The sequence below is a fragment of the Bufo bufo genome, chromosome 6 (genome assembly GCF_905171765.1).
Source record: "Bufo bufo chromosome 6, aBufBuf1.1, whole genome shotgun sequence".
Taxonomy (NCBI): domain Eukaryota; kingdom Metazoa; phylum Chordata; class Amphibia; order Anura; family Bufonidae; genus Bufo; species Bufo bufo.
The window spans coordinates 93480320-93552408 of record NC_053394.1 but is presented as its reverse complement, the minus strand read 5'-3'; the positions used below and the strand labels follow the sequence as shown (position 1 = coordinate 93552408).

Below are 72089 nucleotides of genomic sequence, written 5' to 3'. Positions count from 1 at the left end.
CCTTTCGGATTTCACTCATCATTTTTTACAGAATTTGATTTCTAACTCCTTACCACACATTTGGGCCCCTAGAATGCCAGGGCAGTATAACTACCCCACAAGTGACCCCATTTTGGAAAGAAGACACCCCAAGCTATTCCGTGAGGGGCATGGCGAGTTCCTAGAATTTTTTATTTTTTGTCACAAGTTAGTGGAAAATGATGATTTTTTTTTTTTTTTTTTTTTTCATACAAAGTCTCATATTCCACTAACTTGTGACAAAAAATAAAAACTTCCATGAACTCACTATGCCCATCAGCGAATACCTTGGGGTCTCTTCTTTCCAAAATGGGGTCACTTGTGGGGTAGTTATACTGCCCTGGCATTCTAGGGGCCCAAATGTGTGGTAAGGAGTTTGAAATCAAATTCTGTAAAAAATGACGAGTGAAATCCGAAAGGTGCTCTTTGGAATATGGGCCCCTTTGCCCACCTAGGCTGCAAAAAAGTGTCACACATGTGGTATTGCCGTACTCAGGAGAAGTTGAGGAATGTGTTTTGGGGTGTCTTTTTACATATACCCATGCTGGGTGAGATAAATATCTTGGTCAAATGACAACTTTGTATAAAAAAATGGGAAAAGTTGTCTTTTGCCAAGATATTTCTCTCACCCAGCATGGGTATATATAAAATGACACCCCAAAACACATTCCCCACCTTCTCCTGAGTACGGAGATACCAGATGTGTGACACTTTTTTGCAGCCTAGGTGGGCAAAGGGGCCCATATTCCAAAGAGCACCTTTTGGATTTCACAGGTCATTTTTTACTGAATTTGATTTCAAACTCCTTACCACACATTTGGGCCCCTAGAATGCCAGGGCAGTATAACTACCCCACAAGTGACCCCATTTTGGAAAGAAGAGACCCCAAGGTATTCGCTGATGGGCATAGTGAGTTCATGGAAATTTTTTTTTTTTGTCACAAGTTAGTGGAATAGGAGACTTTGTATGAAAAAAAAAAAAAAAAAAAAAATCATCATTTTCCACTAACTTGTGACAAAAAATAAAAAATTCTAGGAACTTGCCATGCCCCTCACGGAATACCTTGGGGTGTCTTCTTTCCAAAATGGGGTCACTTGTGGGGCAGTTATACTGCCCTGGCATTTTCCAGGGGCCCTAATGTCTGGTAAGTAGGTAAATGACCTGTGAAATCTGAAAGGTGCTCTTTGGAATGTGGGCCCCTTTGCCCAGCTAGGCTGCAAAAAAGTGTCACACATCTGGTATCTCCGTACTCAGAAGAAGGTAAGGAATGTGTTTTGGGGTGTCATTTTACATATACCCATGCTGGGTGAGAGAAATATCTTGGCAAAAGACAACTTTTCCCATTTTTTTTATACAAAGTTGGCATTTGACCAAGATATTTATCTCACCCAGCATGGGTATATGTAAAATGACACCCCAAAACATATTCCCCAACTTCTGCTGAATACGGAGATACCACATGTGTGACACTTTTTTGCAGCCTAGGTGGGCAAAGGGGCCCAAATTCCTTTTAGGAGGGCATTTTTAGACATTTGGATACCAGACTTCTTCTCACGCTTTGGGGCCCCTAAAATGCCAGGGCAGTATAAATACCCCACATGTGACCCCATTTTGGAAAGAAGACACCCCAAGGTATTCAATGAGGGGCATGGCGAGTTCATTGAAAAAAAAAAATTTTGGCACAAGTTAGCGGAAATTGATTTTTTGGATTTTGTTCTCACAAAGTCTCCCTTTCCGCTAACTTGGGACAAAAATTTCAATCTTTCATGGACTCAATATGCCCCTCAGCAAATACCTTGGGGTGTCTTCTTTCCAAAATGGTGTTATTTGTGGGGTGTTTGTACTGCCCTGGCATTTGAGGGTCTCCGCAATCATTACATGTATGCCCAGCATTAGGAGTTTCTGCTATTCTCCTTATATTGAGCATACGGGTAATGAGATTTTTTTTTTCCGTTCAGCCTCTGGGCTGAAAGAAAAAAATGAACGGCACAGATTTCTTCATTCGCATCGATCAATGTGGATGAAAAAATCTCTGCCAAAAAAAGAAAAAGGAGGGGAAAGGCGTCTGCCAGGACATAGGAGCTCCGCCCAACATCCATACCCACTTCAGCTCGTATGCCCTGGCAAACCAGATTTCTCCATTCACATCAATCGATGTGGATGAATAAATCATTGCCGGGATTTTTTTTTTTATATATACAAAGTGTTTGCCAAAGTATATGAACACCGCCACCTCCTCAGCTCATATGCCTCGGCAAACATATCTTTTACTGCAGAGGAGAAATCTCGTCTTGCAGCGCCGCATACACCGACTTGCGTGTAATCTGACAGCAGCACAATGCTTCTGTCCGAATGCACATCAGTGCTGCAGCTGGTCGATCGGTTGGTCCACCTGGAAGGTAAAAAAAACAAAACAAAAAAGAAAAAACCAGGCCGCAAAGCAATAACTTTATTAACTTTAGAACAGAACATATTAACTTTTTTAAACTTTTTTAACTTTTTTACTTACCGGTAATTTTTTTTTTGTTTAGTTTTTTTTACCTTTATAGAACAAACCTCTCCTTCCCCATGGGACAATGTGCAAAGCGCAAATCGCCCAAAGATGTGGCGAAGTACGTTATGCACTTTATCCCAGGTGAAAGGAGAGGTTTGCAGCAGCTGAGAGTAAAAGGGCCCTAATAGCCCTGTGTGCCTGTCCTGTGAGATGCAATCCCTATGCTAGGTGTACCTGTGTGTGGTACTTCCGGAAACACTCTCCATAGCATAGGGCAGGGTGGTCAGCACAGTCAGGACAGAAATAGCGGGTGTCACGCCTTATTCCACTCCTGCTACAGACACGACATCTTTTTCGGGGTGACGGTTGGGTTGAGGTACCAGGAACGACACTGGGGAAATGTCGCTCGTGTAGACGGCTAACTACACTGGGGGATGGGGCCACGGAACCTCCTGGGTAAAGGAGGTTCTCGATGATCTCTTCCTGGAATTTGAGGAAAGATCGTGTTCTCCCAGCCTTACTGTAGAGAACAAAACTATTGTACAGCGCCAATTGAATTAAATATACAGACACCTTCTTATACCAGCGTCTGGTTCTGCGGGAAACTAAATACGGAGACAACATCTGGTCATTGAAGTCCACCCCTCCCATGAGCGCATTATAGTCGTGGACACAGAGGGGCTTTTCAATGACACGGGTTGCTCGCTCAATTTGGATTGTCGTGTCTGCGTGAATGGAGGAGAGCATGTAAACGTCACGCTTGTCTCTCCATTTCACCGCGAGCAGTTCTTCGTTACACAAGGCAGCCCTCTGCCCCCTTGCAAGACGGGTGGTTACAAGCCGTTGGGGGAAGCCCACGCGACTAGTTCGCGCGGTGCCACAGGCGCAAATCCGTTCTAGAAACAAATGCCTAAAGAGGGCCACACTTGTGTAAAAATTGTCCACATAAAGATGGTACCCCTTGCCGAATAAGGGTGACACCAAGTCCCAGACTGTCTTCCCACTGCTCCCCAGGTAGTCAGGGCAACCGACCGGCTCCAGGGTCTGATCTTTTCCCTCATAGACACGAAATTTGTGGGTATAGCCTGTGGCCCTTTCACAGAGCTTATACAATTTGACCCCATACCGGGCACGCTTGCTTGGGATGTACTGTTTGAAGCCAAGGCGCCCGGTAAAATGTATTAGGGACTCGTCTACGCAGATGTTTTGCTCGGGGGTATACAAATCTGCAAATTTCTGGTTGAAATGGTCTATGAGGGGCCGAATTTTGTGGAGCCGGTCAAAAGCTGGGTGGCCTCTGGGACGGGAGGTGGTGTTGTCGCTAAAATGCAGGAAACGGAGGATGGCCTCAAATCGTGCCCTGGACATAGCAGCAGAGAACATGGGCATGTGATGAATCGGGTGCGTTGACCAATATGACCGCAATTCATGCTTTTTTGTCAGGCCCATGTTGAGGAGAAGGCCCAAAAAAATTTTAATTTCGGAAACTTGGACTGGTTTCCACCGGAAAGGCTGGGCATAAAAGCTTCCCGGGTTGGCGGATATAAATTGTGTGGCATACTGGTTGGTCTCTGCCACGACTAAGTCCAAGAGCTCCGCAGTCAAGAACAGCTCAAAAAATCCCAGGGCCGAACCGATTTGAGCCGTCTCAACCCGAACTCCAGACTGGGCGGTGAAAGGGGGAACTACAGGTGCGGCTGAAGTTGGTGACTGCCAATCAGGGTTTGCCAGCACCTCAGGGATTCTAGGGGCTCTACGGGCCTGTCTTTGCGGTGGCTGCGACGGGGTAACTAGTGCACGTGCCACCGTACCAGCTTCAACTGCCCTTCTGGTGCTCGCCACGTCACCATGTTGTACGGCAGTGCTGGTACTAGGTCCAGGGAGGGCTGCGCTGCTGGTGTATGCCTCACCACGTGATCCGGCAGCGACAGCCCCACTCTGCTGCTCTTGAAGCGGATCCTGCATAACCTGTGGTCTAGCGACATGGGGCCGGGTACGCCTGGTGCTGCCAGGGACCTCCACCTCCTCGTCCGAACTTTGGGTCAGAGAGCCACTGCTTTCCACAGGTTCATATTCTGACCCGCTAGATTCATCAGATGAGGGTTCCCACTCCTCATCCGACTGGGTCAGAATCCTGTAGGCCTCTTCAGAAGAATACCCCCTGTTTGACATTTTGGACTACTAAATTTAGGGGTATTCCCTGAGACTACCCAAGAAAAAAAGCAAACCTGTCTTACAAAGGGGAGGCTAGCGAAGTACCGGAGGCCGCTGCGGTTGATAAAAAATATCAAAACTGATTTTTTTATCGCCGCAGTGCGTGTAAAATGAATGTGCAGTGATCAAAAAATATATATTTTTTGTCACTGCGGTGGGGCGGGCGTGGGTGAACGCACGTGTGGGCGACCGATCAGGCCTGATCGGGCAAACACTGCGTTTTGGGTGGAGGGCGAACTAAAGTGACACTAATACTATTATAGATCTGACCGTGATCAGTTTTGATCACTTACAGATACTATAAAAGTACAAATGCTGATTAGCGATACGCTATTCAGCGAATAAAAGTGACTGCGGTGCGGTGGGGTGGGCGCTAACTGACGCTAACTACCTAACCAAGGGGCCTAAACTATCCCTAAAACCTAACAGCCAATACTAGTGAAAAAAAAAAAGTGACAGTTTACACTGATCACTTTTTTTCCTTTCACTGGTGATTGACAGGGGCGATCAAAGGGGTGATCAAAGGGTTAATTGGGGTGCAGGGGGGTGATCTGGGGCTAAGGTGTAGTGTTGGTGCTACTCACTGTGAAGTCTGCTCCTGTGCTGGATCCAACCGACGAAAAGGACCAGCACAGGAGCAGACAAGCCATATAACAGATCATATTTACTAATATGATCTGTTATATGGCTTGTGATTGGATTTTTTAAAAATCGCCAGCCTGCCAGCCAATGATCGTTGCTGGCAGGCTGGTGACTAACTTGTTCTTTAACTTTTGCCGGCCCGCGATGCTCATGCGCGGGCCGGCTTGGAGCGAAATCTCGCGTCTCGCGAGATGACGCGTATATGCGTGACTGTGCGCAGCGCTGCCACCTCCGGAACGCGAATCTGCGTTAGGCGGTCCGGAGGTGGTTAAGTGGCGACATTTCCTTCCATCTTGCCTCCTATTCACAATGAGTACTTTCCTTCACTGCAGAGGACGGTGCTCACTGGTTATTACCGCCTCGTTCCCCCTAGTCACAGGTTTTATCTGTGTGACCAGTGCCCTGCAATAACTAGTCCAAATGGTTTTAACTTTTTTAATTGTTGGACTACCAAAAAAAATTTTGCAACATTTTTTAACACAAAGGGCTTTTAAATAGATTTTCTATATATTTTCTCTTTTTTAGTTTTATTTGGGGGAAAGTGCAAAACATTTCTAAAAAGCCTAAAAAAAAACTATACCTCCTTATTCTTTAAATAAGCAAAATGGCACCAAAATAAATTTATAAAATTAGTTCCCCATTTCATGTCTGTCTTTTTGTTATATAAATTGTATAGTTTCATGTGAATGGGTGATAATGGCAATGGTTTTGGTTGATTTGGGCATGTTTGTTTATTTTTGTTTTTTTATACTTATTTTATAATTTTTTTACTTATTTTTTGACATATTTCTAGCACATAATATGTTCATAAAAAGACTTTTAGGAGAAAACTGACACTTTGTTTTATTTTGCACATTTTCCTTTTTTTCTTTGTATTTTATTATATTTTTTATTTTAGAATATTTTACATTTCTTTATAATTGTTTTACTTATTTTGTTTATATTTTGCCACATAATTTGTCCCCCAAGAGGTCACTGAAAGACCTTTGGAGAACAAATAGGCTTTTTTTAATTATTATTTTGCACTATTTTCACTGTTACTGGGGCATCCAAAGTTACAGGACAAACCAGCCTCCTGTGGGGGCATTGCACAAGGCAGAGCTGATCAGGGTCTACTAAGACTCTGCATCTCTTCTCTGCTCTGGCCCAGAGACTCCCTAACTCCATAGCTCTCATTGAGTGCTCTGCACCTATCTGAGGAGAAGGCAGAAGTGGTAATAAGCCGCTTCTCCTCAGGTCCTCCGCTGTCACTGACACCCGGGGACCCGACTTGCTCCTCTAGAGTGCAGAAACGATCAGCTGTGTTTCTGTCCAGCAGGACATGGGCTGCAAACCTTGGCTCTGGTAGGCCGCAGGTTATGCACCCCTGTTATAGACTATGCCAGCTTCACATGCCCCAGGATGGCTTATTCACACATAAGTAAATCATGGACGTGTGCCTTCTGTGTTCTCCATGCACAGCACAAATATCGATTGAATTTATTGGGTTATTTATTAAAACCGGCATTTCAGACGTCGGTCTTAATAACCCTGCGCTGGCGCTTGATGCGCCTAAGTTATGTAGAGGCAGCAGCCGGCGTACAATAGCCTTAAATCTATGCCAGCTCCCTTGCTGGTGTAGATTTAGATAATTTTCTATGCCAGAAACTGACATAGAAAATGATAAATTAGGCGAGCCGTCCCACCCTTATCCTCGCCCGCAGAACACCACTTTTATTTAAAACTGGCATACGTGGCATGGAAGGGGAAGAAGTCGCAGATTTTGCAACAAATCAGCTTTGCGACAAAATCTGCGCCAAGTATACGCCAAAACATGGCGTATATTTGGTCATAAATGACCCCTGTGGCGAAACCGACCTCGCCACTGGGTTTTGGAGAGGACTGGCTGCTGGCCTCTTGCCCCAGGATTATGGGCCATATACTAACTTTTAAACCCCTGAACCGATTCAAGTGAATTTTGGATAGGTTTGTCCCCACGTTATACTGTTTGAATTAATGTAAGTTATATGTATGGCCAATGTAAACTCACAAAGTTGTAACAATCTATAATAATTGTAACTTGTCAGCTTGGGAGGAAAATGCTGGGTGTGTTTCTATTGTGCCATTGTCCCATTGTGTGTTTAAATGGTGATGTCTGTCCTGTTGTATCTACATGTGTATTGGCGATCTCCCTTTGTTCTGAGAGATAATTGGATTGCTCCTCAGGTTGTCTCCAGACAGGGGGGAGGAGACCATGATGCATTGTGGGGATATGTTGTCCTATGTCACAGTCTTCATTCTGGTCCTCTGGGGGCGTGAACGATTGGTTGCTGTAGTTACATTGTATGTGTTGTTAATAACTGATTGGTTGTATTTCAAACCCCTGTGGGCAGTACTATGTTTGTGGGTTATGAATAAAAGAGGCTGTACGTGAAGTACAGTCAGACCACTGTTTGACCCTCAACACGGAGCCTTGTCTCGTTATTGGGGGGATTCACTGTATGCTGTTAGAGAACCGATTGCTAGGAGTGTAAGCTGATTCCTGTTCGTCTGCTAGCAGCTATTCGTGAGGTTCCAGTTTGGAGTGCTACTTTGTATCCAGTTCGGGACATTGGTGTTCTGCAGTAGCTGTGCCTGTCTCTCAGGAAAGGGGCTTATCGCCTAAACGGATTTTAACCCCTTGTCTGCGGAAACGGTCCGTTACATTGGTGGCAAGCAGCGGGATCGTTCCTACAGCCAGAAGGACAGCTACAGGAGACACCATTTCTGTGGATTCTACAATTTAAGGACAACGCATGTCCCAGTACAGCGACCCCAAAAGCACCAGGATGGAACCAGCAGTGTTATACGAGGAGGAGGACCTGGATGGCCAGGATGCATTAAGGAAAGGCATCTGGTACCAGGCCCTGGATAATCTACAATACCAGCGGGGTGAGAGTCTCCCCAGTGAAGAGCAGCGGTTGCAGAAGCAAGTGGCCCTGCGGATGCCCTTCCTGGGAGAGCAGCCCCTGGAGGAATGGGTGAAGGAACTAGAGCACTGGGTATGGCAGGAGCTATGGCTGGAGGATGCCTACCAGGCGCTTTGGTGGTATATGGCACAGTATATACCCTGGACAGCCGAACATGACAAGCCAGAGGGAGAGGAGTTTTATGGTCCTGGCTTGTTATGGGAGTCCTTTGCAGAGCCTGACTTCGGGAGCCCTGTACAGTCCAGACTTCAGGACATTTTCTATGAGAGGGAGGCTAGGCATGAGTGGGATGACCCCCATGAGGTAGAGCAAGACCTGGCTCACCTAGCAACCCTGGAGTGGGAACTGGAGCAGGACTACTGAGATCTCTTCCACTCCATTGAGAAGGCTCAGCAGGACGGTAAGGTGACAGACCCAGATCCAGACCCATTCAGCTGGGCAGATATTGTAGAGTGTTACTGGGAAGGACCCCAGGTGGCCGGTAGAGATGGGACCGAGGTCTCTCCACCGGTCCTGCAGGGAATTGGGAGCCCAGTCTCCATTCCCCAGCAGCAGTGTGAAGTACAGGGAGAGGAGAGCAGCGTCCTCCCTCCCCAGCGGCAGGCTGAGTTACACGGGGCAGAGGTAGTTGTTCCTGCCCCCCAGCAGCAGAGTGATATGCCGGGAAGGTAGTGTAAAATGCAGGGAGAGGAGAGCAGCGTCCTCCCTCCTCAGCGGCAGGCTGAGTTACAGGGGGCAGAGGTAGTTGTTCCTGCCCCCCAGCAGCAGCATGATTTTTTGGGAATTGGGAGCCCAGTCTCCATTCCCCAGCGGCAGGCGGAGTTACAGGGGGCAGAGACAGTCGGTCCTGTCCCCCAGCGGCAGAGTGTCCAGCAGGGAATAGAGAGCCCAGTCTCCTTTCCCCAGCAGCAGGACACTGTATTGAGAGCGGAGACGGTCGGTCGCCCTCCCCAGCGGCTGGAAGTATGTATGGTAGAGGAGCTCGTTACCCCCTCTCCCCAGCGGCAGCTTAATGCACCAGGGGGAGACAGTAAAACCCACAACCGTGCAGATGGGACCGTGGTCTCTGCACTTACAGCACAGGGGGTAGAGACAGTCGGTCTCACCCTCCAACAACCAGACTCTAAGCCAGGGAGCAACACAGAGACCGGGAGTACCAGCTTCCAGCATAACCTTGGTGGACTCACTGGACAGAGACAGGCTACCAAATGCAACAGGTCCAGTATTGGGTTGTGGGTGGGCTGCCAGACTAACGCAGGTACCGACCGGCGTGAGGTCAGGTATCTGGTTAGTCTTCCCTGGGGGGGGGGGAGATGTGTGGCGAAACCGACCTCGCCACTGGGTTTTGGAGAGGACTGGCTGCTGGCCTCTTGCCCCAGGATTATGGGCCATATACTAACTTTTAAACCCCTGAACCGATTCAAGTGAATTTTGGATAGGTTTGTCCCCACGTTATACTGTTTGAATTAATGTAAGTTATATGTATGGCCAATGTAAACTCACAAAGTTGTAACAATCTATAATAATTGTAACTTGTCAGCTTGGGAGGAAAATGCTGGGTGTGTTTCTATTGTGCCATTGTCCCATTGTGTGTTTAAATGGTGATGTCTGTCCTGTTGTATCTACATGTGTATTGGCGATCTCCCTTTGTTCTGAGAGATAATTGGATTGCTCCTCAGGTTGTCTCCAGACAGAGGGGAGGAGACCATGATGCATTGTGGGGATATGTTGTCCTATGTCACAGTCTTCATTCTGGTCCTCTGGGGGCGTGAACGATTGGTTGCTGTAGTTACATTGTATGTGTTGTTAATTACTGATTTGTTGTATTTCAAACCCCTGTGGGCAGTACTATGTTTGTGGGTTATGAATAAAAGAGGCTGTACGTGAAGTACAGTCAGACCACTGTTTGACCCTCAACACGGAGCCTTGTCTCGTTATTGGGGGGATTCACTGTATGCTGTTAGAGAACCGATTGCTAGGAGTGTAAGCTGATTCCTGTTCGTCTGCTAGCAGCTATTCGTGAGGTTCCAGTTTGGAGTGCTACTTTGTATCCAGTTCGGGACATTGGTGTTCTGCAGTAGCTGTGCCTGTCTCTCAGGAAAGGGGCTTATCGCCTAAACGGATTTTAACCCCTTGTCTGCGGAAACGGTCCGTTACAACCCCCTTAGTGTGTTTATTCACGAATCCTTCTTTTTCCACTGACAGTGGAAGAATTAATTATTTTGGTCCTTTTTGAAAAGCAAACGCCCATTGAAGTCTATGGGTTTATAAGAAGACTGAGACAGCATGGATGGCATCCATGGTCTCCACTGAACATTAGTAGGAGATGCTCAGCAAATCCCCTTTTCAGCCTTGCAGTGAACGTACAATGCGGATCTAACATGCTGGGCAGAAGATGGACATATGGACCAACAACGGATCCGTCACAGAAATCTTCATGGATAAAACACTGACTGTTTTTTCAATTACATCAAACGAACAGAGACGTGTGAGTAAGGGTATAGCCAAAGGACATCACTGGTCGCGCAACAGCTGTTGTGGCCAGGATTGAAGCAACACAGTGTAGCGGTGATCTCATAGAAGTGAGTGGGGGCACAGCGTGAATCATGTGCGCTACGACTGTGACCCCTGAATCACAAAAAATCCAACTAAACAGGGTTTGCAGTCACGGCACACATGCGTCTCACACTGCAACTCCATTCATTTCTATGGTATCACCACAAAACCAGGATGCCCCTGTGATGATCCTACCCGATACAGCTGTCGCACGACCAGTGTCTCCGTGTAGCTGTACCCTTAGGTCTTAATGGTGTCTTGAAATTAGAAAAAGATCTTACCAAAAAGATCTTACCAGAAAAATGGTATTGCAGCTAAGGCTACTTTCACAATAGCATTTTTGGGGGGATCCGTCATGGATCTGCAAAAACGCTTCCGTTGCAATAATACAACCGCATGCATCTGCCATGAACGGATACGTTTGTATTATCTGTAACATAGCCAAGTTGGATCTGTCATGATCTCCATTGAAAGTCAGTGGCGGACGGATCCGTTTTCTATTGTGCCAGATTGTGTCAGAGAAAACGGATCCGTCCCTATTGTGTGCCAGGACGAATCCGTTTGGATCAGTTTTGGACCGCTTGTGAAAGCCCATGACGGATCTCACAAACGGAAAGCCAAAACGCGAGTGTAAAAGTAGCCTACGCCTGATTTTAGTGAATGGTGCTAATACATTGGATAGAGCAGAAATATGCTGTTTCTAGGGTATAGCAAACTTTTTTTTTCTAATTTTCTGTGCTTTAGATGCCTTATGACAGCCTTCCTCACAAGACCTGGTCAAGCTTGGTTGTAAAAGAACCCAAAACTACTAGACGCACATCAAACACAGTGACATGTGAGTCCCCTTTTGGGCCCCTAAACCAGGAGTGGACCCACCGTTCTTCACAGTTCCCCCACGAACTGTACACAACACAATGGATTTTCTGCACTACATATCGATAGACAGCTTGTGGCCGCTCAGTCAGCCTGTGTGCCCATATAATAAGCTGAGCCTATAGAACACACTACCTGGTCTAGTATTACAGTATATAGATGAGGCTAGTTTCACACAGCCTACCGGATCTCTCTGCATTGCTAGAAGATACAGCTTTGCCATCCTGCCCCATTAACTATAATGGGGGCTGGTAGAGATCCAGCCGCAACACGGCAAATATGCTGAGAATTGACTGGGTGGAGCAGTTAATTGGTAGAGATAAGCAAATTCTTCAAAAATTCGATTCGGACACTTTGCAGAATCCCCCCCCCCCTTCCCCCCCCCCCGCTTCAAAAAAAATCGCTTTGTTCTGAATTAATTTTACACAAAGCGCGTTAAATCAGCTATATCCCGGCCTGCAGGGAGAGTGTATGTCGGATCACTGTGCATTGCAACAACATGCATAGCTAGATCTTTCTGGTAGTGAAACAGTTATGCCTCATTCACTCGTCAGTGTTCGGTCAGTGATTTCCTCCAGTGATTGTTAGCCAAAACCACGTGTGACTCTAAACACAGAACAGAAGCAGATCTTTCACTTATACCTTATGTCTGTGGAGGCTCAATCACTGATGGAAATCACTGACCAAAACAATGACGTGTGAATGAGGCTTTACTGTGCGTCAGTATGACAGGCAGGTCACATACAGTATATGGATGTTCACATTGGCTTGCGTCACTATTGGGCTCAGTTCACACTTCCCTTATATGGTCAGTTACTGGTCCAAAACACAGAACCGGTGCAGATCTTTTTATGATACCTTATCTGAGGGTAGGATTGGCTCCTGATTTTTAATCACCATACAGTAACTGCTGGAATTAACTGACCAAATAACTGGTGTGAACTTAGCCTTACAGGTCAATGTTTGCATCAGGTATAATGTACAGTACCTAACCATGCAGTGACCCAAGATTCTACTATAGAACGGTCTCTTTTTACATTGTCTCCTGTTTCCACATAGATTGCTAGAGAACCTGGTGTGTTACACAATGATTCTACCAAATTGTGAAAGACTGGTCTCATCTCACTGTTGTTGGGGTGTCCACATTGATAGAAAGGCTATTGTGTTACCCACTCAAACTCCACTGTAGAGTGAAAGAGCTGTCTCATTTAACACCGTCTTTTGTTTCCACATAGATTGCTTGAGAACCTGGTGTGTAACACACTGATACAAGTAGTGGCCCCATGACAAAGTGAAGAGGGTGTCAGCAGTAAGTTTGTGTTGACGTTTAGTTTTCCCTTCTTCTGATCCATCAGAAGAAAAACCCAACAAAAAACGGATCCTGTCTTTTGGGCATCCACCTTCACACGGTCAGTATTTAGCCAGTAACCCATCAGTATTGCTAAGGCCCCAAAAAATATGAGTGGATCCAAAACAGAGATGACACGTGAAGAAAGTATTTGCATGTCTTCTGTGTTTTGGATCCACTCCTGGTTTTGGCTTTCAAATCATGAGCAAATCCTGATGCAAAATACTGATGGAGGTCTCATGCTCAATTTTCATGCGTTTTGGCCATGTGTGTCTGACATTGGTTTTACTCAGATGATAAAGAACCCCTGCATGCAGGACATTAATGGCCTCTATCACAGAGTCAGTATTGTTAAGGCAAAAACAGTTGTGGGTCAAAAACAGAGATGACATGTGAAATAAATATTTGCATGTCTTCTGTGTTTTGAACCCACTCCTGCTTTTGGTTTCCAAATCATGAGCAAATCCTGGGGCAAAGCACTGACTATGGGGAAGAGGCCTCATAGATCATCCAAAGACAGGATCCATTGTGATTTTCATTTTTCAGTTCTTCTGACGGATCAGGAGAACGGCAAAATGAACTATGATGTCAACAAGGCCAAGCAGGGACACTAGTGTCCCCGGAACAGACTAGTGAGGGTGGCAATAGCGAGAGGATTCAACACTGTGGCCCAATCACAGAGTGTTGAGGGTGACAACAGAATGAGGAGTCATCATAGTGGCCAAGTCTCAGAGTGGTGAGAGTGGCAACAGCATGAGAATCTGCAAAAAAAGGGGGTTAGTCAGCACCTCCCAGTGTGCAGGTGCACGCTGCCATGGCAAAGACCTAGAAGAAAAAAAGACAATGTAGCAGCACCCTGCAAATCAGATAAAGTACAACAATGCCATAGTCACAAAAATAATGATTACAAAAATTATGGTGCTAATGCTATGCTTATTTATAAAGTGAGATGCTTGGCCAATGCATTTTGTACAAAACCATCTGAGCCCGTCTGCCGTACGTCAAGGCGATCTCTGTTAGACGGGTCCTAACACTAAATACTACCTGTTATGCGCCATAATGGCTGCCATAAAATTCAGGGAGTGTTTGATCCACATTCATGTTGGATCCACTCTGCCTTTTTCCATTTTTTGTGCCATAATGGCCCCCATTACAAGGGATGCAGGTACCAACATGCATGCCGAGCCCACTCTATACCTTTCCTGGTGCTAGACAGCTTCCAATGAATGTAGTGAGAGCAGGCTACAGCTTTATACTGAAAGTAATAAAAAAATCAGCCTATAGGGCATACAGGCCAATCAGGAGTGCAAGACTCGCTGGAGTGCCACATCTCCAGCATAGTAAATCTGCAAAAAAAGGGGGTTAGTCAGCACCTCCCAGTGCGCAGGTGCACGCTGCCATGGCAAAGACCTAGAAGAAAAAAAGACAATGCAGCAGCACCCTGCAAATCAGATAAAGTACAACAATACCATAGTCACAAAAATAATGATTACAAAAATTATGGTGCTAATGCTACACTTATTTATAAAGTGAGATGCTTGGCCAATGCATTTTGTACACAACCATCTGAGCCCGTCTGCCGTACGTCAAGGCGATCTCTGTTAGACGGGTCCTAACACTAAATACTACCTGTTATGCGCCATAATGGCCGCCATAAAATTCAGGGAGTGTTGGATCCACATGCATGTTGGATCCACTCTGCCTTTTCCATTTTTTGTGCCATAATGGCAGGGTGCTGCTGCATTGTCTTTTTTTCTTCAACAGCATGAGAAGTCATCATAGTTGCCCAGTCACAGAGTTGTGAGAATGGCAATAGCATGAGGAATCATCATAGTGGCCCAGTCACAGAGTGGTGAGGTGGGTGGCAAAAGCAGTGACAGTACCAGCACAAGATGGTGGCAGCAGGAGAAGGTGGCAGCAAGTGTGTGGCATCAGGAGGGGGGCAGCATCAAAATTGTGCCATACGTAGTCAGGAGTAATGGGCCATTTTTCACAATGCTTTGGTGTGGCAGCACACTGCAGTCCGAACATTACTGCCAGAGGGATCTACTGTGATGCATGAGGCACCAGCGTGTGGAAATCTGGCTAATCCATGCCTGATTTTTCTTTACAAAGGTTAGTCTCCCAACATTTTGTGCTGAAAGGCGAGTTCTCTTTGGAGTAACTATGCCCCCCTCCATACTAGACACCCGCTCTGATGCCACACTTTTGGCCGGGCAGGAAAACTTGTCCAGGGCAAACTCAGACAGTTGTGGCCACTATTCAAATTAGGCTGCCCAGTAGTCCAGGGGACCTTGGATCTGGGATGACAGGGTGCAGTGCAAGTATACCACCACCTACTGGTTCAGGTTCTGCTCCATTTCCTGCTGATGGCTGTTTTTTTCAGGGTACTTTCACACTTGCGGCAGGACGGATCCGACATGCTGTTCACCATGTCGGATCCGTCCTGCGGCTGTTTCGCCGTGCCCCCGGGCCGCCGCTCCGTCCCCATTGACTATAATGGGGACGGGGGCGGAGCTCCGGCGCAGCACGGCGGTGCACGGCTTAAGGCCGCCGGACTGAAATTACTGCATGTCAGGTTTTTTAGTCCGGCGGCTTTCTCCGTGCACCGCCGTGCTGCGCCGGAGCTCCGCCCCCGTCCCCATTATAGTCAATGGGGACGGAGCGGCGGCCCGGGGGCACGGCGAAACAGCCGCAGGACGGATCCGACATGGTGAACAGCATGTCGGATCCGTCCTGCCGCAAGTGTGAAAGTAGCCTCAGTAGGCGGGTGAATAAACGTGCTCATCAGAGACTGGAGACTCAAGTTACTGCTGACGGAGCTGGTGCTGCTCCAGCTCCACCTCCAGCAGTCATGGCAGTGGAGCATGAGCTGACTGCCTGCAGCTGTCTTTATGAACCCGTGCACCACTAGTTGGGCCCCAGGCACGTTTAGCTCCAGATCTCCCACTGCTTCCACTCTGCTGGCCCATCGGAACGCTGGCACCCTGCTGCTGTCTCATGGGCCTGCTTCCACCCTCACTCCCTGATGATGATGATGCCCCCTCTTCCCCCTAGTGTGATCAGCTACATCATCGTCCATTAATGTCTGTTCGTCACTTATGTCCCCCTCACCAGTCTCATGGCCACGTCCCATGCTCGCAACACATGCTCCGACCTGACTGTCATCATCACTAGTTGCACACCTAAAGGAGGATGCAGCAGACCTCTCGTCCAAGTCTGTTCTAGCCTGTAGCTGCTGACTGTCCTCATTAAGCATATCCTCACTGAAAAGCGGAGCAGAGCCAGCAGCATGCATAACTTCCCGTGCATAAGGAACAGCAAAAGAAAGAGGCAGTAGCAGGACAGGTGAGGGCACAGAGGTTGCTCCTGGGCCATGCCAACTACGTGTGGTGTCAGAGGAATCCACTTATTCCTGGCTGTGTGTATCTGTTGTCACCTGGATGATGTTGAAGAGCGAGTACAGCTGGAATGTTGGTCAAAACACGACCACTGGATGAGAGTGGAAGCTATGGTCTGTTGCTGCGGCTGCTACTACCACCACCCTTTCTTCTGCTGCTACTTGCGCCGGTTACAGTAACATTTTTGCCACTGTCCATTCCTTTTAAGGGCCCAGACAACTGTCTGTTGGCCATAGTGTACAGTAACTGAATCAGTAACGTAATAGAAGATGCATGAATGGTGCAACAGAGCAATAGTGATGTCGCGAACATTAAATTTTACGTTCACGAACGCCAAACGCGAATTTCTGCAAATGTTCGCGAACGGGCGAACCGGGCGAACCGCCATAGACTTCAATAGGCAGGCGAATTTTAAAACCCACAGGGACTCTTTCTAGCCACAGTAGTGATGGAAAGGTTGTTTCAAGGGGACTAACACCTGGACTGTGGCATGCCGGAGGGGGATCCATGGCAAAACTCCCATGGAAAATTATGTAGTTGACGCAGAGTTGGATTTTAATCCATAAAGGGCATAAATCACCTAACAATCCAATTTTTTTTTGAACAACGTGGTTTAAAACATCCAGTGTGTGTATACGATCAGGTATGATGTTGTACCGATCAGGTAGTGTAAGGGTTACGCCCGCTTCACAGACATTGACAGACCAAACTCCCCTTTTAATGCACCGCAAACAACCGCAAACAGTCCATTTGCCCAACCGCAAACTCCCCATTTGTTCAAGGTTGGATACCAAGCTAGCCATGTCCCGTTGATGTCATTGAAGGTTTCTTCCTCCACCCAGCCACGTACAACACCAAGGGTCCCCGAATGGTGAATTGAATAGATTTTTCGAACGGGAAGATGGTTAAAAAAACGCTGGCTCCCTCCCCTTTGTTTGAATCCACGGTCACTGCGTCTGTGCCGTGCAATTTACCGTCCCACCCGATATGAGTGGTATTTTCTGTAGTACTATTCTCATCAGTTTAATCCGTGTTACGTCCCCAATCTGGGGTCCATTTATTAAATTGATTTTTCGAATGGGGAGATGGTTAAATGATGGCTCCCCCCCCTTTGTTTAAATCCACGCCACGGTCACTGCGTCTGCGCCGTGCAATTTACTGCCCCACCCGATATGAGTGGTATTTTCTGTAGTTCTCTCTTCTCATCAGTTTAATCCCTGTTACGTCCCCAATCTGGGCTCAAATTATTAAATAGATTTTTCGAACGGGGAGATGGTTAAAAAAATGCTGGCTCCCTCCCCTTTGTTTGAATCCACGCCACGGTCACTGCGTTTGCACCGTGCAATTTACTGCCCCACCGGATATGAGTGGTATTTTCTGTAGTACTATTCTCATCAGTTTAATCCCTGTTACGTCCCCAATCTGGGGTCAAATTATTAAATAGATTTTTCGAACGGGGAGATGGTTAAAAAAATGCTGGCTCCCTCCTCTTTGTTTGAATCCACGCCAAGGTCACTGCGTCTGCGCCGTGCAATTTACTGCCCCACCCGATATGAGTGGTATTTTCTGTAGTACTATTCTCATCAGTTAATCCCTGTTACGTCCCCAATCTGCGGTCAAATTATTAAATAGATTTTTCGAACGGGGGGATGGTTAAAAAAATGCAATCTCCCTCCCCTTTGTTTGAATCCACGCCACGGTCACTGCGTCTGCGCCGTGCAATTTACTGCCCCACCCGATATGAGTGGTATTTTCTGTAGTACTATTCTCATCAGTTTAATCCCTGTTACGTCCCCAATCTGCGGTCAAATTATTAAATAGATTTTTCGAACGGGGGGATGGTTAAAAAAATGCAATCTCCCTCCCCTTAGTTTGAATCCACGCCACGGTCACTGCGTCTGCGCCGTGCAATTTACTGCCCCACCCGATATGAGTGGTATTTTCTGTAGTACTATTCTCATCAGTTTAATCCGTGTTACGTCCCCAATCTGGGGTCCATTTATTAAATTGATTTTTCGAATGGGGAGATGGTTAAAAAAATGATGGCTCCCCCCCCTTTGTTTAAATCCACGCCACGGTCACTGCGTCTGCGCCGTGCAATTTACTGCCCCACCCGATATGAGTGGTATTTTCTGTAGTTCTCTCTTCTCATCAGTTTAATCCCTGTTACGTCCCCAATCTGGGCTCAAATTATTAAATAGATTTTTCGAACGGGGAGATGGTTAAAAAAATGCTGGCTCCCTCCCCTTTGTTTGAATCCACGCCACGGTCACTGCGTTTGCACCGTGCAATTTACTGCCCCACCGGATATGAGTGGTATTTTCTGTAGTACTATTCTCATCAGTTTAATCCCTGTTACGTCCCCAATCTGGGGTCAAATTATTAAATAGATTTTTCGAACGGGGAGATGGTTAAAAAAATGCTGGCTCCCTCCTCTTTGTTTGAATCCACGCCAAGGTCACTGCGTCTGCGCCGTGCAATTTACTGCCCCACCCGATATGAGTGGTATTTTCTGTAGTACTATTCTCATCAGTTTAATCCCTGTTACGTCCCCAATCTGCGGTCAAATTATTAAATAGATTTTTCGAACGGGGGGATGGTTAAAAAAATGCAATCTCCCTCCCCTTTGTTTGAATCCACGCCACGGTCACTGCGTCTGCGCCGTGCAATTTACTGCCCCACCCGATATGAGTGGTATTTTCTGTAGTACTATTCTCATCAGTTTAATCCCTGTTACGTCCCATATCAGGGTGGGATTGCCTTCTGTGAAAAAAAATTTAGGCCGGGTACCTTCGACTGCCTTCACAGTGACAGACCAAACTCTGATACATCAAAATGAATTGATTTTAGGAACCGGGAGATGGAAAAAGCAGCTTGGTCGGTCCTCTTACTCCCAAGTTGGGGCACTGCGCGTGCACGGAGCAATGTGCTGTGACACCCTATATGAGTGGTGTCTTAACTAGTACTATTCCTATCAGTTTAATCCCTGTTACGTCCCCTATCCGGGGACGTGTGTCGAATTGATTACCATTGTCGAATTAACGAACCATTACGACATCCTGGAATAATTTAGTTCTGAGCTTTGTACTTGCTTTGTATTGGAATTGATGGGGATTTTTTAAATTGTCTGCATTATTTCTAATAAACTATTAAGAGACTTTATTATGATTTTTTTATTTTATGTATTAAAAACCCACCCATACAACTTAAAAAAAATATATAAAAAAATTTAAGGTTTTTCTATGAAAAATTATCCAGCCAATCGCTTTTGGTCTGATCATATTGAAGCAACGGCCTTATCATCTGGGTTGTGGCAACATTGCCAACACACTCATAGAGGTGATGATCGCTTCATTGTGATACGTAAGCCCCTTCACCACAACAAGGTAACGATCACGAAGGGAAATTGACACTTGTATGTGCCTTTTTTTTTTGTTTTGTTTTTGCAGCCACAGTGCAGCACCAGAGGCCAGAAAAATTAGGCATGTACACATGCCTGAAAAATAATGTTATTGTTGCAGCCGCTGTTGTAGCAGCGGCCGGAAAAATAGATGTTTTCAAGGCAGAAAGGTGACTAAAACATTGCGGCTTGAACCCTAGTTGGTGGCGGAGAATTTAGGAAAGTCATCCGGTATGCAGACATTAAATACAGCAGCGTGGGGACCATTTTGAGGCCAAGGCATGTCATCAGGCCCTTTGTTAGTCAAACGTATCCCCCACTGTCAGTCCCTTCGGGATCCATGCCTCATTCATCTTAATGAAGGTGAGGTATTCAACACTTTTTTGACCGAGGCGACTTCTTTTGTCAGTGACAATGCCTCCTGCTGCACTGAAGGTTCTTTCTGACAGGACACTTGAAGCGGGGCAGGCCAGAAGTTCTATCGCAAACTGGGATAGCTCAGGCCACAGGTCAAGCCTGCACACCCAGTAGTCAAGGGGTTCATCGCTCCTCAGAGTGTCGATATCTGCAGTTAAGGCGAGGTAGTCTGCTACCTGTCGGTCGAGTCGTTCTCTAAGGCTGGATCCCGAAGGGCTGTGGCGATGTGTAGGACTGAAAAATCTCTGCATGTCCTCCATCAACAACACATCTGTAAAGTGTCCTGTCCTTGCCGCCGTGGTCGTGGTAGGAGGAGGATTACTTTCACCTCTTCCCATGTTAGATTCCCGTTGTGCTGTGACATCCCCCTTATAAGCTGTGTAAAGTATATTTTTTAGTTTTGTATTGAACTGCTGCATCCTTTCTGACTTTCGGTAAGTTGGTAACATTTCCGCCAATTTCTGCTTATACCGGGGGTCTAGTAGCGTGGCCACCCAGTACAGGTCGTTCTCCTTCATCCTTTTTATACGAGGGTCCCTCAACAGACATGACAGCATGAAAGACCTCATTTGCACAAGGTTGGATGCCGAGCTACTCATTTCCCATTCCTCGTCCTCACTGATGTCATTGACGGTCTGTTCTTCACCCCAGCCACGTACAACACCACAGGTCCCAGATAGGTGACAACAACGAGCACCCTGGGATGCCTGCTGTGGTTGGTCTTCCTCCTCCTCAAAGCCACATTCCTCCTCTGACTCCTCTTCCTCACACTCCTCTTCCAGCGTTGCCGCCGGTCCAGCAAGCGATGATGACAAGGCTGTTTCTGGTGGTGATGGTGACCACAACTCTTCCTCTTCACGCTCATCTACAGCCTGATCCAGCACTCTTCGCCTGGCACGCTCCAGGAAGAAAACAAATGGGATGAGGTCGCTGATGGTGCCTTCGGTGCGACTGACTAGGTTTGTCACCTCCTCAAAAGGACGCATGAGCCTACCGGCATTGCGCATGAGCATCCAGTAACGTGGCAAAAAAATTCCCAGCTCCGCAGAGGCTGTCCTAGCACCCCGGTCATACAAATACTCGTTGACGGCTTTTTCTTGTTGGAACAGGCGGTCGAACATTAGGAGTGTTGAATTCCAACGTGTCGGGCTGTCGCAAATCAAGCGCCTCACTGGCATGTTGTTTCGGCGCTGAATGTCTGAAAAGTGCGCCATGGCTGTGTAGGAACGCCTGAAATGGCCACACACCTTCCTGGCCTGCTTGAGGACCTCCTGTAAGCCTGGGTACTTAGACACAAAGCGTTGTACGATGAGATTCAACACGTGTGCCATGCACGGCACATGTGACAACTTGCCCAAATTCAATGCCGCCAACAAATTGCTTCCATTGTCACACACCACTTTGCCGATCTCCAGTTGGTGCTGGGTCAGCCACTGATCAACCTGTACTTTCAGGGCGGACAGGAGTGCTGGTCCGGTGTGGCTATCTGCTTTCAGGCAAGTCAACCCCAAGACAGCGTGACACTCGTATCCGGGATGTGGAATAGCCCCTGGGGAGCTGGGGGGATTCAGTTGATGTGCAGCCAGACGCCGCAGCAGAAGAGGACTCAGCCGAGGAGGTTATGGAAGAGGATGGAGTAGGAGGAGTAGAGGAGGTGGCAGTAGGCCTGCCTGCAAGTCGTGGCGGTGTCACCAACTCCGCTGCAGAGACACGCATTCCATGCTTGTCAGCCGTCAGCAGGTTGACCCAATGCGCAGTGTAGGTGATATACCTGCCCTGACCGTGCTTTGAAGACCAGGTATCAGTGGTCAGATGGACCCTTGCCCCAACACTGTATGCCAGAGATGCCATGACTTCCTTTTCCACAATAGAGTACAGGTTGGGGATTGCCTTTTGTGAAAAGAAATTTCGGCCGGGTACCTTCCACTGCGGTGTCCCAAAAGCTATAAATTTTTTGAAGGCCTCAGACTCCACCAGCTTGTATGGTAAAAGCTGGCGGGCTAAGAGTTCCGACAAGCCAGCTGTCAGACGCCGGGCAAGGGGGTGACTCTGTGACATTGGCTTCTTACGCTCAAACATTTTCTTGACAGACGCCTGACTGTGGGCAGATGAGCAGGAACTGCTGAAGGTGAGAGGCGGAGTGGCGGATGGTTGAGAGGGGGCAAGGAGGACAGCAGTGGTTGACGTGGCTGAAGATGCTGGACCAGGAGGAGGATGGTGGCTATGAGCTTGTGTGCTGCTTCTACTCGTCATCATGTGTTGATCCCATAGACGTTTGTGATGTGCGATCATGTGCCTTCGCAAAGCAGTTGTACCTAGGTGGGTGTTGGATTTCCCACGACTCAGTTTCTTTTGGCACAGGTTTCAAATGGCATCGCTGTTGTCAGAGGCAGACACACAAAATAAATGCCACACTGCTGAGCTTTCTGGTGGTGGCAGCAGCATGTGTTGATTGGCGTGCTGTCTGGCTGACCCCGGGTGCCGATACATGCTGTCTGACTGTGCCACTAGCTCCTTGCGACGACCTCCCCCTGCTTCCAACTCGTCTCCTCCTTCTCTCTGTCTCCCCTTCTGAACTTTCCCCCTCTTCTTCTTCTCTTCAAGCAGGCACCCAAGTGGCATCCACGGACACATCGTCATCATCAACCGCTTCACTTGTATCTGACACCTCAGCAAAGGAAGCAGCAGTGGGTACAACATCATCATCATCATCATCACACTGTACGTCCATGTGTGTAATGCTGCCTGACTGAGACATATCCCTGTTATCTATATCCCCCGGCAATAATGGTTGCGCATCACTAATTTCATCCAACTGATGTGTAAATAACTCCTCTGAGGGATCAAGTGAAGCGGCTGTGGTGGCTGTGGTGGCAGTGCCATCTTAAGAGCATTATAGGCCCCCGGGCAATACAGTGCACTGGGGCCCTGTCTACACAATCACGCACTAGAATAAAAATGCAAATTATCAATAAGGCGATATTTATTGGGCATTTCCTCTTGTGGATTTTCCCCAGCAGTAGGATCAGGTAATGATACCATTGGTATTTCTGCTGGAATTGGAGTGCATGTAGATGTGGATGCTACATCTGGAGGAGCAGAACTACTGGCTGACGTTGCACCTGGATTGAGCCAAGATGTTAGTTTTGGAAGTTTGCACATTTTCTCTTTCTCCTCTGCAGCCTTTTTCCTCTTCTGTGCTCCACTCAAAACATTACGTTTCATTTCTGCACTAAAGGTTATTTTCACCAACACGTAATAAACTTTATTTTTCCTCACCTTTTTTACACTTCCTCGAACAAGTGGCAACTCTAAGATTGCTATATAAGGGGGACACATAAGATATTACAGTCAAAACTTGAGGGGCACTAATAACTTAAAGTGGATGTAAACCCAAACATTTTTTTTTTTTGTGATGTCACAATGTAGAGTACCCAGGCAGTACACACGCCACTCAACATTAATACCCACCAGCACCAGCAGTACCCACACCAGCATTACCCACCAGCACCAGAGTGTGTGTACATTTATATATATATCTATATTTATTTCGTTTTTTTAGTTGTATGATTAAAGTGGATGTAAACCCCCAAGTATGCAGTATAGCACCCTATAGTATACAGGCACCACACAGTATGCAGTATAGCACCCTATAGTATACAGCACCACACAGTATGCAGTATAGCACCCTATAGTATACAGCACCACACAGTATGCAGTATAGCACCCTATAGTATACAGCACCACACAGTATGCAGTATAGCACCCTATAGTATACAGCACCACACAGTATGCAGTATAGCACCCTATAGTATACAGCACCACACAGTATGCAGTATAGCACCCTATAGTATACAGCACCACACAGTATGCAGTTTAGCACCCCACACTATACAGTACCCCACAGTATATAGTAGAGCAGTATAGACCCCCACACTATACAGCACCTCACTGTATACAGCACCCCAAACTATACACGATACAGCCCCCCACACTATACAGTACAGCACTCTACACTATACCGCACCCACAGTATACAGCCCCCCACACTATACAGTACAGCAGTATAGCACTCCCCCACTATACAGCCCCCCCCCCACACTATACAGGCCCCCCACACTATACAGGCCCCCCACACTATACAGCCCACCACACAGTATACAGGCCACCCCCCCCCCCCCCCCCCACACAGTATACAGCCCACCACACAATATACAGCCCATTACACAATATATAGCCCACCACACAGTATACAGGCCCCCACACAGTATACAGCCCCCACACAGTACACAGCACCCCACTATACAGTAGTTTACAGTATATTAAAATAACAACCCCATGTCACCTTTTTCTGATGTAATCTTTACACAGAAAAGCTCCACAGTTAACTTCTGCAACACTCCTGATAGGACCTGTGATGACTTCATAGCCATGTGACCAGTAATTGCTAGGTTACTGGTCACATGGTAATGATGTCATTAAGGTCCTAGATCAAAACTCATTAAGGTCCTAGAATTAAGATCATTAACACAGTATGATCATGATGCCTGTGTAGCCGACAGCCTGACACCCGGGGCAGTAGCTAGCAGGGCTCAAGAGGCAGCTGCCTTGGGCCCCCCCAGGAGCAACTGGGCCCAGGGCAGCTGCCCCTTGGTAAAGACGGCCCTGGCGGCAACGCTGCTAAATGACGGTTGGGAAGTTGGCTGGTGGGTTCACTGGGCAGGCGGGCCCCCAGGCAAGTGGGGCCCCCGGGCAACTGCCCAGCGTGCCCATTCGAAAAGACGGCCCTGTGTGGTGGTAGTGGTGGTGGTGGCGGCGGGCGGGAGAGTGGTGACCAAAGCTGAGCTGGAGGAGGATGGTGCGTCAAGGTTCTTAGCGGAAGCTGTTGAAGATTGGGTGTCCTGTGTAAGCCAGTCAACTATTTTCTCAGAATTTTTTGGGTTCAGGGTACGTGGCCTCTGAACACTGGGCATTATTCCAGGGCCAGTGGAAATCACAGCACCACGAACACGACGGCCCCTGCGGTGTGGCCTGCCTCTGCCTGTCATTTTTTATTAGATAAGTGTTACTATGCGTGCAAGGTACTGTGCCACCCTATATAAGTGGTGGGCAGTGGGCACAGTACAGTCTGTGTAAGCCTGGCTGACACACACAGGCTTGCAAATGTGATTAGATCACAGTTAAATTTTAAATATAATTTTTTTTTCTGAAATGTATTTGGGCGAATGACACCCTGTAACGGTATGAGTGCAGGCAGAACCAGCCACTAGCCAGTGGACACAATACAGTCTGTGTGGGCCTGACACACACGGGCTTGCAAATGTGATTAGATCACAGAAAAATATTAAATAGAATTTTTTTTTATCTGCAATGGATTTTCTGTCACATCCTGTATGAATGGTGTGCACACAGTGCTGTCTATGACTGAGCCTGCAGCCTCTCACACACGGGCAGCCAGGCAACTGCAATATATATATATATATATATAAAAAAAAGAAAATAAAAAGCAGACTGATGTACCAGCCCTGAAAAGGGCTTTTTGGGATGCTGTCAGGACGCTGTCCTTACAGCAGATGAGTCTGTGGACACAGAACACTGCCCTAGCTAACGCTTTCCCTATTGAATCAGCAGCAGCAGCAGCACTGTCCCTCCTCTCTCTGTGAAAGCAGATTCCGAATGATGATGTATTGGCGGCGGACCGAACATCGCATATGTTCGCCCACACCGGCGAACGCGAACAAGCTATGTTCGCTGGGAACTATTCGCCGGCGAACTATTCGGGCCATCTCTACAGAGCAACTAGGTACATGTGCATATTTATTAGACTGTTGAGACTAATTCTGATGCACAGTCAGTCTATGTATAACAGAACAGATTAAGAATGAATGGCACAGCAGTGGAACAAGATGCACAGGGCAATTACACAGAGCCTGCACTGTCTCTGCAGTCTCTCTATGCTCTCCCTGCAGTGTCTGAAAACTCCCCCTATGATCTCCCTACACTGTCCCTATCCAAGATTCCACAGTTTAAGCTTTGTTGAAATCTGTCCCTAGCACTTAGCACATCTGTCCCTATACTCAATTCACTGTAAAAAGGCGGAGAGAGGGTGGGGTTAGTCTTTTAATAGGGTTGTGAAATCACAGGGGATGGATATCTGCTGATTGGCTGGCTGCATTATGCATTATGGGTCATATGCATATGCATTTTGGGTCATATCTCCTTCACAGGACTTACACTTTGTAACATGTGTAGCCGCCATTTTAGGAATAATTTGATTAGTTACAACGAAGTGAAAGGAAATTCAAATTCATTGCAAATTAAGGTTTTCCTGAAATTTGAATCAAATTCAGTTAGTTTCACTTTGATTATCTCAAAACTACTGAATGTGAGTAAACGTGGCAGACGCTCACACTACCTGTTCTGTCTTCATACACGTTCAAGCAGTGTGCAGTCTGACATTCAGCATAAACTATTGATGTCTGCCAAATATGAGGACTGTTCTTTGTAGTCTTACTTGTTTATTGGTCAACAGGTAATATACTCTGCGTGATGCGCGTAAGTGAGAGATTGTACAAGTGTGGTAAAACTACAAGAATACAAATAGCAAGTATAAGTATAAATAGCATGTACTATATCATTTTTATTAACACTGAAAGCAGATGGTAAAATGGCTTCTTATACATAGGATCACATGTCTGGCTAACAGTAGTAATAACTCCCTGAGTAACAATTTAAACTAGCTGAACAGCTCAGCATAACACAATGTCCCTGAAACAAAGGTAGATCTCTCACCAGATATGTTTATTCAAGGATGGTGGAGTTTAAGAATGAGATATGTAAAAGGACAGCTCTGCTGATGTGTCCTGGAGACTGGAGGCTTCTCTTTCCCAAGATGCTTTGCACTCCCACAATGCAGTGGTCTTTGTAACAGGAAAAACAAAGTGTAATACAACTTAACACCGCTAGATTGTGCTATAACCACAATAAACACTTGAGAAATACAAAGACTAAGGCAGACGTGATCTGTAATGATTCTCAAACATGCTGTGCAGAACACTACTGGCCACTACAGATGCCACTACTGGATCCTTCTCTCCTAGCAACCCATTTTGGTGAAATACGGGTTCAAGCTTCATCAAAGCGCTATTTTTGGAGACTGTTTGACCTTTGCTGAGGTAGTCTATTTCATTAGCATGACATTCACATTGTATTGTGCGAATTATTATGTTCTTGGACCTTTCCAAATAAGGAGCGGTAAAGGCGTGTTTGCAGTGATGCCAACCTTTGCAGGGCTTCTGGCTCACAGGTAATGTTGAGTTGTAAGACTGAGCTATATGAACTACACAGGCTATAGCACAAATGAGCAACATCCAGGTGGAGAACCTGTTGAAACAATGGGATTTGAGTTGGTGGTCCGAAGTCACTGTACGTAGAACAGATACTTCAGGTTGGATTTCTGCATCTGGGTCTAGCAATTCAAACGTGTCGGATCCGATGCTGCAAGATGTTGAACAGTATAGGAATGCAGGACCCGTAAACCATGTTGTGTTTTTAAGGTGGCTTGGTGCGACAGATCTAGTCGTGTGGTCCGCAGGATTATGCTGTGTAGGCATGTAGTGCCACTGTTTAGGACAAGTGGATCTCCTGATCCTTAGCACCCAATTGCAGACATAGACATAAAAGCGTCTGGTTTTGTTGCAAATATATCCTAGGACTACCTTGCTGTCCGTGTAAAACAACTTCCTTGATTTCCAGGTTCATTCCTGATTTTATAAGTTCAGCCAACTCCACTGCTAGCACAGCAGCACAAAGCTCCAGTCTGGGAATTGTGTGTTCACGGAGTGGCGCCAGTTTGGTCCGGCTCATGACAAATCCTATATGGCATCGTTCTTTGACATCTATGGTCTTTAGGTATGCTACGGCTGCAATTGCCTTGACTTAAGCATCGCAGAAGATATATAGTCTTTGCATCTTGACTTCAGGTTGATGGCACAGAAGCATACGGTCGTGTCACATGAAGGCTGGACAAAGCTTTGAAAGACTTCTTCCAACCTGTCCACAGGTCCTTTTTCTCCGCGGTAAGCGAGTGATCCCAATCAGACGTCTCTGTGGTGAAGTCTCTTAAAGGGGTTGTCCGAGTTATTTTTTTGTTCTTTCTATGTTCCTAACTAAGCAAATATAACAGCTTTCCAATTAACTCACTTTATCTCCAGTGGCTGGTTTCGCAGATTTGACTGAGGGTCACATGACCTGTGATGTCAGCTTCTCTCCCTGCTCTGATAAAGTTTGTTTACAAGCCTGTAGACGAGACGTCACTGTGCTGGCCACGCCCCCCTTCACTGCTGTCTGCTCTGTCCTAGGATTCTTAACCCCTTCAGCTGCACAGACTGGCTAGCTGCAGCAGTGACAATTCTGGGCACAGGAGCTGACAGACTAGAGAGAGCGTTGCACAAGTAGGTAGGGGGAAGATCCTGTGTGTATTAGCAGTGTCATTATACAGGTGGGACTTGTAGTTCTACACATACAACATGCTGCTGATTCTCCCAGCAGTCAGACATGTCACTCAGGGCAGCTCTTGTAGCCACTCCCTTAGCAGAGCAGGGGGGAGGGCAGAGATTGTTTTTATTGCATGTAAACAAAGGGCCAGAAAAGAACCAGGGAAATTAGGAAATATATTTATTTTTTTTGCATAAAACTTGCTTAGCTTAGTTATATATTGCTGCCCATCAGATTTTCAGTGCTATATTTTTTTTTTTTCATAACTCAGACAACCCCTTTAACATCATTTTGCCTTGGATAGTAACAGGCGCTACGAATCCCAGAGGATCATTAAAGCTGTTTATGGTGGACAGAACTCCTCTGCATGTGAAGGGCTTTTCTTCCTTGCTGATTTGGAATGTGAATGTGTATGCCTTTAAATCCCAGAGCAAACCGAGGCTCCGCTGCATGGGAAGGGAGTTGGTGCTAAGATCCATGTCTTTTAGATCACTTGACTGGCCTTGGGGTGAGAAGGCCTCCATTAACTCACGGCTGTTGGAGGCAATTTTATGCAACCTCAAATTAGATAAAGCCAGCATCTCTTGAGTCCTTTTTAGGAGATTGATTGCGGTCTCGTTCGTGGGTGTGGATTTCAAGCAGTCGTCCACGTAGAAATCTTTTTCTACAAAGGATCTGACATCTGACCCCCTACTTTGCTTCACCCTCTCGGGCTGAATATCTGAGACCGTAGATAGCGATTGCAGGGGAAGGACTGTTTCCGAAGATGTGCACTCTCATTCGGTACGCTTCAATGTCTTCATTGGGCTCGTTGTTGTGGTACCACAAGAACCTCAAGTAGTTTCTATGTTCTTCCTTGACGAGGAAGCAGTGGAACATCTGTTGTATGTCGGCCATCAATGCTATGGAATCTCTGCGGAAGCAGAGAAGTACCTCTAGAAGTCTGTTGTTGAGGTCTGGACCAGACAGTAAGACATAGTTTAGCAAGACGCCTTTGCACCTGGCGTTCGAGTCGAATACTACTCGTATCTGCCCTGTTTTTTTAGGATGATACACACCGAATATGGGTAAATACCAACAATCCTCAGACTCTTGGAGCACGGGTGCCATTTCTGCATGGTTGTTCTGGAATATTCTTTCCATGAAGGTAAAGAAATGTTCTTTCGTCTCTGGTGTCCTCTGAAGTTTGTGTATGAGGGAGATAAATCGGCTGTAGACAAGTTCTTTGTTGTTAGGTAAGGGCTGTCTCCGGGGATTAAACGATAAAGGTGCGACCCAGCTTTTTGACTTGTCTTTTACTATTCCTTGATCCATGAAATCCAAGAACAGCCTGTCTTCTATGGATATTGCGACCCTGTTGTCTTCTCTTGTCCTGTTGAAGACTGTGCACCCTAAGTGATCTTGCTCACCATCGCAGGCGTGGTGTTCACAGGAGGTATCTGCCAAAGGACAAGGCACAGGAGCACTGCGTGGCAGTTCTTTTTATCAGAAAACTACTGTGACATGGCTGGAATAAGGAAGGAAGTCCATTTTCAAGTGTGCTGGTGAGCATACTGTGGACTGAGATCAGCTTGTGTGCTCCTCTTAGACAGACGTCTCCTATGATGGCCCATCTTAGGTCAAGTCTCTGGGCGTATGGAGCATTTTGGGGACTGTTAAATCTGTCCTCTAGCCTTATGAACTCGTAGTATGTCTCTTCCAAGGACTGAGACTATCGGTCTTCTGGGTCCAGTTACTGTATCAGATGAGCTATACGCTTTAGGTGGGGCTGGTGTGCCGCTACCTCTGGTGTTGGTATCTCAGAATGGTTGTTATGAATGTTATTGCACTCCAGTATGGTTGGCAGGAACAAGCAGATCTGACCATCCATGGACTCTACCTTGTACTTAGTTGCTTTCCTCCCCGCTGTCTCAACGGTACCTGCACATGTCCTAAGGTGAAACGGGCCCTACCATGTTGAAGGTGTTAAAGGAGGTGGATTTAGCTAAAGACCTGTTGCTTTGATCATCTAAGACTGCATATACCTTGATCGCCTTATCTCGGTCACCGACTGGATAAACTCTGACAAGGCAGATTCTTATCTAGGACTTCCCTCCTGTGAGTCCTTTACAGATCTCTGTACTGTGAGAAGTGACTACTGGGGTGTCTATGTCAGTGACTATCTGCTTTCAGTCATGTTCCTCGGCTTGGGATGATACCTGAGAAGGTGGTCCAGGGTGTTAAGCCGTGTTGTGTTATGTGCTACTGCATTCTGTGCATGTCACACTGACCTTACAATACCTGGCGAAGTGCAATGTTGTAGCACAGCACCTGAAGCAGATGTTTTCTTTGAGTAATTCTTTGCGGTCCACTAAAGACTTCTCCCTAAAGGCTCTGAATTTTAGTAGAGCGTGTGGTTTCTTGTGCAGGGGGCATTCTTTGGTAAGATCTTTGTGTTTGTTCTCTTCTTGAGAAGACTTAAACGGCCTGTAAGGAGAACCTGTGAAGGCAACGTTAGTTTTGTGTACTGCCACTTGTTTGACACCAGGGGTAGTGAGACATGACAATATAAAGTCAAAACTGTGATCATTCCTAATCCTCGCCTGTTGAGTAACAAAGTCTACAAACACCACAAAGGGGAAAATGGTACATTGTAAACCTGTTTCTAACGGGAACCATGTGTGATCCACTTCTCTTGCAAATTATAAGGGAGTTTTTGGACAATCGGATTGACACCTCTGGCTGTGTCCAGGAATGCTAGCCCCAGCAGATCTCCTTCTGTCTGAGCAACCTGTACCTCTACCAACAAGTCACTGAGTTCTCTGGGCTTCTAGTAACCCCTACCTACTCTTTTGGGAAAATTTTCAATTCTCTTATATAAAGCATTCTCTATAGCTTCTATTGACCCATAACACTCATCAAGTCTTTCCCACACCATTTTTAGGCCTTTGCCAGATAGTTTATGTTAATGTCTCAGATTCTTTTGGAATGTTCAGCAGACTAATTTACAAACTACTTTACCAAGAGATCTACCTCCTCACTATAGGAAAGATCTAAGTCCCTTATGGCGTTCTGAAAGGAGGCTCGCCATGCCCTGTAGTTCCTGGGGCGATCAGTGAACTTTATAAGTCCTTTGGTAACCAGCTCCTGTTTAGCAAAGAACTTAGCAAAGTCCATGGCGGCCTGGTTAGCGCCAATACTACCTGGTGTGTTGTTGTTATGCTGCATATGTGGTGTATCACCATACCTTTTTGGGGCTTCGGTCTTAGGGAAGTCTGTATAATACCATTCGGACGCGAAGGTTGTCCCCCTAAGTCGAAGCAAAGGTTGTAGCTTCTGTACTGTAGGGCGGTAGTTGTGGTCAGCATCACTTTGTCGCATACCTTCCTGCTTATGATACTGTGGTTCAAGGTAGGATCTTTGGCACTCTGTATAAGCTGTCTGATATACTGGCTCATAGTTGTCATCTGTCTTGGGATGCTGATGGACATATTCTGATATGCGCTGTGCTGGATATTGTTGATCTAGATCTGGCCCAAGTACTTTGCTGTGTTTCGAAGATCCGGGGAACTCCATGGCTTCTAAGAACACTGCTTTGGCTAATGCGGCTGCCGCATCTTTCTATGCTGCAAGTTTTTCCAATGACGCTTGCAGTGACGCTTGAAGGCATGCTGTCTCTTTCTTTAGTTGTATCTCTTGTGCAGCAAAGGAAGACCTTACTTTTACAGCCTCAGCTTCTACATGGGTGAGAGCAGCGATTTCTTTTATTGAGGACTTGCTAGATTGCTCGTGACCTGGTCCTATATGATGATGCCTGGCTAGCGGACATTTTGTGTCTCTTGCTGGCTGCTTAATGTCTCTGCACAGACTCAGTCTAGGTAGGAACAGACTTCAGCATGTTCTGGATCGAGCTGCTCTTGGTGGGGGTTGCACTGTCACTTATTGTGACTGTATAGCAGCCGCTTCAATTTTGTACGCAGGACCGCGTGGCTGATGGCGGCTCCATATAGTCAGATCTACTATCGCTGGTGACTAGCATCTGTTTTACTGTTCTGACTTCATACACGTTCACACAGTAATGCAGTCTGACATTCAGCATAAACCATTCCTGTCTTCCAAATAAGAGGACTGTTCTTTGTAGTGTAACTTGTTTATTGGTCAACAGGTAGTACTCTCTGTGTGATGCGCGTAAGTGAGAGAATGTACAAGTGTGGTAAAACTACAAGAATACAAATAGCAAGTGTAAGTATAAGTACAACTTAACACCGCTAGATGGTGCTATAACCACATTAAACACTTGAGAAATACAAAAACGAAGGCAGACGTGATCTGTAATAATTCTCTAACACTGCTGGGCAGAACACTACACCTAGTTTCCGACTAGCCATTTGGCGATCTCAGACATTTTCCTTGAATTCACTCTAGCAATAAATAAGGGTTAAGAGTTAGGGGTCTCATCAGTTTGGTGAAGTTACTTACTAAATGGTTCTTACTAGATGAGCCAAATGGTTCTTATCTGCCGACACATTCTATGTTTCTATGTTTCTATGTTATAAGAAAATCCAAGTAAGCCTCATTTACAGGTTTGTGATGACATCCGTGAGAAGATGTTCAATGGTTCATCTGTGAAGGATCCGTGTTTATTTTGTGTATCCATTTTTTGCTCTCCTTGTGTTGTCCATATTATACGGACACTGCTCAGCTGAAAATTCATTTCCAGAGCAACGATTCGTAAAAACCATGGACCAAACATGGATGGCATTTGTTTTGTGTACATGGTTTTTAGGGACCCATAGACTATAATGTGTGTGAAGAATCCGTAATCAGAGACAAAAAGTAGGCATGCTTCTGTGTCGTCACCACAGACCCACGGTCCATGAAAAACCACTGATGTGTGAATGCACACATTAAAGCCAATTCATGCGCTTCTTATCTTGTTTGTGTGGTGCCAAATCAATTAGAAGTATTACTATGTGCGCGCCATACAGCTTTCATAATGAGACCAGACACACTAGGTGGTTTCATGAAAGCATCTTCTCATCTTCCCTGAGCCATGGTAGAAGAGACGCACTTTATTTACATTACATTGACTTAAATAGTAGATGTGACATCACAAAAGGGGTGTTCCTTAAGAAGAGACTAGTGGCTCCTTAACCTGATAGGAGTGGTTTCAGCAACTTCAACTCTGATTTCATAGGTAGATTTGAACACTGCAATGTAATCCTCATTTTCCCCCTCGCCTATTTATCTTAAACAAAAGAATGCACACATGGCTCAAACATCTGGTTTGCGGCCCTCTTGTGGACAAAAATGTGTACTACACAAAAATGTGTACTACAGAATGTTCACACAACATACACATAGAGAAACAAAATCCATCTCTCACAGTACCTGTGCTGTCCGTGATGACCACAAAAAGCATGATTCACTGACGTGTGAAAGCAACCTAATGAAGGTCATAGGATGTTCCATACAGCTTCCTTACCATGAAAATATTATGGGAGAGATTAATCAAAACTGGTGTAAGGAAAACTGGCTTAGTTGCCCATAGCAACCAATGAGATTTTACATTTTATTTTCCAAAGGAGCTCTGAAAAATGAAAGGTAGAATTTGATTGGTTGCTATAAGCAACTAAGTCAGTTTTCCTTTATACCAGTTTTGATAAATCTCCCTCATATGTGTTCATTTCCACATAGAACTGATGTAAGTTTGGGGTGATTTATTTTGCTATATTATAGGTATTACCAACCATTTCAGTTCCTTGGATCCATACATGTTATTTCTATATTTATTTGCCACAGCTACATTAACTTGATAAAACAGACTTTTCCATAAATCAGAAAAAAAAGAATCCCAAAAAAAAAATATCAGAAAAAATAATGCAATTTTCTAATTGCTTCTGGTGTCATGTCACAATCTCTGACAAGGAGACAATGATGTTACATTATTTATTAATTACATACACCATTGAAGTTAATGGGGAAATAGAAAATGAAGGCATCCATTATCATCCATTGTCCATATGCTTTTAAAAAAAACTCTTGATATGTTATAGACAAATATCAAGGGTTTTGGTCTGTGGGGTCCTGAGTGCTGAGACCCCCACCAATTGTTAGGAGAAAAAGGCACTCACATAAATCATTTGCAGTACCCCAGAATAGTGTCACTGTAAAAGGTTAATTGTTGTAACATTAAATTAAGTTAAATATTCTGATCTGTTGAATTTATATACCCAGCAGCATTGTATGGATAAGTTAGGGTTAACACCTTGACTCAACCCTTTTAGGTTGCAGTAGATGGACCTGGGTCTGCCTCCTGGTTAGTCATCAGCCAAGTGTCTGTGCTTAGTTCAGGAAGAGAGAGGACTGTGTTGTATTAAGTAATCAGAGCTAGGCCCGAGTTTTAAAGAACCATCATCTCTGAGACTACAGCTTCCCAAGCAAGCTACACTATTACAAAAGCAGTCCAGAGAGAGAAAGGAAACTAGATGGTCCTGAGTCTACAAGACAATGGCAGAAAGAGACTTTGCTGCTATAAGAGGGAACATTACTAACACGCTCTTACACACTCTTAGATTGTTTGGCCAAACTCATCCTAAATCTGTACCCCTCAGCCCAGGAATCACAGAAAATACACCCAACCTTAACTGCATACCTAAGATTCTGCAGGGAGACTTTAAAAAGATAGAGAGAAGGACTACCTCAACCATTGCTGCTGGGTTGGAACTGCACTGGGATTTTCTTGGAACTGTGCCTTGATACTGTTGGATGTACAACTATTGTACTACAATACCTATGTTGCACTTTAGTAAAGGGAGACCTATGTATTTGCACCTACTGGCCCGGTCACTGACTCCATCACCATTCACTGGCCATTGCACCTCCTTCCATACTCGTGCCTTGCACCCTGCCAAAAACACTTAACACCAAGGGCACCCCAACTAGCAATAGGCAGGAGCTCCAACACCAGGGTATGCCTGAGGGAAGAAGGGATGTGCCCTCCTGTCACTGCACAGCCCTAGTGGGTATAGGTGTAAGGATTGCCGCTGTGATCTGTGTTCAGTTATCAACACCAGATCTTCTACTACTCCCATGCTTCACTAGCTTCTCCTGGTCCTGCTGCACATTTTCTCTCCTCACTGCTGAAGAAGGACTCAATAGAAAGTCTATGAGCCTGTCTCAAGTCCATCTCCAGCAGCATTCTAGGTCAGCACACAGACCTCCACCGATCAAAACCTTTGATAGTCCATTATGACACAACAAAAGTTTTCTTAAGGGAACACTTTGAATGATATATATTATCTGGAGCTTATTTTAGTGGCACAGACACAACTATTATTGTGGATGATCACTGATTTTAATAATGGCATATTTGGCAGGGGATTGATCATGGCAGTCTGAGAATTGTCAGCTGTGTCCCCTGCCCTGCAAATGAGCATAGAAAAAACAAAAAAAACACACAAATGGAGCGCAGATTTTGTCTGACCTAATATTGTCCCTAGGGAACAACATGTTTTACTCACTTATATGAGGAGAGTTCCTTAACAAACTCTTCTCATTATCTAGGATTACCAAACACAAATTTCCAGATGACAGGTAAGCTCCAGCGCCAATAGTAATAAAGAAAAGTCGACTTTATTCCAAGCACATGCACGGTACCACAGCAACGCGTTTTGGGGTATCCACCATCAGGTATACAAACAGCATAAACATAACATTTCACTTGCTCGTTTTCCCTGTTTCACCAGTAGTGATTTATCGGATCTGTCTATAGAATATAAATAAAGGGGTTTTACAATATTTTTAACTGATGACCTGTCCGCTGGATAGCATCATCAGGTTCAAGCCTGAGCCATTTTAAAAATACAAGTTTAAAAATGGCTCTCGGCTGAGCCGGAACTAATAGTCACAGTGTACTGTGAATAAAAGTTTCTTGATATCAGGAAAGTGAGTGCTGGTCCTTCTTCTCTATATACTAGTGGGTCGCATTTTCTGGACACAGGCACCATGTGCAAATTGCAGAGCCTACCCATCTTCTCCGATACCTATCATCAGTATATGATCGGTGGAGGTCTGACACCCTGGACCCCCCCCCCCCCCTGATCAGCTGTTTGAGAAGGCACTGACACTCACAGTAGCGCTACGGTCTTCTCTCAGCTAACCAAGCACAGTTCCGTACATTGTATGTGCTTGGTATTATAGCTCATCCCTATTCTCTTCAATAAACTTGAGCTACACCTAGGCCATGTCATGAATGAACGTGACGTCACATGGCCTAGGCCAGGGGTCTGCAACCTTTAAGACATAAAGAGCCACTTGGACCCGTTTCCGAAGGAAAAAAAAAACTGGGAGCCGCAAAACCATTGCGACATTTAAAACAAATATAACACTGCATTTATTGTTTCTTACCTTAATGCTATATACAGGATCGTGCAGTCAGCTGTCAATCTGAAGAAAAAAAGGACTTTTTCACTTAACAATGTAAAATATATTTTTGCAAATTAATAGCTAATTAAAATATTTAATTTACCTTTACCAGACCACCCCCAATCATGTGCCAGTAATACCAGACCCCCCCCAATCATGTGCCAGTAATACCAGACCCCCCTCCAATCATGTGCCAGTAATACCAGACCCCCCAATCATGTGCCAGTAATACCAGACCCCCCCTCCAATCATGTGCCAGTAATACCAGACCCCCCTCCAATCATGTGGCAGTAATACCAGACCCCCCTCCAATCATGTGCCAGTAATACCAGACCCCCCCAATCATGTGCCAGTAATACAAGACCCCCCAATCATGTGCCAGTAATACCAGACCCCCCCCCCAATCATGTGCCAGTAATACCAGACCCCCCTCCAATTATGTGCCAGTAATACCAGACCCCCCTCCAATCATGTGCCAGTAATACCAGACCCCCCTCCAATCATGTGCCAGTAATACCAGACCCCCCCAATCATGTGCCAGTAATACCAGACCCCCCTCCAATCATGTGCCAGTAATACCAGACCCCCTCCAATCATGTGCCAGTAATACCAGATCCCCCTCCAATCATGTGCCAGTAATACCAAACCCCCCTCCAATCATGTGCCAGTAATACCAAACCCCCCTCCAATCATGTGCCAGTAATACCAGACCCCCCTCCAATCATGTGCCAGTAATACCAGACCCCCCTCCAATCATGTGCCAGTAATACCAGACCCCCCTCCAATCATGTGCCAGTAATACCAGACCCCCCTCCAATCATGTGCCAGTAATACCAGACCTCCCCAATCATGTGCCAGTAGTAATACCAGACCCCCCCAATCATGTGCCAGTAGTAATACCAGACCCCCCCAATCATGTGCCAGTAGTAATACCAGACCCCCCCAATCATGTGCCAGTAGTAATACCAGACCCCCCCAATCATGTGCCAGTAGTAATACCAGACCCCCCCCCCCCCCAATCATGTGCCAGTAATTCCAGGGGCCCCCCCAAATTCCCCAACCATGTGCCAGTATAATACCATTATGTGCCAGACTGCCAGTTAAAAAAAAAAAAAAATTAACACTTATACTTACTTCTTTGGAGCGATGCGATGCAGGCCTCTTCCGGCCTGTGTCCCGACTCCAGCGCTGTACGGCTCAGGTGGCGCGATGAAGTCATCGCGCCGCCTACGCCGGCCTCTGATAGGCTGCCGCCCTAGTAGTGCCAGCAGCCTATCAGAGGAACAGGAAAGGGACACACCTCCCTGCCCTGCTCATCCGCACAGCCTTCTGTTTGTATCGCTGTCCTGAGGACGGCGATGCAAACAGATCACTATGGAGATGAGCGCTTCGCTTCCACAATAGAAGCGCTCATCTCAGTGCCTGCCCAGCCGCCGCCGCACAGTGCCTGCCCCGCCGCCGCACACACACTGCTCATGCCGCACACACACTGCTCATGCCCATGCCGGAGCCGCGGCAAAGGTTCAAAAGAGCCGCATGCGGCTCCAGAGCCGCGGGTTGCTGACCACTGGCCTAGGCAAAGCTAGAGAAGGCTAGCGATCGCCAGTGACTTCTCAACTAGTCCTGGGTGTCAGACCCCCAATGTTTAGTTAAAAAATCTCAGAAAACTCCAGAAGAAATCTTAACCGCGCTTGAGCTGATGGCATTCACGTCTTCCAGGTGCAGAACCACTGACTGGGGACCAAAGAGAAGAGAGCTCGATGCTGGAACTGGAGCACTGGTGACAGATGTGTCTTTATTTTTCAATCCCTGCACCTTGTCTGACAACGCTAAATGGGGTTCCCCTTGTCATAAAAAAAAAAACGTTAAGCCTACTAGTGCCTATATCAAACTCACATGACTGCATTGTTCTTGGATCATTGGATCTAGAAATTAATATTTTTGGAAGCACATTTAATACACAGTGGTATAAAAATTTATGGTACACGTATATAGAAAACATGTTGTCACATAGCTAATATTCTAATAATGTATTACCCATTTAAAGAGGACCTGTCTCCTCTCCTGACATGTCTGTTTTAGTAACTACTTGCATTCCCCATGTTATTACTATACTGGAGCATTTTTTCTTATACAGTTGAAACCAGAAGTTTACATACACTATATAAAAAGACACATATGCATGATTTTCTCAATATCTGACATGAAATCATAATAAACCTTTCCTGTTTTTGGTCAATTAGGATTACAATAATTATTATTTGCCAAATATAAAACTATATACTGGGCACTCACACTAGACGTGGAAACATACTACAATATAATAATTTAAACAGTTTATTAATAACGCTTGATGTGAATAATAAAATACAATACAATATGCTGGGTTATTTAAAAGTCAAAAATGGAATACATTAGTATAAAAACCGTGAGATAACGATAGACTAAAATTGATACAATAAGTAAACGATTGGCAAGGAATTAATAATGCAGTTGAAATGTAAAATAGCAGAGATGATATTTCATAAATAATATCTCATTCCAATTGGGGATAGATAATAGGTTGGAAAAAGTCTCAGATTGTTTCAAAGGACAAAAAGCAGTGCTCTGTTGTAGTGAGTGTTTGGTTGCGGCGTCCCGCTTTTACTCACTGTTCAGTAGTTACTGTTGTTAATTTCACTGTTGTGATTCCGGTTCTCTGTGTTTCCGACTGCTCGCCTTCTAGTTATCTCCGCCTCCGGTCTATGTGGCTCTGGGCACCGCTCCGTGTGATTTCAAGAGCCGATGTCCTCCAAGCCTCTATTTGCCTGCTTCCACACTGGTATGACTCTGCCGAAAAAGAGCTTGTTCTCTGGATATGAGAAGCTCCTCGTGAGTCAGCGTGCCAGGTCCTCTTTGCTTAAGAAGCGTTCCGGATTTATAGCGCCAACCTAGAATGACTGCGGCAATGGGTACAACAGGAGTTCGTGTGTAGGCAAGCTGGGGGTCTTGGATCAAACGCGTTTCGGGGCTTCACGTTGCCCCTTCCTCAGTGAGTCATCACTGAGCAAGGGGCAACGTGAAGCCCCGAAACGCGTTTGATCCAAGACCCCCAGCTTACCTACACACGAACTCCTGTTGTACCCATTGCCGCAGTCATTCTAGGTTGGCGCTATAAATCCGGAACGCTTCTTAAGCAAAGAGGACCTGGCACGCTGACTCACGAGGAGCTTCTCATATCCAGAGAACAAGCTCTTTTTCGGCAGAGTCATACCAGTGTGGAAGCAGGCAAATAGAGGCTTGGAGGACATCGGCTCTTGAAATCACACGGAGCGGTGCCCAGAGCCACATAGACCGGAGGCGGAGATAACCAGAAGGCGAGCAGTCGGAAACACAGAGAACCGGAATCACAACAGTGAAATTAACAACAGTAACTACTGAACAGTGAGTAAAAGCGGGACGCCGCAACCAAACACTCACTACAACAGAGCACTGCTTTTTGTCCTTTGAAACAATCTGAGACTTTTTCCAACCTATTATGTATTCCCAATTGGAATGAGATATTATTTATGAAATATCATCTCTGCTATTTTACATTTCAACTGCATTATTAATTCCTTGCCAATCGTTTACTTATTGTATCAATTTTAGTCTATCGTTATCTCACGGTTTTCATACTAATGTATTCCATTTTTGACTTTTAAATAACCCAGCATATTGTATTGTATTTTATTATTCACATCAAGCGTTATTAATAAACTGTTTAAATTATTATATTGTAGTATGTTTCCACGTCTAGTGTGAGTGCCCAGTATATAGTTTTATATTGTTCATTTGTTAAAGGAAGGGCGAATCCTTTATTACTGAGAGCACCTCCCTCTGTGGTTTCACTCACTCCTGTGCGTCTCATACCAGCTACTCAATTATTTGCCAAATGCCTGAATAACGAGAGAGAGAATGTTTTAGGGCATTTTTTTTATTACTTTCTGTAATGTCAAAAGTTTACATACACTAAGATTACTATGCCTTTAAACAAGGAGACGGGTTCTGTGTTCCAGAGATAAACGTGCTTTGGTCCGACATGTGCATATCAACCCAAGAACAAAAGCAAAAGACCTTGTGAAGATGATGGCGGAAGCTGGTAGGATTGTGTCAATTAGTGATGGCCTTGCGGTTCGCTCGGTGCTCAGTTCGCGGCAAACGTTGCGCATTCACGATCCATCGAACATGCGAACATATGGCGATGTTCACACGCGCCATATTCTTTTGTATTGCACCGAACTTTGACCCATGACACATCCTTCAGGTGGGACAGGACAGCCAATTGAGATGTTTCAGCACATGGACACCCCCCTACCCTATAACAGAACCCGATCTGGCAGCCATTTAACATTCTCTATTTTGTCAGTGTAGGGAGAGGTTGCTTTGTGGAGCAGGGACAGGCTGTTAGGGACACCAACAGCTAATAGGGCCACAAAAGTCATTTTATAGGTGTACTATCGATAGGTGTGATATACAGAGGGGTGCGATATACTTATAATATACTTTTAAACATAGAAAGTATATTATAGTGTATTTGTAATGTGCAGCAGTTGTGTGCGGTTCTGCTGCGATAACGCAGCTATATAGAGGGACAAACGCTATTGGAACCACTAATTGCAACGAGTGTGATATTCCAGTTGCCCCCCAAAAAAACTGATAGAGGCAGGGATACGATATACCTATAATATACTTTCTATATAGTGCATTTGAACTGTTCAGCAGTTGTGTACGGTTCTGCTGCGATACCGCAGCTATATAGAGGGACAAACGCTATTGGAACAACTAGGGGTCGGGCAGGTGCAGCAGGCCGTAGCCTAAGTGGAAAGTTGAAGAAGGCGCATGCGATTACTTCAAAGGACGCACCAGAGTTGGTTGAGTGGCTCACTCACCCTTTTGCTTTTGCTCCCTCCTCATCCTCTGCATATGCACCCTCCTCACTCTTAGCTGTGTGCACCCCCAAATCCACCGCCACAACCACCAGCACCACCATAGCCCCTCCACACGATTATTTTCCCATCCATTCCCAGACCTTTCCGATGCGCAGCCATTCTTGACATCGAAAGAGGAAGAGGGGGTAGCAACAGCCGCCACCCAGCAGTCTGACGACAGTACCCAGATCATCCCAAGGAGGGAGGTCCCCACTGTTGCTGCCTACTCCGAGATCTCAAATATCAGTGGTAGTAAAGATGACGATGATGACGTGTCGGTGGATGTCACGTGGGTTCCCACAAGAGAGGAAGAGGAGGGGAGTTCAAAGGGAGAGATGGAGCAGCAGAGAGGGAGGAGAAGGAGGAGGAGCAGGCACAGCTCGCAGGGCACAGGAGGCAAAAAGCAGACTGCAAATGTATCTAGGGCTAGCCATCCACCATGCACGGATACTTCTGACGCTCCCAGGACACTTGCACATGGCTCTGCAGTGTGGGCTTTTTTCAACGTGTCAGTAAAGATGTCGCAAACATAAAATTTTCCGTTGGCGAACGCGAATTACTGCAAATGTTCGCAAACGGGCGAACCGGGCGAACCGCCATAGACTTCAATAGGCAGGTGAATTTTAAAACCCACAGGGACTCTTTCTGGCCACAATAGTGATGGAAAAGTTGTTTCAAGGGGACTAACACCTGGACTGTGGCATGCCGGAGAGGGATCCATGGCAAAACTCCCATGGAGAATTACGTAGTTGACGCAGAGTCGGGTTTTAATCCATAAAGGGCATAAATCACCTAACATTCCTAAATTGTTTGAAATAACGTGCTTTAAAACATCAGGTATGATGTTGTATCGATCAGGTAGTGTAAGGGTTACGCCCGCTTCACAGTGACAGACCAAACTATGACAGACCAAACTCCCCGTTTAACGCACCGCAAACAACCGCAAACAGTCCATTTGCAAAACGGCAAACTCCCCGTTTGCACAAGGTTGGATACCAAGCTAGCAATGTCCCGTTCCTTGTCCTCACTGACGTCATTGAAGGTCTCTTCCTCCACCCAGCCACGTACAACACTAAGGGTCCCCGAAAGGTTGCAACAAGCCCCCTGGGACGCCTGCTGTGGTTGGTCTTCCACCTCCTCAAAGCCACCTTCCTCCTCTGACTCCTCTTCTTCAGACTCCTCTCTCTTCGTTGCCGCAGGTCCAGCAATCGACGACGACAAGGCTGCTTCTGGTGGTGATGGTGATCACAACTCTTCCTCTTCATGCTCATCTACGGACTGATCCAGCACTCTTCGCAGGGCACGCTCCAGAAAAAATGCATATGGGATGAGGTCGATGATGTTGCCTTGGGTTTGACTGACCAGGTTTGTCACCTCCGCAAAAGGACGCATGAGCCTACAGCCATTGTGCATGAGCGCTCAGTAACGCGGCCAAAAAATACCCAGCACCGCAGAGGCTGTCCTCTTTTTTTTTTATTAAAAAAATCTGTTCTTACAAGTTTAATCTCTGTTTTGTCCCCTATCAGGGGCCGGTGTGGTGTATGGAATAGATTTTAGGAACCGGGAGATGGAAAAAGATGCTTGGTCGGTCCTCTTACTTCCAATTTGGGGCACTGCGCGTGCGCCGTGCAATGTACTGTGCTACCCGATATGAGTGGTATGTTAAGTAGTACTATTCCTATCAGTTTAATACCTGTTACATCCCCTATCAGGGGACGTGTATGGAATAGATTTTAGGAACCGGGAGATGGAAAAAGATGCTTGGTTGGTCCTCTTACTTCCAAATTGGGGCACTGCGCTACCAGATATGAATGGTATGTTAAGTAGTACTATTCCTATCAGTTTAATCCCCGTTACGTCCCCTATCAGGGGCCGGTGTATGGAATAGATTTTAGGAACCGGGAGATGAAAAAAGATGCTTGGTTGGTCCTCTTACTTCCAATTTGGGGCACTGATTTTCCAAATCCCACTTTTTATGGACCAGTTCAGGTCTGAAGTCACTTTGTGAGGCTTACGTAATAGAAACCACCCAAAAATGACCCCATTTTAGAAACTACACCCCTCAAGGTATTCAAAACTGATTTTAAAAACTTTGTTAACCCTTTAGGTCTTCCACAAGACTTCATGGCAAATGGACATAAAGTTTAGATTAAGAATTTCGATTTTTTGGAAAATTTTCCAATATAATCAATTTTTTCCAGGAACAAAGTAAGGGTTAACTGCCAAACAAAACTCAATATGGGTTGCCCCGATTCTGTAGTTTGCAAAAACACCCCATATGTGGTCCTAAACTACTGTTTGGCCAAACGGGAGGACATAGAAGAAGGGGAACGCCATATGGGTTTTGGAAGGCAGATTTTGCAGGACTGGTTTTGTTTATACCATGTCCCATTTCAAGCCCCCCGTTGCACCCCTAGAATAGAAATTCCAAAAAAGTGACTCCATCTAAGAAAGTACACCCCTCAAGGTATACAAAACTGGGTTTACAAACTTTGTTAACCCTTTAGGTGTTCCACAAGAGTTAGAATAGGAAAGAAGGGATTGCGCTGCAGGAGAGTGTTCTTATTGTATTTAAGTCCAATGATATTGGTGTTCTATTGTCTATGGAAATCCTCAGTCAAACAGGTTCATCTATGCACATCAATCACAGCTACGGTGTGGAAATCTGAAATAAAATAGAAACCGCACTATGGTGTAGTAACTTCTCAAAGGAGGTGTCACCTGTGAACAGGTTATACTCACAAAACTCAGATGGTATTGCGCGTAACAAGCAGGCTCAACGATGTCATCCACCAAGGAACTTCACACACTGAAGTGAAGGTAAATCTGGAGTGGTCAGAAGGACGGATGCAGGTTTGTACCGTAGCTGGTAGATGTACAGTCACCCTTAGCTGCCGCCTAAGAAACCGCACGGACGGAGGACTTCACCGGATATGTAGAATCAAAAAACACAAGTTTAAAACTACAATTCCCACCATGCCCTGCTGATGGCTGTAGGTTGTCTGGGCATGCTGGGAGTTATAGTTTTACAACATCTGGAGGGCCGCAGTTTGAGGATGCCTGCACTAAAACTAATATTTTTGGGGAAAAAAATTGTTTCCGTGTCTCCAAAGTCTGAGAGCCATAGTTTTTTATGTTCTCTAGGGGACTGTTGGGGATTATAAAAATTAAGTACTCCATGGAAGTGCGATACTCCCTGAAGCAATCGATAACGCAGAGGCCTGGATGATCGGGGCAAGTGTCACATTGAGTGGTGGTGTCCTTCCGTATCCCCCTACTGTGACACACTTTGCACTTTTTTTGGGTTCGTCCCTTCTTTCCAGTATGGGGGACCACACCTGGAAAATGTTGGCCAGGTTCGATCTGGGCGCCTCCAATTCCCGAGGTACTCCGGCCTGCTCTTTCCTGGTCTGAAAAGATCAGATCCTTGAGGACTGCCTCATAGAATTGGAGGAATGTCCCTGTGCTGCCAGTGATTCGGGATAGTACAAAAGCGTTGTACAAGGCAACCTGTACCAAGTAGACCGCAACTTTTTTGTACCATGCTCGGGTTTTGCGCATTATATGGCTTGAGGACTTGATCAGAGAGATCAACTCCTCCCATATCCCGATTGTAGTCGACGATACAATCGGGCTTGAGGACCGTTGCCGCGGTACCTCGCACAGGGACAGGGGTGATGCTGTTACCGTGGATTGTGGACAGTATAAGGACTTCTCTCTTGTCCTTATACCTGACCAGCAACAGGTTTCCACTGGTAAGGGCACGGGTCTCACCCCTGGGGATAGGTACCTGGAGGGGATAGGTAGGGAGGCCACGTTGATTTTTCCGTACGGTCCCACAAGCGGACGTGGATCTGGCGGCAAGGGACCTGAACAAGGGAATGCTAGTATAAAAGTTATCCACGTACAAGTGGTAACCCTTATCTAGCAGTGGGTACATAAGGTCCCACACGAGTTTCCCGCTAACACCCAGAGTGGGGGGACATTCTAGGGGTTCAATACGGGAATCTCGCCCCTCGTACACACAAAATTTGTAAGTTTTCTCTGAGGTACTCTCACAAATTTTGTAAATTTTCACGCCATACCTCGCCCACTTAGTGGGAATGTATTGGCGGAAACTGAGTCTCCCCTTGAACGCAACGAGAGACTCATCAACCGCGACCTCCCTTCCAGGTACGTAGGCCTGCGCAAATTTGGCCCCAAAGTGATCGATGAGCGGCCGTATCTTATACAGACAGTCAAGGGCAGGATCACCTCGGGGGGGACATGCTGCATTATCTGAATAATGCAGACATTTCCGGATGGCCTCAAACCAGGGGCGTGTCATGGCCATACTGTAGAGTGGGGTCTGGTAGAGGACGTCCCCACTCCAGTATTGCCTGACACTGGGCTGGGGGCAAGTGGCAGGGGTCTCACAGCTAGACAACAATAAATCAGATAAAGTGTTTTTTTTTTTTTTTTCCTAACTAACTTTTCTCTTCTATCCCTGCCTAACGGTGCCTCTCCCTCACTGACCCTAACCTACCTGGAGGGTGATGGGTGCAGGAGGGTGATGGGTGCCGACGGGGGAATCGCAGGAGCTGGTGATGACGGTGCTGGACGGTGCAGGTGCTGAAACAGGAAGAGGAGGGAAGAGAGGAGCGCCGGGAGTTTGAATCTCCCGCCTCTCTCTTCGCACCAATCAGCACCATGGACAGCAGCCATCAGCACCACGGCCAGCACCGCCTCTCCCAAATGCTCGGACTGTGATTGGTGGTGTGTAATCACACCACCGATCACAGTCCTTTTCTGGTTCATAGGGTCACCGGAGACCCGAATGGACCGGAAACGCAGCAAACCGCAGGTCTGAATTGACCTGCGGTTTGCTGCGATCGCCGATGCGGGGGGGGGGTCACATGACCCCCCCCGGCGTTGTGACAGGATGCCCGCTGAATGATTTCAGCGGACATCCTGCTGCGATAAACCCCTGCCGCACCACAATCGCGTTTTAAAGTTAGGACGTACCCGTACGACCTGAGTCCTTAAGGACTCGGCAAATGTGGCGTACCGGTACGTCCTAAGTCGCTAAGGGGTTAAAGGGCGGGTGGGTATTACCCGTTGGGAGTGTGTCCCTGCTCAGTCTGCCACTCGCAGCAGTGATTGGACAATGTCATGCTCTGCACGGACACACCACCAATAGGTGACTCCCATCTGTACCTTTATCCATAAACTTCTAGCAAGAATAGAAGAATAGCACAACACAGAGTCATAAGAATAAGTGTTCCAGAATTGTCATTTCATGTAGAATAAAAATATTTACATTAAGACATGCTAGGAGAGATGACGGGTCCTCTTTAAACTTCATCTTATCTGTATCATGAACTGTGGTCATCAGGTGGCCAATTAGTGAAAGGTTCTGACCCATTTGTAGCATTCAATATAACATCAATGAAAAACATCATTTGAGAAAAGTTTTATTTCCATGAACAATTAGCTGAAAACATATTAAGGTTTATGGAGACGATGGCTTTAGATGTTGTGTGCTTGCCCCAGTTATGAGTAAAGAAGAATCTCCAGGTGAAAGAAGGAGAACAAGATATCTGTCCGCAAATCCACAAAAACATGGATGGCGTACCGTGCGCGTTCCGCAATTTGCGGAACGGCACGGACAGCCTTCAATATAAATGCCTATTCTTGTCTGCAAAGAGCGGACAAGAATAGGACATGTTATATTTTTTTTGCGGGGCCACGGAACGGAGTAACGGATGCGGACATCACACGGAGTGCTGTCCGCATCTTTTGCGGCCCCATTGAAGTGAATGGGTCCGCATCCGAGCCGCCAAAACGGCCCCTATGTGGACCCAAACAACGGCCGTGTGCATGAGGCCTAACACTGATAATGTATGGATTAGATAAGCCATCAATGTCTGATGTTTGAAGGTTACAACCACTTGGTGTCAGGACTTTGTGGTGTGTGGAAAAGTGCATTGACCTCTTTGGTTTCTTCACAACCAAGTTCTGTGATAAATAGTAACATGTAAACATTTATATTAAGGTATTAGGCTGCTTTCATACAGTCAGTATTTAGTCAGTGTTTGATCAGTGATTTTCATCAGTGATTGTGAGGCAAAACCAGGTGCGGGTTAAAAACACAGAACAGGTGCAAATCTTTCCATTTTTACCTTATCTTTGAGCAGCCTCAACTCCTGTTTTTTAGCTCAGAATCACTGACGGGCATCACTCAACCAAACACTGACTGTAAAAGCGGCCTTACAATTCATACATAGTGGTAGATCAGGAGAGAAGCAGCTTCATGAAGAAGCCCACTGAGCCCTAGTGCTTTATGTAGCATCATGGCCATTACATTTCTTATAAGAGTATAGCTAGATTTAGACGAGCCAATAATTGTCCAGATTATCCTGTGAACGCTCGTTTCTGATAATTTGGCCGTCTAAATGTGACGCTGATCACCTGATGAACGAGCAGAACACTTGTTTATCAGGTGATCCTGTCCTTCCTACAGGCAGCGCCAATCATCTTTTCTGGGCAGAAGATCATGCTATCTAAATAGCGATCTGCTGCCCAGAAATAATGGTTCTGAATGAGGAGGAGCGATGGCAATACTGATCCCTCGTCCTCATACTGTGAAGGAGATCACTGAATGTAAAGGTTGTGGTCTCCTTCACTGAGTGAGCAGCCAATTGTTGGGAAGGAACGCTTCATTCCCAACAATCGGCCACTGCGTCGGCCCGTCTAAACACGCCTTATGGTCCTAATGGTCAACCCTGCACCGATCAGTCATTCACTGCATATCTAATCAGGATAATGAAAATGTATTGTGGAACTGATAAGTCTAATGCAGAAAAAGCTTAAAGGGGTTGTCTGGGTTCAGAGCTGAACCCGGACATATCTCCATTTTCACCCAGGCAGCCCCCCTGACTTGAGCATCAGAGTAGTTCATGCTCCGATGCTCTCCTTTGCCCTGCGCTAAATCATGCAGGGCAAAGGCATTTTTTGGAGATCCGGTGACGTACCGGGCTCTCCATGGGGCTACCAGGAAGCCCGGTGATGTCACGGCACTTCTCAGGAAACTCCAGTGATAATGGATCTGCTAATGCCAGGGAATCACTAGGAAGACAACACATTTCTCTACTACTGGACAAAACTGCCTCCACAAGGATTATCTCATTCATTCATCTCCCAAACTGTCTTAAATTAATTTCCTGCAACTTTGCTTATCGTCAAACCCCATAAGAAATATGCCAACCCAGAAATGCCAGTCCTGTTATATGAGCCCAATCTTCTGTTCTATAATATTTTATCAGTGGGAAATGATCCATGAATTTCTCTTCCCATCTACACCCTGCGTGACACTCATGAGGTCTACACTACATTGTATGGGTCAGAGCAGGTACATGGGGCACCAACACAGCAGGTGCCAACTGAAGATTCCATGCACTGTCCTGATGTCATGTGACTGGCACACGCTCAACTGCCACTCACTTTTCAACTGTCGTCTGCCACGTGTGGAAGAAGGTTGGATTGCTCTGCGCGATTTCTGGAGAATGACGTCCAGCGACCAAAAAGAAGAGGAGAAGAGGAGAGAGGAAGAGGAGAAGAGGAGAGAGGAAGAGGAGAAGATGAAGGGAGGAGAAGAAAAGAGGAAGAGAGAAGAAGACAGCCTGGAGAAGAACATCAAGAAGAAGAGGATTGGACCCAACGCCAGAGTGTTGGAGGATGAGGAGCCAAGAGCAGGTATCTGGGGCACTTCATTTGTAACTGCTTCAGGACCAAGGCAATTTGGGCAGCAAAATTTTAATTAGTTCAACTTCGCCTGTAAAGATCTGTTATTCATCGTCATAGCCACATGAGGGGTTGTTTTTTGTGGGTGAATCGTAATTTTAATTCCACCATTTAATTTTCCATATAATGCATTAAAAAAATGGTGGGAAAGAATTAGTAAAATGCAATTCTACCATTATATATATATATATATATATATATATATTTTTTTTTTTTTTTTTAATTTATAGCTAGGGGCCTTATTAATAGCCAGGGACTCAGCAAAAATTAGTATACCCCATCCCTTTTCCGTGACACTCCCTGGCAGCACAGAATAAAAAACATAACGGCCCAGATTACTGATACATTTACGAAGAAGCGGAAGTAATTAGATTTTTTTTTTTATTTAAGTCGTACTCTGTCTCACCCATTTTATTGGAACATGTGTTTAAAACATATGGTGCTTGTTCTGATCACCATATCTCTTATTGTATTTACATCATTGGACTGAGAGAAATACACTGTTTCCCTTCACATAATATATTACAAAGCTGGCTGCCTACAACCACCACTAGGTGGAGCTCAGTGGATAGGAGTGTATACATTTACCATTGGCTGAAGTGGAAACTATAGTAATCTCTTTGCACTGAGCTCCCCCTAGTGGTGGCTGCAGGAAAATGCACTGTTTTCATGCCAGGAACAGACGGAGCATAATACATATAATAATATAATACATATAATAAAGACTTTGCACTCAAGTATGACCAAGTTGATGAATTTATTGGCACAATCCACTGGGAAATTGATAGATTTGTAAACGTTTTTGGTCCACACACCTTCCTCAGACACGGATTGCAGCAGCAAAAGTGGAAGTGGAGAATGGAGAGCACAGCATGGAAAATGCGGAGTACCTCCTGGAATCGCTGTCAGCGGTCATACTTCAGTGCCAAGTCTTTATTCTCCATAAAACACTTTTAATTGTTTTAATGGCTTGGCATTTTTTTAACTTTATTTGTTTACATATTAAGAAATCATAGAATTTTCAAATATTTCAACTTTTGCTTACATACGTTTCTTAGATCAGGTTGTTGACCCCTATCTGCCCAGTAATATGGTACAGCCCATGAATCAGTCCGTCCTGTGTAATGCATCTGTAACCTAACTGAAAACATGGCCTCAGTCACATCACCCCCCACTGACATTCAGTAAGCAGCAGTGTTACATGACATGTATGTGCTGGGTCTGCACACACATGGGATAACTACATAGGACTAATGGTGGAAACCATTGTGGATATTACAACTTCTTCACTGTGTGTGTTTCCATGGCTACATGTCTGTAGGTGATGTTGTTAGGTTGTTAATAAAGTTAACTTCTAAAAAAAATACAAACACAACATATACAGGGGAGACAGGGAGAGCAATGGCAGATGTGCTTCTACACAGACACTGACAGACATGATGAGATGCTGCTGCAGGCAGTAATACTGTATATACTGTATACATATGTGCGGTATCTCCATACACTACTGTTCACCTGTCAGATATCTGGACAGGACAGGCTTCAGGGTCACATGACTGACGCCATCTTTTTTTTCTTTAGAGGGAGGCTATTGTGCAGATATAATAAAGGTCTCCCTAGAGAATGTTAATAAATATATATTAAAACATTGTATGACTTTCTATTCTCCAAATTAAAAAGTATAATTGTTAAAATAAGAATACCCCTTTAACCCCTCTTTCTGTAGATGAAGTATTACCAGAGGGTATTCTGCTCCATAAACTGGGTTTAAACTGAAACTTAAATTTTTTATTAATTTGTTTTTAAAACCAACCCCCAAATTAGAAGGGCTGCCTGCATATATATAAAAAAAAAAATCTCCCAATCAGATTTAGATTATTTGCCAAGAAGCCATTCTGACGAATTCTAGACCTAATAACCATAGGTAATCTTGTTGCTGACAGACTTGCCATCAGTCTGGCACACATGTTAGGCCTCATACACACGACCGCAAATGGCAAATCCTCAAAATACAAATGCTATCTTTATTGCATCTGCATTTTTTGAGGACCCAGTGACTTTAATGGGTCCACACTACACATTTTGTGGACAAATATAGGACATGGATTATCTTTGAGCTTTACGCATCCGTATGTCCGTTCTTCACAAAAATAGACTATGTTTATAAAATGTAGACCATGGACCCATTGAAAACAATGGGTCTGCATATAAGATGCGGACAGCACATGGACCGCATCCATATTTTGCGGATCCGGGAGTTGTGGACCTTAAAATGGATGGAGTCGTGTGCATGGGGCCTGAATCATAGGAAGTCGTGCGTAGAATTCATAAAAACATTCTAAACTTGCAAAGTATACCTCGTGCCCTCCTAACACCGTAAATATACATTGCTGAGTGTGACGGGGTTAAAAGGCTCATGTTTGGAAGCCCCCAGTGTTTGCCCCTGACCTGTTCCTGTTATTACGGCAGATTGTGCTCGTCTATAACTGTGACTTGGAGAACAGATTACATGTTATTAGTAGTCAGTGCAGAAGTCCAGGACATTCAGGGGGTTCACTTACTTTTCCTGTAAACTATATATCACACACTTCAGATAAAATTCATTTTGCAGTGGAATACAGACTGGTCTCATATTCTCCACTTCTCTCATTACATTTCTTCCAAATAAACTAATATTGTGTAATATTCTTTTAACCCTTCAGGCCCCAGCACCGCTATAACACCCAGATCCGACCCCCAGCTTTCCATCAGCGGGTTTGACTTCCATCAGGTGCTGGGTGAGGGCGGCTTCGGCAAAGTGGTCTTGGCATCTGTCCGTGGCCGAAACACCTTCAAGGCCATAAAAATCATCATCAAAGAGGACAATGCAGAAGACCTACAGCGAGAGAGGCGGATACTCCTGGCGGCCAGAGACTGTCCATTCCTGTGTCATCTCTATGCCGCACTGCAGTCTCAGGTACGGAGGGGTCTCCCTGCTCCTCTCTCCATAACAGATGAAATATATGCTGTGTAACCGGGGATCACAGCTCTATATTCTGCTTTATACCACAGATGACTGATTAGAAAATGTTTCCCATAATATAATCTTGTGCTTTGTTATACAGGGCCATGCCTATTTCATCATGGAGTATTTGTCCGGCGGCAGCCTGAAGGATCTGATTGATAACAACACGCTGAGCACCAAGATCGTGCGGTAACTGATCCTGAGATACATGGAAAATATAGGGAAGAAGATGTCCTGAAGATCGGGGGGAAAAGGGGTTTTAAAAGGGGGAAGGGGTTTCTTAGTGTAAAACTTCCCCCCGATAACAGTAACTTTCTCAACTTCTTCATGTATTATATCATAACTTTTTTTACATTTATGGGTGATAATATTCATATACTGCTCACCATGGTCTAGAGCGGTTTAGTGGCTAGTATCTAGTATCTGGCGGTCTATGGTGATACAGGTTTACTATACGCTCAGCAGTTATATTACAGATGATATTTCCCTTATAACACATACAGAATGAGTTCATGGCATTGATACTTAACACTCTCCTGTCTTCTTCAGGTTCTACACAGCAGAACTAATCTGTGGCATCCAGTTCCTCCACGGCCATGGCATCGCCCATCGGTAAGAGGAATGGTATTTCTATTGTCTCAGGGTAAAACTGATACCCATGGGCTATGTCTGATCCTGTAGTTCAGGTCTCCTTATTTTAATGGAAATAACAAAATTGAGATGGAATGCAATGGTATACAGTGGGGTAATAGACAACCGGATAACTAGCACCAAGAACCAAGAATGTAGCGCTAGATATCCCAGTATTAGCAGTGAATGGCAGCACGCATAACATCCACTGCACTAAATTACTTCAGGTGCCGGACTAAGGCATAAATGAGGGCCGCTGTGTTTGACTGGTGTGCCAACAACCACCGACTCTCCTGCCACCGTCACGTATGGTATGAGCACATGGTGGTTGTTGGCACACCAGTCAAACACAGCGGCCCTCATTTATGCCTTAGGCCCCTTTCACACGAGCGAGTATTCCGCGCGGATGCGATGCGGGAGGTGAACGCATTGCATCCGCACTGAATACCGACCCATTCATTTCTATGGGGCTGTGCACACGAGCGGTGATTTTCACGCATCACTTTTGCGTTGCGTGAAAATCGCAGCATGCTCCTCTTTGTGCGTTTTTCACGTAACGCAGGCCCCATAGAAATGGATGGGGTTGCGTGAAAATCGCAAGCATCCGCAAGCAAGTGCGGATGCGGTGCGATTTTCACGCACGGTTGCTAGGAGACGATCGGGATGGAGACCCGATCATTATTATTTTCCCTTATAACATGGTTATAAGGGAAAATAATAGCATTCTGAATACAGAATGCAAAGTAAAATAGCACTGGAGGGGTTAAAAAATAATAATAATAATTTAACTCACCTTAATCCACTTGCTCGCGTAGCCCGGCATATCCTTGTGTCTCCTTTGTTGAAAGACCTGTGGTGAGCATTAACTATAGTTCAAGGACCTGGGATGACGTCACTCCGGTCATCACATGGTACGTCACATGATCTTTTACCATGGTGATTCACATTCTTGGTGCTAGTTATCCGGTTGTCTATTACCCCACTTGGTTCAGACACATGCCCAGGTGGTGTCATGCCCCTTAGTGTTGGTGATTTTAGTTTGTAGAACCCACCTATCATACTACTCTCATGCACATACCCCTCTCTGAGCGGTGTCAGTAGTCTGTTAGGTCCCACAATTTAGTGATTATTCATCGCTTCATTCAGCTGCTAGTTGCAGTGTGGGTAGATACCCCCTTTTTCTTATTTGAACATTATAATAAAGATTTGTTATTTAGTTTTAGCGTCCCTCCTATACATATATTTCTCCTTATTTTAATGGGGCTAAGTGCCACTACCAGATGCAGCCATTCTGACACATGGGGGCATATTTACTAAGAGCAGCTTTTACACCGGTCTTAGCTTTCCCCTTGAGATGCCCTAGATTTGCACATCTCTGGCAGTCTTTATGCCTGGTTAAAAACGTTTTGTTTTGTTTTTTGCCAACGTTTATGTCTGTTTCCAGGCGTAATTATTGGTATATTTGCTCCGTCTGGAGTTCTGACCCGGGCACGGACCCCGACACTCCCCTGCTCCGTCCCCGTCCTGCCTAACTGGCGAGCACAACGTAAAACCGACCACACGGAAAAATATTGTCGTGCGACCAGTTAAAAAGGGGATTTTTTTGACTAAAATGGTTGCAAGTCCCTAAGTAAATTTGCCCCAAGATCTTTTTTAATTTCATTTTTATTTGTATAATCCCTGTCCAGTGAAAGCTGATATCTGATCGGTCAGGTTCAGTGATGATCTCCACCAGTAAATAGCCATCACTGCCCAGATTATTATTACCGCTGTGTATTTTTATGATTAACATAATAGAAGACTTGGAGAAGTACTGATCCTGTTTCTTCTTTCTTTTATCTTAATTATTCTCTTTAGAGTATATTCACACATAAAAGATTATTGTGAATTTCTGTAACAAATCTGCTGCATGTGAATATATCCTTACGGTGTGTGTCATCTGTCTGCATTTCTGACCTCCCTCCAGTCTATTCTAGTTCTCAGTGTCAACCTTAAATGAGCGTTGTAGTTATGGACAAAGACAAAACCTGAAATGTTCTTCTTTCGTTGCAGAGACATCAAGCCAGCCAACATCATGCTGGATACAGATGGTCACATTCGAATCATAGACCTGGGGCTGGCACAAGACGGCCTGACTGCGTCCAGTAAGATCTGTGGACGGGCAGGAACATACCGTTACATGGCCCCAGAGGTGCACCTGGGGAAATCTTACACTGTAGCAGTGGACTGGTGGAGCCTGGGGATAGTTGTGTCCAAAATGTCATCTGGACGTTACCCATTTTACAGTGGCCGCCAGAGGAAAAAGGTTTATGAGTCAATTACCACCGAGCAGCCAACATTTCCACCATGGCTGGATATAAACCTGAAAGATCTAATTAAAGCACTGCTACAGAAAGACCCAGAGAAGCGCTTGGGTGTGTCAGGAAACATCAGAGCCCACCTATTTTTCGAAACCATCTGTTGGGAGGAAATGGAGCTGAGGAGTGCAGAGCCTCCCTTTAGACCTCTCCATGTAAGTGAAGACTTACTGCATAAATACTTTAGTATTTTACACATGATAAGTAGAAACAAAGTTAGAATTGTCCCCTTTAATTGGAATCTTATGCAAAAAATTGCGAGCAAGTAAAGATGTGGATGCTGTAGGTCAGGCATGCTCAACCTGCGGCCCTCCAGATGTTGCAAAATTACAACTCCCAGCATGCCTGAACAGCCTACAGCTATCAGCTAACAGCAGGGCATCTTGGGAGTTGTAGTTTTGCAACAGCAGGAGGGCCGCAGGTTGAGCATGCCTGCTGTAGGTGTTTGATGCCTGAGCTTTATTGTCCTGTACAAGTAAATGCAGGTTGTATAGTGACATTTAGAAATACCTTACTGAACAGTAGTCGTTAACTGCTGCTTTTAATATATATAGGTCTCAATTTCATTATACAGACTCATAATCTTATGGCAGAAATATTTCTATTGGGGTTGAGGATATCCTACCCAGGTTTATGTGAATGTGAAGGGTATATAGGGGGAAGGGAGAGGATAAAATTATATATATTTTTTATCTCTTTACACTTCTTTCTCTTTCAGCATGATCTAAAGAGGAGCCATCTGGAGTGGTCGGAAAATGAACCAGCTGTTCCCCCTGTGTCCGGCTTTTCCTTCCTGTCACCTAGCTGGACACAGTAGGTTGAACCCTTTCCTCCAGCCCAGAGACCTATGCCTCCTCTGCCCGCTGCTTGTGTACCAGACCTTGGCTTGCCCCGGACTATGCCTCTCTCTGCTGGTTTACTGCCATGAACATCATCATATTGCCGCCCCAGTCTCTTGGCTCTGATTCCTCTGATCTCTGGCTCATCCCCGAGGACTCTTCAAGATGCGGACTCCGTCTTCCAGCTAGGTCCGGTGAGCTCAGGATAAATATCAGCATTTCCTGGAGCTTCTACACCGGATATAGGTAAGTATATGGGCATTTGATCCAGGGAGTATTTTCCGACTGCCATATCTGGAGTCAGGAAGGAGTGTTTTTCCCCTTATATCAGGACAAATTGGCAGATGTCAAAGAAGGGTTTTTTTCTCACCTTCCTCTGGATCAACACAGCTGCCCTTCCCCACAAATTCACCCAGTCTAATTAAAAGTATTATTTGGCCAATATTTGGGGACACATTATTTTGTAATTGATTCTGGGACTTATCTGACTGCCATACGTGGAGTCGGGAAGGAATTTTTCCTCATTTGTGGCTGAATTAGCAGATGGCTCAATGAGGTTTTTTCGCCTTCCCCTGGATTATTAATAGCTGATCCAGGGAAAACGTCTGACTGCCCTAAGTGGAGTCGGGAAGGAATTTTTCCCCCTTACACAGGGGTTTTTTCGCCTTCCTCTGAATCAATTAAAGTCAATGGACGTAACATATCCTTGACTTTGATATAGAAAATACATCAGAACTAGTGTTGAGCGAAGCGAGCTTCGGATGCTACATCTGAAGTCACTTCATTCAAAACTTCGGATTAATATTGTACAGAAATCCATCTCTGTATAGTATTAAAATGTGTAGGCTCCGATGAGCCAAAGTTGGTTATGCGCGAAGTCGTATGTGACTTCGTTGAATAACTTCGGTAGTTGATTTTTAAAGTGGAAAACCACTTTAAAACATGAAACTGAACTCTGCTTCGGTTCTGACTAGTGCCTCAGAACCAAAGCCGTTTCAAGTTTTAATGTGGTTTTCCACTTTAAAAATAAACTACCGAAGTTTTTCAACGAAGTCACATACGACTTCGCGCATAACTAACTTCGACTCATCGGAGCCCATACATTTTAATACTGTATGGAAACAAATCTCTGTACAATATTAATCTGAAGTTTTGAACGGAACGACTTCGGATATAGCATCTGAAGCTCGCTTCACTCAACGCTAATCAGATCATCTGTCCCCTCAAAAAGAAAAACATATCAAATCAATAAAATTCTCTATTTCCACCCCTATATCTTTGTGTACCTGGTTTTATTACCATTATCTCTGTGCTGCTTATGGTTGTATTTCTTGGGTTTTCTGGTCTCATCATATGATAACAATTTAAGCTTCTGCTCTGTACCTTCTTTTAATAAAAGAGAACATAAGAATTTATGGGAAAGAAGATTAATATCCAATATTCATCTTTATTTATTAACTTTAAAACTGAGGTCATCGATAGACAAGATAATACAGAGGACCGATTCAGATCCATAGATTGAGCAGCACAAAGATCACACTTACTACTACAGATCACGCCATAGGCCACATTCACATATAACCAAGATGTCCTAATTACCAGTGACTAGATCACATTTGTGTTGTCTTTAAAATGGAGACACAAGAACAAAGTGGAATAAAAAATAACCCAAAACATCAATTATTCTTGCCTACCAGACACGGAGAGAAAGGGTCCATTCACACGTCCCTAGAATGGGTCCGGATCCGTTCCGCAACGTTGCGGAATGGATCTGGACCCATTTATTCTCTATGAGGCCGTAAGTAATGCGAACAGCACACAGTGTGCTGTCCGCAACCGCATTTCCGGAGCGCAGCCCCGATCTTCCGGTCTGTGGCTCCCGAAAAAAATAGAACATGTCCTATTCTTGTCCGCAATTGGACAAGAATAGGCAGTTCTATGGGGGTGCCGGCCGGGTGTATTGCGGATCCGCAATACACTACGGACGTCTGAATGGACCCTAAACATCAGGACTTACCTATAGAATACACAGTAGCGAGGCACTGACACCTATAGACTCTATAATAACCATCTGTGTAGGGAAGTAAACTGCTGAGTAACGTCTGATGATTAGTAGAAATACAATTGCAAGTTTCCACCGGCTCCATTATTCTTTCAGAGGTTTGTTCACTTTGTAGACCAGGAGTGCACAACCTTGTTTGGTCTGGAGGTCGCATTGTCACATTTCTGTATTTGAAGGGGCTGCAAAAAAAAACATCTGTCTGCACTGGTTTGCATCAGTTTTGCTGATTATCGGTAGCATACCCCTGAATACATAGGGAGGTGTGCTGGCAATTATCCTACATCTTTTATCCTGATAAAATCAGATGACAAACGAGTGATGCAGGCCAGTTATCAGGAATGAGCGTTCCTATGAACTCTGAGCGGCCCTCGCTGTCTGCATCTTCAGGTCCTGGCGCTGTTTACATCTAGCTATGGTCATAGTCACATGCGTCTCTCCAGCCAATGACTGTCTCGAGCAGTGATGTGGCTACAAGCAGCATTCCACCACTGAACCCAGTCATTGGCTCGAGCGGTGCATGTGACCGTGCCCATCGCCAGAATAAAGACCATGGGGACTGCAAGATAGAGACAGCAGAGCGGTGTGGAGCAGGTAAGTGTGAATCGTCTGTTTCAGGGGCCATGCTGTAAGAACTTGTTAAAAAAATCATTTTTACCGGAGAACCCCTTTAACCACCTCAGCCCCCAGTGCTTAAACACTCTGAAAGACCAGGCCACTTTTTACACTTCTGACCTACACTACTTTCACCGTTTATTGCTCGGTCATGCAACTTACCACCCAAATGAATTTTACCTCCTTTTCTTCTCACTAATAGAGCTTTCATTTGGTGGTATTTCATTGCTGCTGACATTTTTACTTTTTTTGTTATTAATCGAAATTTAACGATTTTTTTGCAAAAAAATGACATTTTTCACTTTCAGTTGTAAAATTTTGCAAAAAAAAACGACATCCATATAGAAATTTTGCTCTAAATTTATAGTTCTACATGTCTTTGATAAAAAAAAAATGTTTGGGTAAAAAAAAAATGGTTTGGGTAAAAGTTATAGCGTTTACAAACTATGGTACAAAAATGTGAATTTCCGCTTTTTGAAGCAGCTCTGACTTTCTGAGCACCTGTCATGTTTCCTGAGGTTCTACAATGCCCAGACAGTACAAACACCCCACAAATGACCCCATTTCTGAAAGTACACACCCTAAGGTATTCGCTGATGGGCATAGTGAGTTCATAGAACTTTTTATTTTTTGTCACAAGTTAGCGGAAAATGATGATTTTTTTTTTTTTTTTTTTTTTTCTTACAAAGTCTCATATTCCACTAACTTGTGACAAAAAATAAAAAGTTCTATGAACTCACTATGCCCATCAGCGAATACCTTGGGGTCTCTTCTTTCCAAAATGGGGTCACTAGTGAGTAGTTATACTGCCCTGGCATTCTAGGGGCCCAAATGTGTGGTAAAGAGTTTGAAATCAAATTCAGTAAAAAATGACGAGTGAAATCCGAAAGGTGCTCTTTGGAATATGGGCCCCTTTGCCCACCTAGGCTGCAAAAAAGTGTCACACATCTGGTATCCCCGTACTCAGGAGAAGTTGAGGAATGTGTTTTGGGGTGTCTTTTTACATATACCCATGCTGGGTGAGATAAATATCTTGGTCAAATGACAACTTTGTATAAAAAAATGGGAAAAGTTGTCTTTTGCCAAGATATTTCTCTCACCCAGCATGGGTATATATAAAATGACACCCCAAAACACATTCCCCACCTTCTCCTGAGTACGGAGATACCAGATGTGTGACACTTTTTTGCAGCCTAGGTGGGCAAAGGGGCCCATATTCCAAAGAGCACCTTTCGGATTTCACTCATCATTTTTTACAGAATTTGATTTCTAACTCCTTACCACACATTTGGGCCCCTAGAATGCCAGGGCAGTATAACTACCCCACAAGTGACCCCATTTTGGAAAGAAGACACCCCAAGCTATTCCGTGAGGGGCATGGCGAGTTCCTAGAATTTTTTATTTTTTGTCACAAGTTAGTGGAAAATGATGATTTTTTTTTTTTTTTTTTTTTTCATACAAAGTCTCATATTCCACTAACTTGTGACAAAAAATAAAAACTTCCATGAACTCACTATGCCCATCAGCGAATACCTTGGGGTCTCTTCTTTCCAAAATGGGGTCACTTGTGGGGTAGTTATACTGCCCTGGCATTCTAGGGGCCCAAATGTGTGGTAAAGAGTTTGAAATCAAATTCAGTAAAAAATGACGAGTGAAATCCGAAAGGTGCTCTTTGGAATATGGGCCCCTTTGCCCACCTAGGCTGCAAAAAGTGTCACACATCTGGTATCCCCGTACTCAGGAGAAGTTGAGGAATGTGTTTTGGGGTGTCTTTTTACATATACCCATGCTGGGTGAGATAAATATCTTGGTCAAATGACAACTTTGTATAAAAAAATGGGAAAAGTTGTCTTTTGCCAAGATATTTCTCTCACCCAGCATGGGTATATATAAAATGACACCCCAAAACACATTCCCCACCTTCTCCTGAGTACGGAGATACCAGATGTGTGACACTTTTTGCAGCCTAGGTGGGCAAAGGGGCCCATATTCCAAAGAGCACCTTTCGGATTTCACTCATCATTTTTTACAGAATTTGATTTCTAACTCCTTACCACACATTTGGGCCCCTAGAATGCCAGGGCAGTATAACTACCCCACAAGTGACCCCATTTTGGAAAGAAGACACCCCAAGCTATTCCGTGAGGGGCATGGCGAGTTCCTAGAATTTTTATTTTTTGTCACAAGTTAGTGGAAAATGATGATTTTTTTTTTTTTTTTTTTTTTCATACAAAGTCTCATATTCCACTAACTTGTGACAAAAAATAAAAACTTCCATGAACTCACTATGCCCATCAGCGAATACCTTGGGGTCTCTTCTTTCCAAAATGGGGTCACTTGTGGGGTAGTTATACTGCCCTGGCATTCTAGGGGCCCAAATGTGTGGTAAGGAGTTTGAAATCAAATTCTGTAAAAAATGACGAGTGAAATCCGAAAGGTGCTCTTTGGAATATGGGCCCCTTTGCCCACCTAGGCTGCAAAAAAGTGTCACACATGTGGTATTGCCGTACTCAGGAGAAGTTGAGGAATGTGTTTTGGGGTGTCTTTTTACATATACCCATGCTGGGTGAGATAAATATCTTGGTCAAATGACAACTTTGTATAAAAAAATGGGAAAAGTTGTCTTTTGCCAAGATATTTCTCTCACCCAGCATGGGTATATATAAAATGACACCCCAAAACACATTCCCCACCTTCTCCTGAGTACGGAGATACCAGATGTGTGACACTTTTTTGCAGCCTAGGTGGGCAAAGGGGCCCATATTCCAAAGAGCACCTTTTGGATTTCACAGGTCATTTTTTACTGAATTTGATTTCAAACTCCTTACCACACATTTGGGCCCCTAGAATGCCAGGGCAGTATAACTACCCCACAAGTGACCCCATTTTGGAAAGAAGAGACCCCAAGGTATTCGCTGATGGGCATAGTGAGTTCATGGAAATTTTTTTTTTTTGTCACAAGTTAGTGGAATAGGAGACTTTGTATGAAAAAAAAAAAAAAAAAAAAAATCATCATTTTCCACTAACTTGTGACAAAAAATAAAAAATTCTAGGAACTTGCCATGCCCCTCACGGAATACCTTGGGGTGTCTTCTTTCCAAAATGGGGTCACTTGTGGGGCAGTTATACTGCCCTGGCATTTTCCAGGGGCCCTAATGTCTGGTAAGTAGGTAAATGACCTGTGAAATCTGAAAGGTGCTCTTTGGAATGTGGGCCCCTTTGCCCAGCTAGGCTGCAAAAAAGTGTCACACATCTGGTATCTCCGTACTCAGAAGAAGGTAAGGAATGTGTTTTGGGGTGTCATTTTACATATACCCATGCTGGGTGAGAGAAATATCTTGGCAAAAGACAACTTTTCCCATTTTTTTTATACAAAGTTGGCATTTGACCAAGATATTTATCTCACCCAGCATGGGTATATGTAAAATGACACCCCAAAACATATTCCCCAACTTCTGCTGAATACGGAGATACCACATGTGTGACACTTTTTTGCAGCCTAGGTGGGCAAAGGGGCCCAAATTCCTTTTAGGAGGGCATTTTTAGACATTTGGATACCAGACTTCTTCTCACGCTTTGGGGCCCCTAAAATGCCAGGGCAGTATAAATACCCCACATGTGACCCCATTTTGGAAAGAAGACACCCCAAGGTATTCAATGAGGGGCATGGCGAGTTCATTGAAAAAAAAAAATTTTGGCACAAGTTAGCGGAAATTGATTTTTTGGATTTTGTTCTCACAAAGTCTCCCTTTCCGCTAACTTGGGACAAAAATTTCAATCTTTCATGGACTCAATATGCCCCTCAGCAAATACCTTGGGGTGTCTTCTTTCCAAAATGGTGTTATTTGTGGGGTGTTTGTACTGCCCTGGCATTTGAGGGTCTCCGCAATCATTACATGTATGCCCAGCATTAGGAGTTTCTGCTATTCTCCTTATATTGAGCATACGGGTAATGAGATTTTTTTTTTCCGACCCTCTGGGCTGAAAGAAAAAAATGAACGGCACAGATTTCTTCATTCGCATCGATCAATGTGGATGAAAAAATCTCTGCCAAAAAAAGAAAAAGGAGGGGAAAGGCGTCTGCCAGGACATAGGAGCTCCGCCCAACATCCATACCCACTTCAGCTCGTATGCCCTGGCAAACCAGATTTCTCCATTCACATCAATCGATGTGGATGAATAAATCATTGCCGGGATTTTTTTTTTTATATATACAAAGTGTTTGCCAAAGTATATGAACACCGCCACCTCCTCAGCTCATATGCCTCGGCAAACATATCTTTTACTGCAGAGGAGAAATCTCGTCTTGCAGCGCCGCATACACACGACTTGCGTGTAATCTGACAGCAGCACAATGCTTCTGTCCGAATGCACATCAGTGCTGCAGCTGGTCGATCGGTTGGTCCACCTGGAAGGTAAAAAAAAACAAAACAAAAAAGAAAAAACCAGGCCGCAAAGCAATAACTTTATTAACTTTAGAACAGAACATATTAACTTTTTTAAACTTTTTTAACTTTTTTACTTACCGGTAATTTTTTTTTTGTTTAGTTTTTTTTACCTTTATAGAACAAACCTCTCCTTCCCCATGGGACAATGTGCAAAGCGCAAATCGCCCAAAGATGTGGCGAAGTACGTTATGCACTTTATCCCAGGTGAAAGGAGAGGTTTGCAGCAGCTGAGAGTAAAAGGGCCCTAATAGCCCTGTGTGCCTGTCCTGTGAGATGCAATCCCTATGCTAGGTGTACCTGTGTGTGGTACTTCCGGAAACACTCTCCATAGCATAGGGCAGGGATGTCAGCACAGACCAGGACAGAAATAGCGGGCTGTCACGCCTTATTCCACTCCTGCTACACTACACGACATCTTTTTCGGGGTAGACGGTTGGGTTGAGGTACCTGGAACGACACTGGGAAATGTCGCCTCCGTGTAGACGGGCTAACTCACTGGGGGTGGGGCCACGGAACCTCCTGGGGTAAAGGAGGTTTCTCGATGATCTCCTCCCTGGATTTGAGGATAGATCGTGTTCTCCCAGCCTTACTGTAGAGATCAAAACTATTAGGACAGCGCCAATTGAATTAAATATACAGACTCCTTCTTATACCAGCGGTCTGGTTCTGCGGGAAACTATATACGGGACAACATCTGGTCATTGAAGTCCACCCCCTCCCCATGAGCGCATTATAGTCGTGGACACAGAGGGGCTTTTCAATGACACGGTTTGCTCGCTCAATTTGGATTGTCGTGTCTGCGTGAATGGAGGAGAGCATGTAAACGTCACGCTTGTCTCTCCATTTCACCGCGAGCAGTTCTTCGATACACAAGCAGCCCTCTGCCCCTTGCAAGACGGGTGGTTACAAGCCATTGGGGAAGCCCACGCGACTAGTTCGCGCGGTGCCACAGGCGCAAATCCGTTCTAGAAACAAATGCCTAAAGAGGGCCACACTTGTGTAAAAATTGTCCACATAAAGATGGTACCCCTTGCCGAATAAGGGTGGACACAAGTCCCAGACTGTCTTCCCACTGCTCCCCAGGTAGTCAGGGCAAACGACCGGCTCCAGGGTCTGATCTTTTCCCTCATAGACACGAAAATTGTGGGTATAGCCTGTGGCCCTTTCACAGAGCTTATACAATTTGACCCATACCGGGCACGCTTGCTTGGATGTACTGTTTGAAGCCAAGGCGCCCGTAAAATGTATTAGGGACTCGTCTACGCAGATGTTTTGCTCGGGGGTATACAAATCTGCAAATTTCTGGTTGAAATGGTCTATGAGGGGCCGAATTTTGTGGAGCCGGTCAAAAGCTGGGTGGCCTCTGGGACGGGAGGATGGTGTTGTCGCTAAAATGCAGGAAACGGAGGATGGCCTCAAATCGTGCCTGGACATAGCAGCAGAGAACATGGGCTGTGATGAATCGGGTGCGTTGTCCATTATGACCGCAATTCATGCTTTTTGTCAGGCCCATGTTGAGGAGAAGGCCCAAAAAAATTTTAATTTCGGAAACTTGGACTGGTTTCCACGGAAGGCTGGGCATAAAAGCTTCCCGGGTTGGCGGATATAAATTGTGTGGCATACTGGTTGGTCTCTGCCACGACTAAGTCCAAGAGCTCCGCAGTCAAGAAACAGCTCAAAAATCCCAGGGCCGAACCGATTTGAGCCGTCTCAACCCGAACTCCAGACTGGGCGGTGAAAGGGGGAACTACAGGTGCGGCTGAAGTTGGTGACTGCCAATCAGGGTTTGCCAGCACCTCAGGGATTCTAGGGGCTCTACGGGCCTGTCTTTGCGGGTGGCTGCGACGGGGTAACTAGTGCACGTGCCACCGTACCAGCTTCAACTGCCCTTCTGGTGCTCGCCACGTCACCATGTTGTACGGCAGTGCTGGTACTAGGTCCAGGGAGGGCTGCGCTGCTGGTGTATGCCTCACCACGTGATCGGCAGCGACAGCCCCCCACTCTGCTGCTCTTGAAGCGGATCCTGCATAAACTGTGGTCTAGCGACATGGGGCCGGGTACGCCTGGTGCTGCCAGGGACCTCCACCTCCTCGTCGAACTTTGGGTCAGAGAGCCACTGCTTTCCACAGGTTCATATTCTGACCGCTAGATTCATCAGATGAGGGTTCCCATTCCTCATCGACTGGGTCAGAATCCTGTAGGCCTCTTCAGAAGAATACCCCCTGTTTGACATTTTGGATTACTAATTTAGGGGTATTCCCTGAGACTACCCAAGAAAAAAGCAACCCTGTCTTACAAAGGGGAGGCTAGCGAAGTACCGGAGGCCGCTGCGGTTGATAAAAAATATCAAAACTGATTTTTTTTATCGCCCGCAGTGCGTGTAAAATGAATGTGCAGTGATCAAAAAATATATATTTTTTGTCACTGCGGTGGGGCGGGTGGGGGTGAACGCACGTGTGGGCGCCCGATCAGGCCTGATCGGGCAAACACTGCGTTTTGGGTGGGGGGCGAACTAAAGTGACCACTAATTACTATTATAGATCTGACCGTGATCAGTTTTGATCACTTACAGATACTATAAAAGTACAAATGCTGATTAGCGTACGCTATTCAGCGAATAAAAGTGACTGCGGTGCGGTGGGGTGGGCGCTAACTGACGCTAACTACCTAACCAAGGGGCCTAAACTATCCCTAAAACCTAACAGCCAATACTAGTGAAAGGAAAAAAAGTGATCAGTGTAAACTGTCACTTTTTTTTTTCCACTGGTGATTGACAGGGGCGATCAAAGGGGTGATCAAAGGGTTAATTGGGTGCAGGGGGGTGATCTGGGGCTAAGGTGTAGTGTTGGTGCTACTCACTGTGAAGTCTGCTCCTGTGCTGGATCCAACCGACGAAAAGGACCAGCACAGGAGCAGACAAGCCATATAACAGATCATATTTACTAATATGATTGTTATATGGCTTGTGATTGGATTTTTTAAAAAATCGCCAGCCTGCCAGCCAATGATCGTTGCTGGCAGGCTGGTGACTAACTTGTTCTTTAACTTTTGCCGGCCCGCGATGCGCAATGCGCGGGCGGCTTGGAGCGAAATCTCGCGTCTCGCGAGATGACGCGTTTATGCGTGACTGTGCGCAGCGCTGCCACCTCCGGAACGCGAATCTGCGTTAGGCGGTCCGGAGGTGGTTAAGTGGCGACATTTCCTTCCATCTTGCCTCCTATTCACAATGAGTACTTTCCTTCACTGCAGAGGACGGTGCTCACTGGTTATTACCGCCTCGTTCCCCCTAGTCACAGGTTTTATCTGTGTGACCAGTGCCCTGCAATAACTAGTCCAAATGGTTTTAACTTTTTTAATTGTTGGACTACCAAAAAAAATTTTGCAACATTTTTTAACACAAAGGGCTTTTAAATAGATTTTCTATATATTTTCTCTTTTTTAGTTTTATTTGGGGGAAAGTGCAAAACATTTCTAAAAAGCCTAAAAAAAAACTATACCTCCTTATTCTTTAAATAAGCAAAATGGCACCAAAATAAATTTATAAAATTAGTTCCCCATTTCATGTCTGTCTTTTTGTTATATAAATTGTATAGTTTCATGTGAATGGGTGATAATGGCAATGGTTTTGGTTGATTTGGGCATGTTTGTTTATTTTTGTTTTTTTATACTTATTTTATAATTTTTTTACTTATTTTTTTGACATATTTCTAGCACATAATATGTTCATAAAAAGACTTTTAGGAGAAAACTGACACTTTGTTTTATTTTGCACATTTTCCTTTTTTTCTTTGTATTTTATTATATTTTTTATTTTAGAATATTTACATTTCTTTATAATTGTTTTACTTATTTTGTTTATATTTTGCCACATAATTTGTCCCCCAAGAGGTCACTGAAAGACCTTTGGAGAACAAATAGGCTTTTTTTAATTATTATTTTGCACTATTTTCACTGTTACTGGGCATCCAAAGTTACAGGACAAACCAGCCTCCTGTGGGGGCATTGCACAAGGCAGAGCTGATCAGGTCTACTAAGACTCTGCATCTCTTCTCTGCTCTGGCCCAGAGACTCCCTAACTCCATAGCTCTCATTGAGTGCTCTGCACCTATCTGAGGAGAAGGCAGAAGTGGTAATAAGCCGCTTCTCCTCAGGTCCTCCGCTGTCACTGACACCCGGGACCCGACTTGCTCCTCTAGAGTGCAGAAACGATCAGCTGTGTTTCTGTCCAGCAGGACATGGGCTGCAAACCTTGGCTCTGGTAGGCCGCAGGTTATGCACCCCTGTTATAGACTATGCCAGCTTCACATGCCCCAGGATGGCTTATTCACACATAAGTAAATCATGGACGTGTGCCTTCTGTGTTCTCCATGCACAGCACAAATATCGATTGAATTTATTGGGTTATTTATTAAAACCGGCATTTCAGACGTCGGTCTTAATAACCCTGCGCTGGCGCTTGATGCGCCTAAGTTATGTAGAGGCAGCAGCCGGCGTACAATAGCCTTAAATCTATGCCAGCTCCCTTGCTGGTGTAGATTTAGATAATTTTCTATGCCAGAAACTGACATAGAAAATGATAAATTAGGCGAGCCGTCCCACCCTTATCCTCGCCCGCAGAACACCACTTTTATTTAAAACTGGCATACGTGGCATGGAAGGGGAAGAAGTCGCAGATTTTGCAACAAATCAGCTTTGCGACAAAATCTGCGCCAAGTATACGCCAAAACATGGCGTATATTTGGTCATAAATGACCCCTGTGGCGAAACCGACCTCGCCACTGGGTTTTGGAGAGGACTGGCTGCTGGCCTCTTGCCCCAGATTATGGGCCATATACTAACTTTTAAACCCCTGAACCGATTCAAGTGAATTTTGGATAGGTTTGTCCCCACGTTATACTGTTTGAATTAATGTAAGTTATATGTATGGCCAATGTAAACTCACAAAGTTGTAACAATCTATAATAATTGTAACTTGTCAGCTTGGGAGGAAAATGCTGGTGTGTTTCTATTGTGCCATTGTCCCATTGTGTGTTTAAATGGTGATGTCTGTCCTGTTGTATCTACATGTGTATTGGCGATCTCCCTTTGTTCTGAGAGATAATTGGATTGCTCCTCAGGTTGTCTCCAGACAGGGGGGAGGAGACCATGATGCATTGTGGGGATATGTTGTCCTATGTCACAGTCTTCATTCTGGTCCTCTGGGGGCGTGAACGATTGGTTGCTGTAGTTACATTGTATGTGTTGTTAATAACTGATTGGTTGTATTTCAAACCCCTGTGGGCAGTACTATGTTTGTGGGTTATGAATAAAAGAGGCTGTACGTGAAGTACAGTCAGACCACTGTTTGACCCTCAACACGGAGCCTTGTCTCGTTATTGGGGGGATTCACTGTATGCTGTTAGAGAACCGATTGCTAGGAGTGTAAGCTGATTCCTGTTCGTCTGCTAGCAGCTATTCGTGAGGTTCCAGTTTGGAGTGCTACTTTGTATCCAGTTCGGGACATTGGTGTTCTGCAGTAGCTGTGCCTGTCTCTCAGGAAAGGGGCTTATCGCCTAAACGGATTTTAACCCCTTGTCTGCGGAAACGTCCGTTACATTGGTGGCAAGCAGCGGGATCGTTCCTACAGCCAGAAGGACAGCTACAGGAGACACCATTTCTGTGGATTCTACAATTTAAGGACAACGCATGTCCCAGTACAGCGACCCCAAAAGCACCAGGATGGAACCAGCAGTGTTATACGAGGAGGAGGACCTGGATGGCCAGGATGCATTAAGGAAAGGCATCTGGTACCAGGCCCTGGATAATCTACAATACCAGCGGGGTGAGAGTCTCCCCAGTGAAGAGCAGCGGTTGCAGAAGCAAGTGGCCCTGCGGATGCCCTTCCTGGGAGAGCAGCCCCTGGAGGAATGGGTGAAGGAACTAGAGCACTGGTATGGCAGGAGCTATGGCTGGAGGATGCCTACCAGGCGCTTTGGTGGTATATGGCACAGTATATACCCTGGACAGCCGAACATGACAAGCCAGAGGGAGAGGAGTTTTATGGTCCTGGCTTGTTATGGGAGTCCTTTGCAGAGCCTGACTTCGGGAGCCCTGTACAGTCCAGACTTCAGGACATTTTTATGAGAGGGAGGCTAGGCATGAGTGGGATGACCCCCATGAGGTAGAGCAAGACCTGGCTCACCTAGCAACCCTGGAGTGGGAACTGGAGCAGGACTACTGAGATCTCTTCCACTCCATTGAGAAGGCTCAGCAGGACGGTAAGGTGACAGACCCAGATCCAGACCCATTCAGCTGGGCAGATATTGTAGAGTGTTACTGGGAAGGACCCCAGGTGGCCGGTAGAGATGGGACCGAGGTCTCTCCACCGTCCTGCAGGAATTGGGAGCCCAGTCTCCATTCCCCAGCAGCAGTGTGAAGTACAGGGAGAGGAGAGCAGCGTCCTCCCTCCCCAGCGGCAGGCTGAGTTACACGGGCAGAGGTAGTTGTTCCTGCCCCCCAGCAGCAGAGAGTGATATGCCGGGAATAGTGTAAAATGCAGGAGAGGAGAGCAGCGTCCTCCCTCCTCAGCGGCAGGCTGAGTTACAGGGGGCAGAGGTAGTTGTTCCTGCCCCCCAGCAGCAGCATGATTTTTTGGGATTGGGAGCCCAGTCTCCATTCCCCAGCGGCAGGCGGAGTTACAGGGGGCAGAGACAGTCGGTCCTGTCCCCCAGCGGCAGAGTGTCCAGCAGGGAATAGAGAGCCCAGTCTCCTTTCCCCAGCAGCAGGACACTGTATTGAGAGCGGAGACGGTCGGTCGCCCTCCCCAGCGGCTGGAAGTATGTATGGTAGAGGAGCTCGTTACCCCCCTCTCCCCAGCGGCAGCTTAATGCACCAGGGGGAGACAGTAAAACCCACAACCGTGCAGATGGGACCGTGGTCTCTGCACTTACAGCACAGGGGGTAGAGACAGTCGGTCTCACCTCCAACAACCAGACTCTAAGCCAGGAGCAACACAGAGACCGGGAGTACCAGCTTCCAGCATAACCTTGGTGGACTCACTGGACAGAGACAGGCTACCAAATGCAACAGGTCCAGTATTGGGTTGTGGGTGGGCTGCCAGACTAACGCAGGTACCGACCGGCGTGAGGTCAGGTATCTGGTTAGTCTTCCCTGGGGGGGGGGGAGATGTGTGGCGAAACCGACCTCCACTGGGTTTTGGAGAGGACTGGCTGCTGGCCTCTTGCCCCAGGATTATGGGCCATATACTAACTTTTAAACCCCTGAACCGATTCAAGTGAATTTTGGATAGGTTTGTCCCCACGTTATACTGTTTGAATTAATGTAAGTTATATGTATGGCCAATGTAAACTCACAAAGTTGTAACAATCTATAATAATTGTAACTTGTCAGCTTGGGAGGAAAATGCTGGGTGTGTTTCTATTGTGCCATTGTCCCATTGTGTGTTTAAATGGTGATGTCTGTCCTGTTGTATCTACATGTGTATTGGCGATCTCCCTTTGTTCTGAGAGATAATTGGATTGCTCCTCAGGTTGTCTCCAGACAGAGGGGAGGAGACCATGATGCATTGTGGGGATATGTTGTCCTATGTCACAGTCTTCATTCTGGTCCTCTGGGGCGTGAACGATTGGTTGCTGTAGTTACATTGTATGTGTTTTAATTACTGATTTGTTGTATTTCAAACCCCTGTGGGCAGTACTATGTTTGTGGGTTATGAATAAAAGAGGCTGTACGTGAAGTACAGTCAGACCACTGTTTGACCCTCAACACGGAGCCTTGTCTCGTTATTGGGGGGATTCACTGTATGCTGTTAGAGAACCGATTGCTAGGAGTGTAAGCTGATTCCTGTTCGTCTGCTAGCAGCTATTCGTGAGGTTCCAGTTTGAGTGCTACTTTGTATCCAGTTCGGGACATTGGTGTTCTGCAGTAGCTGTGCCTGTCTCTCAGGAAAGGGGCTTATCGCCTAAACGGATTTTAACCCCTTGTCTGCGGAAACGGTCCGTTACAACCCCTTAGTGTGTTTATTCACGAATCCTTCTTTTTCCACTGACAGTGGAAGAATTAATTATTTTGGTCCTTTTTGAAAAGCAAACGCCCATTGAAGTCTATGGGTTTATAAGAAGACTGAGACAGCATGGATGGCATCCATGGTCTCCACTGAACATTAGTAGGAGATGCTCAGCAAATCCCCTTTTC

The 72089-nt window shown here is 45.5% G+C and overlaps 1 protein-coding gene across 1 annotated transcript; it reads left to right on the top strand.

The window, feature by feature from the left end:
- The first annotated feature begins 49781 nt into the window (after positions 1-49781).
- On the top strand, positions 49782-55904 carry LOC121005546 (protein kinase C delta type-like). The gene is made up of 6 exons (XM_040438321.1): positions 49782-49896; positions 52647-52900; positions 53049-53137; positions 53498-53560; positions 55631-55769; positions 55865-55904. The coding sequence occupies exons 1-6, from the start codon at positions 49782-49784 to the stop codon at positions 55889-55891; spliced, it is 687 nt and encodes a 228-aa protein (XP_040294255.1). The 3' UTR covers positions 55892-55904.
- Positions 55905-72089: the final 16185 nt, after the last annotated feature.

Coding starts and splice junctions, on each gene's coding strand:
- LOC121005546 (XM_040438321.1), top strand. CDS start 49,782: ATGAAGGGAGGAGAAGAAAAGAGGAAGAGAGAAGAAGACAGCCTGGAG. Junction 49,897..52,646: donor GGATGAGGAGCCAAGAGCAG/GTATCTGGGGCA, acceptor TTAACCCTTCAG/GCCCCAGCACCGCTATAACA. Junction 52,901..53,048: donor ATGCCGCACTGCAGTCTCAG/GTACGGAGGGGT, acceptor TTTGTTATACAG/GGCCATGCCTATTTCATCAT.